At 37.4% G+C, this 72,089-nt stretch overlaps 2 protein-coding genes across 2 annotated transcripts; one reads left to right on the top strand and one right to left on the bottom strand.

Moving 5' to 3' along the window:
- Positions 1 to 12,521: 12,521 nt before the first annotated feature.
- Positions 12,522 to 13,379, top strand: LOC133876146 (uncharacterized). The gene has a single exon (XM_062314430.1). It carries the CDS (start codon positions 12,522 to 12,524, stop codon positions 13,377 to 13,379), a length of 858 nt encoding a protein of 285 aa, XP_062170414.1.
- A 5,556-nt stretch (positions 13,380 to 18,935) lies between these two features.
- On the bottom strand, positions 18,936 to 55,047 carry LOC133875202 (peptidyl-prolyl cis-trans isomerase CYP59-like). Its single transcript, XM_062313245.1, has 15 exons — positions 54,880 to 55,047; positions 54,523 to 54,672; positions 53,602 to 53,706; positions 53,239 to 53,356; positions 52,964 to 53,014; positions 42,380 to 42,471; positions 42,156 to 42,255; positions 41,485 to 41,607; positions 41,280 to 41,357; positions 41,068 to 41,114; positions 40,905 to 40,960; positions 39,207 to 39,247; positions 35,588 to 35,693; positions 19,816 to 19,951; positions 18,936 to 19,743 (listed from the first exon to the last, which is right to left on the bottom strand). Exons 2-15 carry the CDS (start codon positions 54,618 to 54,620, stop codon positions 19,059 to 19,061), a joined length of 1,836 nt encoding a protein of 611 aa, XP_062169229.1. The 5' UTR covers positions 54,621 to 54,672; positions 54,880 to 55,047; the 3' UTR covers positions 18,936 to 19,058.
- Positions 55,048 to 72,089: the final 17,042 nt, after the last annotated feature.

The following is a 72,089-nucleotide window of genomic DNA, read 5'->3' as shown; positions in this document are numbered from 1 at the left end:
GTTTCCATTCTACACTTTCCGGAGTGAGCTTTTCCACATTCGTTGTAGGGTGGTCCCTGATTTCCAACTGCTAGCGGAAGATTCCTTCCTACGAATGATTTGGAACCACTCCCTATGGTTGGTCTCTTAGCCGGATGTGACGTATGTTGCTTTGTTCGCCTCTCTAGATTGTAAGTTGCCGCTGACTCATGAATTCCTCTTTCAACGAGCGAGGCCACTTCTACTAATCTAGCGTAGTCCTTAACTTCATGACGCAAAACTCTTTCTTTGACATGAGGGTTAAGACTATTCTCGAAGTGTTTTGTCTTTGACTCTTCATCAGGAATTAAGTTGGCTGCGAACCTAGCCAATTCTATGGTCCTAGTAGAATACTGCTCCACAATTATGCTGCCCTGGACAGTGTTTTGAAATTCTATAGCACGCAACTGCCTCTAGGCTCTAGGGAAAAATCGTCTGTTGTATTCTACCTTGAATAACTCTCATGTAATTACTGTTTCTTTTCTGGGCTCCAATAGCAACACACTCCTTGAGGTCTACCATCTCCTAGCTTCCCCAGTTAGCTTCAGTCCAACATATCGGACCTTCTGTTCATCCTTGCAATTAAGAGTGTTATACAATATCTCTATATTCGTAAGCCAAACCTCTGCTGCATTTGGCCCTTCAATGCCTTGAAAAGAATGGAAGTGGTAGGTAGAGAAATCGCGAAGGGAACAGCTCATACGTTCGACTCATTCATCTGGTTGTGGAATTCGTAATAAGGCATCAACAAGGTGCCTCATCGTGTCGGCCATAAATTGCATTGGAGACGGGTGTACTCCATCATCGAATTGTGGAGGTGAAGGTGGAGGTGATAGTTCATTATTACCATTTTCATGGTGAGGTGCCTCTTGATTACTATTGTATAATGGACGGCGTTTAGACGACATAGTTCCATTTTCAAACAATTGTCATTCATATACATAATAGGATAGTCATTAACATATAAACAGAGATCACACTACCAGTAATCCTGTCACTTATATATATATATATATATATATATATATATATATATATATATATATATATATATATATATATATATATATATATATATTCCACTTATAGATGCAACTAAAGAATTTCACTTAAAGATCATACTCTTAAGGTTTCTCTATGAAGTTGCTTTAAACGATGAAAACAAATGCATATATATACTTTTATCAAAAACCTTTTTATTACCAGATTCTTTCATATCCATAGTTCTAACCACTTCAATATTATTGCAAATATCCAATACACATTATCAAATTGTTAGTTCGATATAAGATCATTCAACATGTATCCTTAACAATTTACTTTACATAATTAAATCACAACTGCAGCATACATTCAAACATTTTAAACTAATACCACATTCCTCATTTATGCATCATTTCATAAATAACATTAATACAATTTGAACATACTTGAAAATACACAACATTTCTAAAACAGGTATATTCAACATATGTTGGTTCGGATTTGTAAAAAGTTGTATGAGTTTGTAATTCTATAAAATACTTGAAGTAGTAATTTTCTCAGTGAGTAGAATACTCACTAAGTTTTTGCATAGAATTTGACATTTTATTTATTATCAACTACTATCTATAATTATAAAATCCGTCCCTTGAAAATCTATCGTAGCTGATGAAGTAAACATCAATTAATATGAAAACATTTAAAGCCTACTAAGCAATTGTGAATATATATAGAAGTTCTAATCTACCAGTTGGAAACTTCTACATATAGTCCAATTTACCATAATATTTTTAATTGGTAGCTCAGACATATGTGCATGCGATCACTCAATTACAGAATTCATGCCTACACATAAGTCTTAACCAAGAAAACAATGGCATTTCAAAAATATATAAAATATACTATGTAGTTGTGAACGTATATAGGCATTCCTATCTACCGCTTGGAATTGCATAGATACAAACCCATCTACAATATTACTTTGAAAATCGATGGCTTAGGCTTATGTATACACAATGACTCCTTTATGGATTCTCATATCCACACAGACCTTAGCTGGAAAACAGTAGCATTTTGCTTACTATATCAAGACACAAGCATATCCTTGCTTAGGTAATATCAGTATCTCGCACATCGATGCTCGAAAGCACATAAACATAGGTACTAATATTATTAAGCTTTGAGTAACACTGGTATCTAGTACAATGAAGCTCAATGTATTTTTTTTTTTATTATTATTATTTTTTTTATAAACATTAAATCATGACATTTAGTTTAGCTACATAAAAACATTTGCCTTTTCTGAAATAGATAGCACCTTGTCTACATATATTAAAACTAGTGCCAGCATTTTTAATTCTAAGCAATGTGAATATCTAAGTATTTCTAATCTTAATGTTTTTAAATAATGCCAATATATTTCTAACTTGCAAATTAGTGTATTACTATCCTGCAAATCAATGTGTTACCAACCTGCAAATTACATCAATACATTTTCTAACACAAATAATTTTAGATACGTATACTAACATAATTAGCAAAAGATATATACCCATAAGAATGCATTTATCAACATGATTAGCACAGAAAAGATACCATTGTTAGAATCACACAATTCCAACATAAAGGATCATATTTAAAAATCCTAACTATAGACAACAGTTGCTAATTTCATTAGCCATGTAATTTCACACAAAAGTTTTTATAAAAAGTTGTTTACTTTTCCTATAGCTCTTGTGTCATTCCTAGACTTCAAAGGTCAAACCTCAAGTTTTCAGTTTAGAAATCAAAGTAATTTACTCTAAAGATCAAACTGTAACTTACTAAGGTCAAACTTATGATACTAAAGGTTCACTGTAACTTACTCAAGTTACATTATGACACTAAGCTGCTTTAAACAGTCCTCAGAGCATAATGCTCTGATACCATACTATAACGACCCGCCTTTTACAAAAGACGTAAGTGAAAATTTCGAATTCCCATGTACCATTATGACATCAACACTGACGTCATCAGAGTATAAATTAGCAGCGGAATATAATTTTTCTTTTACAACTTAGGAATCATAACACATTGAACTAACTAAAATATTACTAGTCATTCATTCTGAGATCATTCAACTATACATTGAAACAAGTGTCACTGACGACACTAAAAACATACATGGAAAATCAATCAAATACAAGTATTCCCCTAAGTATACTATTTTCCAAAAGAATACAAACATTACAAGGAAATCATCAGTTACATTAATATCAGCTTTAACACTTCGATGCTAACATAATCCAATCCTTTAATTTAATAACCTTTTGTACTTGCATAATGGACTACCGCCCATATATAAATATATGGGTCAGTCTTCTGCTTTCAATAATATAATGAATATGCGCTTATTTATGAAATGCAACACAATGAATATATAACCTCAAGGTCACAAGTATATGCAATTTATGGCCTATGGTTGCAAGTCATAGTCATAGATTGAATATCAAATAACCCTAAAGCAGTAACATTACAGTTTTAATGCAATGTCTTAATTACAATCATCTTTCTTACACTCCACTCGTTCATGAATCCATAGGTCCCGCGTTAGCGAGTTCACCAGGGATTACCATCCCCTCACTTAACGTTTAGTTGTTTATTACTGGAAGCCAAAGGTCCCAGCGTTAGGTTATTTATTAGGTTCAACCGAGATCTGATGGTCCCACCATTAGCCTATAACCCCCTCTGCCTACCAGCTCGTTATTAAACAAGGAATATATTCCTTAAGATATTTTTACTTAACTCCAGTTAAATTCTATCTTAGTTAATATAATCAAAGTTAAAAGTTAAAATATCTAATTAATCCAGGGTTAAGTTTTATCTAGTTAGATTAACCTGGGTTAATCTAAAGATATTTATTCAAAACTTACTAATTACCTTTTTACCGCAGATATTTATCACCTCGAGTTTTTATCATTTTAATCTAACTCATTAGAATTATAATTTTAAGTCTGATTAGAGTCTAGTTCGTTTCATTGCAAATATTATTATTCCAATAATATTATATTACTGACAACATTATTATACTAAATAATATTTTGCCAATAAGAAATATTATATACTAATAATATTATTAATTAGCCCACTAAAATATTTAGTTTGTCTATTTAATAAATCATTAATATTATTAGAGTCCAATAATATTCTTAGCTGCTCGGTGTGAGTCATTGCATGAGTTATAGCATGCAATGATTAATCACACCTCCATCTAGGACAGGTGGCATAGAAATATGCATTTATTAAAATAATGTCGATCGAGCGACATAAAATGATTATCGATCGACAAGTCGATCGAGCGACAGATATTGTCGATCAAACGATTGATCGATCGATCGGTAGAAGTAGTCGATCGAGCGACTAAAAGCATGGATTGATCACCACGAGTCTTAAATTCTATTTAAGACATTATGTCTTAAAATCTAGGGTGTTACACGAATCTCCTCAGCATCAGCCAATTCTGTGACAATGACTTGGTGGTTCAATTCCCCAAAAAGGAATGCAATATCTTTGACAGCAGTGACAAGTGGCTAATGGGAGGAGAAATGACTGTTGACAACTACTATGGCCTCCCAGGCCTCACTTCAGAGCCTCAAATAATCTGCAACAAGGCAACCATTGGTGACAGTGAGTTATGGCATCAAAGGTTGGGACACTTAAACGTCACAAATATGCTCAAGATTGCCAGCAAAAAAATTGTCAAAGATCTACCCAAGATGGAGAAAACTGAGAAAGGAGTTTGTGGTCCATGCTAGCTAGGAAAGCAGACTCAAGCAGCTTATAAGAAAACTTCAGGTATTCTCACTTCCAGAAACTTAGAATTACTGCAGATGGATCTCATGGGTCCTATTAGAACTGCTAGTCTAGGTGAAAGAAAGTATATATTGGTGTTTGTGGATGACTATTCCCAGTTCACATGGGCTCTTCTTCTCCGGGAAAAGTCTGATGCTTTTGATGCAGCTCAACAATTATTCAAAAAAATTCAGATTGAGCAAAACTACCCCATCATGAGAATCCGCAATGATCATGGAAGAGAATTTGAGAATGCCAGATTTGAAGAATTTTGCCACTCACATGGCATTCAACAAGAGTTTTCATACCCCCATTACTCCTTAACAGAATGGGGTTGTAGAGCGGAAAAATAGGGTTATACAAGAGATGGCTCGAGTAATGATCCATTCAAAGAATCTAGCTCAACACTTTTGGGGAGAAGCTGTCAACACTGCTTACCACATCATCAATAGAGTTTACCTGCGGCCAGAAACCAACAAGACTCCTTATGAGATATGGCAAGGAAAGAAGCCCACAGTTAAGTACTTCTGGATCTTTGGAAGTAAGTGCTACATTCTTCGAGACAGAGAAAATCTAGAAAAATTTGATCCCAAAAGTGATGAAGAAATATTCTTGGGATACTCCACCAACAGTCATGCTTACAGGGTTTTCAACAAAAGAATAGAAACTGTGATGGAATCAATCAATATGGTAATTGATGACGAAGAAGTTGGGTCACCTAGCAAGGGGGAGAAAACCCAGTCCTTCCCGAAAGAGCTGTCTACTCCTTTAGCCGATATGGTCAAGCCATCTTCTTCAACCCAAGAAACATCTTTCATTCCTTTAGCAGCTGATACTCTACCAGATCTTCTTGTCATTCCTTCAGCAGCTGATTCTCTACCAGATCCTCCAGAAATTGTGACTTCTAGGAATACTACCAGTGCATCTGAAGATGAGGATGAATCCACTAATCCTCCTAAAAGGTCATGGGTCAAGCTTAATCATCCTTCCTGGTAGCTAATTGGGAATCTTGAAAAAGGACGTCGTTTGAGAAACAGAGTGATCTAGCCATCAAATGAAGTAGCCAATCAAGTCACATACAGCTGTTATCTTGCATATGTTGAACTAAAGAAGGTTGATGAAGCTCTACAATATAAGAACTGGATGTCTGCAATGAATAAGGAGTTGCATCAGTTTACCAGAAACGATGTATGGACTCTTGTTCCCAGACCTTCTGATCACAATATCATTGGCACCAAGTGGATCTTCAAGAACAAATCAGATAAGCATGGTATAGTAATCAAAAACAAGGCTCATCTCGTTGCTCTGGGGTATACTCAAATTGAAGGGATAGATTTTGATGAAACTTTTGCTCCAGTTGCTCGTTTAGAGTCCATCCGAATTCTGCTTTCCATTGCTTGTCATCTTGGATTCAAACTTTATTAGATGGATGTTAAAAGTGCCTTTCTAAATGGCATACTTCAGGAAGAGGTTTATGTAGAACAACCAAAAGGGTTTCAAGATCTTCATCATCCTCAACATGTCTATAACCTGAAGAAAGCACAGCACAGCCTCAAGCAAGCTCCCCGAGCATGATACGAGCTCTAACTACTTACCTTCTTGCTAAAAGGTTCACAAGAGGACAGGTTGATCAAACTCTATTCATCAGGAATCAAGGTAATCATAAGCTCATTGCTCAAATTTATGTAGATGATATCATATTTGGAGCAACTCTGGATTCCTAAGCTCATGATTTTTCTGAGGAGATAAAGCAAAAGTTTGAGATGAGCATGATTGTTGAGTTGACTTACTTTCTTGGGCTTCAAGTGAAGCAAACTGTTGAAGGGATCTTTATCTCTCAATCCAAGTATGCCAAAGATCTGGTCAAGCAGTTCGATCTAGATGGGAAAAGTCATGCTCGTACTCCCATAAGCACAAGTGTCAAGATCAATGCTGATCTTGCAGGCAAACAAGTCAATCCTACTCTCTACAGAAGTATGATCGGGAGTCTTCTCTACCTTACAGCCAACTGACCAGGTATTGCTTTCAATGTTGGAGTCTGTGCTCAATTTCAAGTAAATCCTAAGGAATCTCACCTCATTGCAGTCAAGCGTATCATCAGGTATGTTAATGATACTATTAACCATGGCATTTGGTATTCTAGAAAAACAAATCCTGTGCTTGTAGGTTACTCTGAGGCAGATTGGGCTGGCAATGAGGATGACAAAAAGAGTACTTATGGAGGATATTTTTAAGTAGGGACTAATCTTGTAGCCTGGATGAGAAGAAACAATCTTCTATTTCCCTCTCAACTGCTGAGGCCGAATACATTGCTGCTGGAAGCTGTTGCACTCAGTTGTTATGGATGAAGAAACTTCTTTGTGACTATGGTTTCACTCAGGGCACCATGGCCATCCACTATGACAACACAAGTGCCATCAATATTTCCAAGAATTCGGTTCAGCATTCTCGTACCAAGCACATAGACATCAGGCATCACTTCATTCATGATCTTGTAGAATCCCGGGTAGTATCTCATTCTTTTATACCCACTAACAACCAATTGGCTAACATTCTTACCAAACCTCTCGATGGAAGCAGGTTTAAGTCTCTTAGAAAAGCCATTGGTGTTTGTGACATGTCCTAGACATGTCTCTCTTCATGCTAGGATTAGACTTTAGTATGATTTGTTTTTGTAATAAAAATAAATAAAAAATTGGGGGGGGGAAGGTTGAAGGTTGTTATTTTTAAGTCTTTCATCTATCTCATGTATTTTAATTTGATATCTCAGTTCATTGTGCTTTGATAGAATATGATTATATATGCTTGAGATCCAAAGTCTAATATTTGCTAAGTTTTCATGTTCCATCCTAATGCTAGATAGTTGATTTTCTCATGCGATGAAAAATTGTGCACTATCCAAAGCTCCCCTAAGGTACATTTTTTTTAGTCTCTGATTTTTTGCTTCTGAAAATTCTGATGAGAGAGATTTTTTTTCGCTAAGGTGGTCAAATTGACCAACTCGCTAATTGAACCTAGAACCCATAAATTCTGGCATTCTAACACCAAGTGATAAAAAAGCATTTACCTTTCAGTAAATATGGATAATTGAAACAATCCACTGCTTATTGTGCTATAAATCTATTCTTAAACTTGTCCCTATAGAAACAGTTAGTGACCAAATCATTGCGAAAATAGACAGTCATTAAAGGACTAAGTAAACGAAAAGTAGTGCATCTTAGGGGGAGTGTATCAGATGAGGGTGGCTAGGCCCTAGTAAAATAAGGTTTGACTTTTGACTGATCTAACATTGATTTTCTCTCTTGTTTAGAAAATTCAGTTGCTTTAAATCATATCAGCAAACATCATACATTATTGAGAAAGCTTTCACACACACGCATTGCATGAGTTGAGTAAGCTATTTAAATTTTCTGTCTGCAGGGAAATTTATGCTCATTAAATACTTGTCTCTTAAACATATGTTTGCATATTTTTGACTTGCTATCTGATTGATTTATCAGGTTTAGATACATGCGTGTGCTGTTTTTCTTGTGAAATGACTAACCTTATTGTCTTCCTCTCCCTTTCCAGCAAGATGTTCTTTTTAGCTTTTTACAGTTTTTTTTTTCCTTTGTTTGGACTTTGGAACTGTATTTATGTGGTTTTTCTATACTTTGTTTACCATTTGTCATTTTGAGACAAAAATGGGGAGTATTTTTATTTTTGGACCGGGATTGTATTTTTAAACCGGTCAAGTGATTTTTGTCCCAGAATTGCCAAATGGAGAGTTTGTTAGTTTTATTAGCTTCATTCTGTTGACAAAATCACTATCATATAATGATGTTATCTTAACAGGGATACCGTATTATTTCAGAAGTCTTCAGAATACTCAGAGTTTATTTTTCTAATATGGAAAGGGCCTTATTATGACAAGTTTCAATATCACAAGCTTCAAGAATGCAATTTCAGAGTTCCAGGAAGATTTTACAAAGTTTCCAACTCAGCAAAAGTCGGATCCCTTTTTCCCGTCCAGACGCCTTCCTATGTCTCGAAGATTCTATCAGCTCAATGTGCATCTGTTCAGACGTCAGGGCAACATGTCCGGATGCTCTTAAGTGTTCGAAAAGAATCCAGATTTCCTTTGCAGACACGGATCGGTAAAGACAGCTTGCAACCATCCGGACGCTAGGGCAACACCGTCCGGACGCGGCCTTAATATGGAAACGCGTAAAGCGCGTTATGGAAAGGTGGTTGCACAGTTCACCGTCCGGATACTCTTTGCCTCTGTTCGGACGTCGCCTAGAGAAATCTGAATCAGTGGCGACTTAGGTCTTCTAAGCCTATAAATAGAGGCCTCTAGGCATATATTAGTTACAGAATTCAGTATTGAATTATCCAGAGCTTAGAGAAGGTGTGTAGGTAGAAATTGTGAAGATTTGTTAGCTCTCTAAGTGCTGCCCAGTGTGTGGTTCTTGTTCGTGTAAAGTCTAACTTAAGAATGAGCCCTAAGCTAAATGAATCCATCGAAGACCCCTTCAGGTTGGAGACCTGGTTGGGAAGTGTTCACGTTGGGTTACGTGTCAGAGTGCAAGGTACGATTGCTACATCGGGGTATGTGAGTGTTACTGCTTTATTACTAGCTTTGTCTTCGGAATAGTAAAATTCCTGGGTTTGACTACCCCAGAGTGGTTTTTCTCTTAATTAAGTTTGCACTTCGTTAACTGATAAGCGTCGAATGTTGCACATTCAACACCCTTAACTTGCATATGTTAATTCCTTAACATTGTTATCTATATGATTTTGTGTTGTTATATTGTTTTTAGGTTTTAAATAAATATGTAATTTAATTCTATTGATTTTGGACTTAAAACACACTTTAAGAAGACCTAGAAGACATGTTTAAGCTTAACCAATCATAATAATAGAAGATCTAAATGATATGGTTAAGTTTAATCAAATCAAGGGAATGATTAAATCGGAATTTCTCCAATAAGAGTCAAAATCGGATTGGATTTAAATTTGGATTTTGTACATGTCTCAGTGTTTTAATCATAACTTTATTCTCAAGTCTTGGATTGCAATGAAACTTATGGCGTTTGAAAGCTAATAAAAAATGAAACCAATATTTTTGAAATAGCTTTTCCTTAATTCGGACATTTACTATGCCAAAATCGCCCATCAATAAAAGATAGCAAATTTGGAGGAATTTGGAATCCTTTTCCTATTTGGATTGAATTTTCAATCTCCTACTTGGACTAAGAGACTATTTTTTGATTTTTCTTGGATTCCTAGGGCTTTTAGGCCTCTTCTAGTCTCTATAAATAGACCTCCTAAGCTGCAAGAGAATGTGTTCTTAGCGTTAGACAGAAAACTCTTCTTGGAGGCTTGACAAGTTGAAGAGGAGAAGAACATGACAGGAGGCCATCTCAGCACCACGATGAGCGGCTAAATTCGTACTAGGGTGTTGATGTAACCCTTTCCAAGTAACAATGGTTTAATTGTATTTTAATTTGAGATTTTCTATATGCATGATGGTCGTATCACTGTGAGAATTGATCTTAATGTTTATATTCAATCATTATGAATTTCTTATCTTGTCTTAGAAAGTCTTTTATATTGATTGAACTCAATCCTTCATATTTTCTGTGATTATGTGAATGATTGCTATACAACGATTTTAATTGATATATGATCAAGAGAGTTGGATAGGTCATGAATAGGGAGGACGGATTGTAACAACCGAAGATGGGTTATACTTTTCCATTGATTGTGCGTATCCTATTAAAAACATAGCTAATCTATACCTAGGGAAGACAGATCGTACTGCATCTTAGTGGTTAGGTGGACAATCCGTGCCAACCGAAGATGGATTATACTTATTCTTTAGAGGTAATTTCTTGACTACTCGAGTGAGACGAGCCCTATATCATACATAGTATGAATTTTCCTTGTTAATTTATGATTGACCATTGTTATGCAGTGAGTCGTGAAATCAATCCCCTATTCTTTCTCTCATCACTACAATCTTTATTTTTATGTCTTTAGTTTGATGCATTTAACTTAGCTATAAACAAAATCAAATCAAACATCTTTTAAATTAAGTTATATTTAATCTCGAAAAGCTTGATAACAACACCTACGCAGTCCTTGAGGTTCGACACCCTCAATATAGCCCTATCCTATAAGGATTCGTACTATTGCAAATGGTAATTTTATTATTGATATTTTTGTACACAAAACGACCACATCAGTGACATTCTGACCTCATAGTATGGAAAGGTTTAAATTCCAAGGGTCTAGAGAACGATCTACTACGCTTCTTCTTTCTACCGTTCAAGCAAGCAAGAAAGTCAGAGAGGGTGCTCAAGCTTATTTGGCTTATGTTCAAGCCAAGCTTGAAGTCTGAACGAAGTTGGAAAACATTCTGGTTGTATGCAACTATCCGGATGTTTTCTCTGAAGTCACAGAATTGCCTCCGGATCGGGAGGTTGAGTTCCCCATTGACTTGATGCCGGGAATTCAGCCTATTCACAGGCACCCTACCGTATGGCTGCGACAGAGTTTCTGCGCGTTGTGCTCATTTACGGTCCAAGCTACAGGTGATTCCCATCTCTCTTATCTTGCGGGGGGATGTTAAACCATCCTCTACAACCCTCTGTCCAGCTCATACAGCTACTGCTCATTCATATTACGATACTCCAGCTGACACGGATTCAGAGTTTCCTTATATGGCAGTTACCAACGCAGATCAATTGTACAGCAGTAGAGGAGAATCATAAAGATCATCAATATACTTGCACAATGACAGTGCCTCTCATTGTGTAACTGACTAATGACATAATGTGTGTAACTGACCAATACCACAATTTGTGTAATTGCCTTGTAAAGCCAACACACATCCCTGTATCTAAACTCATGTACAGCATCATTTTATGATCATCGAATAACAATCTTTCTTGTGCTATTTCTCTCTATTATTCTTCAACTTTGCATCTTCAATTTGTGGCAGAAGCTTCTACAACATCCTAGCTTCAATTCGTGGCAACATAAGTTAACTACTTGCAACTGCTAATGAAAAACAAAAACGTTCGTCTTCGTATGGCCCAACACTGATTCTTTCTCTCTGATTTTATATAGCTTTATCATGGATTCATGTTTCTCATTTCACCCAAATCAGCCACATCCACTGCCAAGAATCACAAATCAATTGAAACCCCACAACACTCCTGTCGTTGGCAACCACAACATCGGCTTTAATGTTCTCGAAAGTTGCTGGCAGGAGCCTGCGCTTCTTTAAGAGGATGATGTGAACTCATCCTCTTGAAGAAGCCTTTGGTTGAGGCCGAAAATTTGAAGCTCAGACAAGCACTTTGAGATTTCAGACACCAGGCCACCATGGTAAGGCCATTCTTTGTGAGTTCCTATTAGAGATAAATAGTTTTTCTTTGTATATAATTAGACGGTTACTCTGTTATATTAGTTCTTTTTCTGTTGTATTAACTCGACTTTAGTTAGCTTTAATTAACTGCAGTTATCAGTTAATATATATGTAATCTTTCCTTTTTTTGTAATTAACTTTACTTCTCATAATAGAATCATCTTCTTCATTCGTGCTCTCTCTTCCTCTCTGAACTCTGAGTTTGACATGGTATCAGAGCATACAACAATGGCGCATGATGATTCTTTACAATACTTGGAGCCACTCTATGATAATGGCTCTTACGGCCAAGAAAAAATTGGCTTTTGTTGATGGAAGTCTTCCTCAACCTTCGATCGATGCTGGTGTCAAACATCACGCTTGGGTGCGCTGCAACAATATGATTCTGTCTTGGATCCTCAATTCAGTCTCGAAGGAAATTGCGGCCAGTATCATCGATATCGACTCTTGTTACGGTATGTGGCTTGATCTCAAGGAACATTTTTCTCAGAAAAATGGTCCTAGGGTTTTTCAATTACAGAAATCAATTTCTGTTCTTTTGCAAGGAAACTCTTCTGTGAGTTTTTACTTCACATTGCTTAAGTCTCTGTGGGATGAGCTTAGCAATTATAGGCCTATTCCTCCCTATTCTTGTGGTGGAATGCAAGTGGTCGCTGCTCACTATCATCAGGAATATGTTTATCAATTCCTGATAGGGCTCAACGAATCCTTTGCTGCCATCCGTGGTCAGATTTTACTTTTGGAGCCTTTACCATCAGTTAACAAAGTCTTCTCTTTAGTTATTCAAGAAGAGAAACAACAAGAGATTTCGGTCAAGTCTCACATCCTCAATCAGGAGTCCACTGCTCTTATGACGAAATCTACTGGACCACCAGCTCGTTTCACCAAACAGCCTTATCGCAAGGATAAGCCCATTTGTGCTCATTGTGGCGTGCCAGGTCACATTGCCGACAAATGTTATCACCTACACAGGTTTCCACTGGGGTTCAAGTTCACGAAGAATCTTCGGAATTCTGCTCCTATTCATTCTGCAAATCATGTGCAAGAGGTTGATTTGAATTCTGTTCCTCAGCAGAATCCACCTCAACAAGCTGTACCTCAGCTCACCATCACGCCTGATCAGTGCCAATAGCTTCTGTCCCTTCTTCAATAGCAGAATTTTACTCATCAGGCATTTGCAAACATGGCAGGTAGTTTGCATGCCTCTTCCTCTGCTCCAACTTCCACTTCTTCTAAAGTGTCAAGTTGTGTTTCTTCTCTTACTACTCTTAATCCTCAGTATTCAATTTTTTCCTCTGCTTTCTTAACAAAATCTCCATCTTTTCATTCCAAATCCACTCCCTGGATTATTGACACAGGGGCAACTGATCACATGATCAATTGCCCTTCATTGTTTACCACAATTACCGCAGTTGTATCTTCTTTTGTCAAATTACCAAATGGATATGTCATCCCTGTTACACACAATAGGACAGTGTTTATTTCATACAATCTTATATTGACTGAAGTTCTTTGTGTACCTTCCTTTTCGTTTAATCTCATTTCAGCAAGTAAAATCATTTAGTTCTTGAAAGCTTGTCTCATCTTTCTTGCTGGATTTTGTTTCATACAGAATTTGTGTCCTTGGAGGACGATTGGAGTGGGTAAGGAAGAAGGTGGTCTATTCTATCTTATGTAGCAACCGAAGGTTTCATCTCCTTCAGCTCTTTCAATTTCTAGTTGGAATAGCACAATAAAGACCCCTTCTCATGATGGTTGGCATTATAGATTAGGTCACCCTTCTGCATCACGAATGCAGTCTTTACATCATAATTTTCCTGAAATTTCCTGTATTAATAAAGACATTTGTTCTGTTTGCCCTTTGGCTAAACAACATAGAATTCCTTTTCCTGTACACACTACTCATACTTGTATGCCTTTTGAAATTGTCCATTGTGACATTTGGGGGCCAATGGCTACTCCATCAATAAATGGCTCAGTTTTCTTTCTCTCAATTGTGGATGATTATACCCGGTTTACTTGGGTGCATCTCATGAAAAGCAAGTCTCAAACTCGTTCTCTTATTAAATCTTTTTTTAACCTTGTACAAACACAATTCAATCTCAAAATTAAGTGTTTGCGTTCTGATAATGGTTCTGAATTCAAGATGCATGATTTTTTTTTTTCTAATGGAACCATTCACCAATTGTCTTGTGTTGAAACTCCACAGCAAAATGCTGTTGTGGAGAGAAAACACCAACATTTACTTAATGTTGCTAGAGCATTAAAGTTTCAATCTCAGGTTCCTATTTCTTTTTGGGGAGAATGCATTTTGTCCGCTGCATATCTTATAAACCGTATACCTACCCCCTTCTATCAAATAAGTCACCTCATGAATTACTTTTTTCCACTTCTCCATCTTATTCCCATCTCAGAATATTTGGTTGCCTTGCTTATATTTCTACTTTGTCTCGCAATAGAACTAAGTTTGATTCTCGAGCCATTCCCTGTGTATTCATTGGTTACCCATTTGGCATCAAAGGTTACAAATTTTTCAATTTACATACAAAATCCATTGTCGTTTCTCGGGATGCTGTTTTTCATGAACACCTTTTTCCCTTTGCTTTAAATCTCATACATTCTTCATCTGATGGTTGTTTTACCACTCAGCCTTCACAGCATTCCACAATTTCTTTGCCTATACCTATACTTGACTTTCCGGTTTCTTTACCTATTTCTACCACACATTCGGTTCCTTCCTCACTTACACCTTCCACATCTCATCCTTCTACACCACAACACTCTACTATACAACATTCTACACCACAACATTCTACTATACAACATTCTGCACCACAACATTCTGATATACAACATTCTACATCTCCTGTTTCTTCTTCATCACCTATTATGCCTTCATCTCCTCTTCGTCGATCTACTCGAATTAAGACTCAACCTAGGTATCTGCAGCAATATCATTGTCAACTGGCTTCTTCTTTCCCATCTCTACCTTCCTCCACAGCATCAAATTCAGGTATTCCTTACTCCTTATCTAGTTATCTTTCTTATGATAAACTTTCTCCTGCTTATAAACACTTTTGTTTTTCTATTTCTGCTCAATCTGAACCTACATTTTATCATGAGGCTGTTAAGTTTAGTCACTGGCGTGATGCTATGTCTGCTGAGATTTCAGCTTTAGAGGCAAATCATACATGGGTTGTTTGTGATCTTCCACCTAATAAACACCCAATCGGTTGCAAGTGGGTTTACAAGATAAAACATAAGGCAGATGGTAGCATAGAGAAGTATAAAGTTCGGTTAGTAGCCAAAGGATATACCCAGTGTGAGGGTTTAGATTACCATGATACCTTTTCTCCAGTAGCTAAAATGACCACTGTTAGGTGTCTTTTAGCTCTTGCTGCTGCCAAGAACTGGGTTATTCATCAATTGGATGTTAATAATGCATTTCTACATGGAGATTTGCATGAAGAAGTTTATATGAAGATGCCTCCGGGTTTTGGCATTAAGGGGGAGTCCAAATTGTGTCGGCTCACTAAGTCTCTATATGGCTTGAAGCAAGCCTCGAGACAATGGTTCTCCAAGTTCTCATCCACCCTTATTGATCTTGGATTTGTACAGTCCAAAGCTGATTATTCTCTTTTCACTAGACTTCAAGGTTCTTCATTTCTTGCTTTACTTGTTTATGTTGATGATGTTGCCATAGCAAGTAATGACTCTCATGCTATTAGTTCTTTTATTTCACTGCTGAATGAGCGTTTTAAGCTCAAAGACTTGGGTCCCTTGAGGTTTTTTCTTGGCTTGGAGCTTGCTAGATCATCTTGTGGAATTTCTGTATGTCAACGAAAGTATGCTTTGGAGATTTTGGCAGATTCCGGTTTGTTAGCTTCAAAACCTGTTCAGTTTCCCATGGAGCAAAACTTAAAATTGGCTAGGGATGTTGGTGATTTACTCTCGGATCCTACATCTTACCGAAGACTAGTTGGTCGTTTACTTTATTTGACAATCACTCGACCCGACCTTGCATATTCTGTGCAAACTCTCAGTCAGCTTATGGATAAACCACGCCAACCTCATCTTGATGCTAGGGTTCTGAGATACATCAAATTTGCTCCTGCTGAAGGTCTTTTCTTCCCTGCCAAATCAGAATTACACCTCAAAGCCTTTTGTGATTCTGATTGGGCCGGTTGTGTGGATACAAGGAGATCGATCACTGGTTATTGTGTGTTCATTGGTGATTCACTTATTTCTTGGAAATCCAAGAAACAACAGACTGTATCCAGATCTTCTGCAGAGGCTGAGTATAGGTCCATGGCCTCAGTTTGCTGTGAAATTTTATGGCTTTTCTCTTTACTTCAGGATTTTCTTATTCCCCATCCACAAGCAGTTTCTTTGTACTGTGATAGTCAAGCAGCCATTCACATAGCCGAGAATCCGGTCTATCATGAGCGAACTAAACACATAGAAATTGACTGCCATCTCATTCGGGAAAAGATACAACTCAGCCTCATCAAACCTTTTCATGTGTCTTCTCAACACCAGCTTGCTGACCTTCTAACTAAACCCCTTGGTTGTAATGTTTTTACTACTTTGTTGTCCAAGATGTCTGTTCGTGATCTTTGCCATCCATCTTGAGGGGGAGTATTAGAGATAAAAAGAATAGTTTTTCTTTGTATATAGTTAGCGGTTACTCTGTTATATTAGTTCTTTTTCTGTTGTATTAACTCGACTTTAGTTAGCTTTAATTAACTGCAGTTATCAGTTAATATATATGTAATCTTTCATTTCTTTGTAATTAACTTTACTTCTCATAATAGAATCATCTTCTTCATTCGTGCTCTCTCTTCCTCTCTGAACTCTGAGTTTGACAGTTCCTGCGAAATATTCAAAATAGCCTTCATCCCCTCCCCAGAATCACCAGCCGTGTTCTCGAACCCGTCCAAGCAAGTCTACTTGTAGGTGATTACACAGCTAAGCCGCCATTTTTTTTAAAAAAAAAAAATTCTTAATAATATTAATATGTTGTTGGGAATAATCCCAGTTACATCGGTCCATTGTTACAAGTATGGACCTTTGGGTCAATACTGGCCCGAAAATGAGAGACAGCAGAACTCCCGGAAAAGTCTCATCCCGGGAGGCAGGTATTAAGTAGCTAAGAGGTATAATACCAAGAGGTAGATACCGAGCAGATATTCCCGAGAATACAAGGCATGAGGTATAATCATATTGGATCCCGGGAATACAGATATCCCGAGACTGAGACTTAGCCAGCAAAGGCTCGAGACAAGCATGTCCTGAGAACTCAGGTATCAACCGCATTCCAAGAAATTCGGATGAGAAGCCATGATCTAAGGTAGATGTTATGGCTCAGAGATCATGCCCAGCCCCTGAAAATCGGAGAATGAAGAGAAGTCCCGGATCTTTAGGAAAACCTCGCTTAGAGGATAAGAATGAGAGAATCCCGAGAGATATTCGGGGAGGAGATCTTGGATCCCGAGAGATCTGGGATCCTCGGCACTCTCTAACCGCATCAGAAAGCCAATAAATAAGCCCAGGCTCCAGATATGAAAAATGACTGAATTTTGACAATTAGGCAAACTCTTTTGAGCAAAAGCTAACTTAAGCATTGGAGAGGACACCCGGAAGGGTCCCTTAGGTTTTCTCGTTTTGCAAAATTCTTAGAGAAAGCTCGAGAAATCTAGAAGAAAGAGCTGTGTTCACACCATACCGAAAACTGTATTAACATAAGCCATAGACATGTGTCATGTTCTAAAGGGCATTAACATACACTTCCGTTAATTTTATGGACGAAAGATAGACCATTTCCGTTTTTAGCTTTAAGCGAGGTAACATCTACAATACAAATTGAAACCGAGGTTATCTTTTTTGTAAAGTTGTTAAATCACTTGTACTAAAAAAAAGATAGAGCGAACTAGTCTAATAAAGTGACAGGTGTCCCTTAAGTTATGAAAAACACATTTTTTTAATAGCATGTGATTCCCACATTTTTGTTTTTAATAGCATTAATGAGAAAGCATGTGTTTTTACACATGTTTTAGGAGCACATGTCACTTTATTAAATTGGTTTGTAACTAATTTTTTTCCACTAAAAAGTCTTTAACCCTTATTTTTAGTTTCTTTCTAAGAACTGTAGGATTATGTGTAATTTCCTTGGGGATTTTAGTGGAAGAGGGTTTTCTTTCCTGGAACTCCGGCTCTGAAGCTCCATGGCTATGGAATCCCAGCTCTTGGTGCCGTGGCGAATCACGGCGCACGCTAGCAGGAGCTCCTCTAACGTGCCCCAGGGTTGCGCGCTCGCTCCGTGTTCCCTATCCATGGTCCTCTCATTTCATCATACCATTTAGGGTTTTTGCATCTCGATATGGGTTTCGTTCGGTGCCTCTCTTTTATGTCCTGTTAGTTTTATTATGTGTTTATGATTATATATGCGAATATGCAAAATGAAGCACCAGAATTGAAAAAGACAAGATATATATATATCAATTATCAATGATAGTAGGTCCTTGTATAAAATCAATTATAGTTTGGCAGTTAAATAAAATAATTTTTTTTCTGAATTTGTAGTGGTACTACTTTCCAATGATACTGTCGTTGGATCCTAACTTAGATAATTCGTGTTTGCGTATTTCATTGACACTCTAAGAATTTAGATTTAAAAACGAATAAAACATAAATTCCAAAATAAGCCAAGTTTCATTACGTTACTTACGTACGAGACAAGACAATAAAACAAACCAAAGTTCCACGCAATCTCCTCCGCTCGCAACCATACATGATATGATACAAGCCCTCATCATCTCCTTCTCTCACCTAACGTGTTTCGCCTTCCATCTTCTCGCTCTTCCCTCCGGCCTTTATAATAGCTATCGCCATTTGCATTTCTTTTTCTCTCACTTGACTCATCCATCGTTTCTCGCCTGTCACTCTCTGCATTTCTCTTCCTATAATCTCTGTCATCCCTCCATTCCCTGTGGCTAGTATTGCTCCTTCCTCTACTGCTATTATTTTCTTCGCCTCTCTTTCTATATTCTCTGTCATCCCCACTTTCCACATGACTAGAACTATCTTTATTTCTCTTCCTATAATCTCCATCATCCCTCCTTTCTGCATGGCTATCATAATCTAGAGTTCTCTTTCTGCAAACCAGCTCATCTCTGCCGATATCATCTACATCTCTACGTTTATACTTTTCTCTATCCCTTTTCTCTTCAAAATAATCCCCATCTCTTTTACTTCCACCCGATGACCTTGATTTACTATCACGGCTCATTTCATCCCCTATGTATCCTCCTCGACCTCTGTCACTGTGCCTGTGCCTATCAGTCCACTCTTTAGTTTCTTGATCTCTATGCCTTGGGTCTTCGGAAATTCTCCTTAACATCTTCTGCTTCTCACCTCGGTCATCTGGATCATGGCCTGGATGACTCTCTTCTAGTCTTGGACTTTCTTGAGTTTCTCCATCAAATACCATTTCATACCTACAAAAATTACCAGTATGAGAGAGAGAGAGAGAGAGAGAGAGAACCACAATCAAACGCAAGATTACAAACCTAGAATTGTTATCTCCACCTCGCTGTATGTTATCATCCTTTAAAATATACTTTTGAGTGTGCTGTTTGATGGCTGGGCCCCCAGTGCAATCCTTGGCAATGTGATCAAGAGCACCACATTTAAAGCAACCTCTTTCTAGAACCAAGATAAGCCACATGGATAAATTAATTTCAGAGGATTTTAGAAACTACGGAGATTTCAAATGAATATCAAACTCAGGATACAATTCTGCGGTGAGAATTTAATTACATGTGAAAAGGGATGATAAAGAAATTGACTCGGCTTTCTGTTGCCTTCCAACTACTGTCACATTAATGACCTTATAGTAATTGCTTTAATTGAACTTCATATCAAGGTATGTGACAATTGACAAATAATTTATTTTAAGTTTTTGGAGAAACCACACTTACCCTCTAAATCTATCACCCAATTTGCAATGCTCCCCTCAATCTTTCAATTTATATTTCATGTACCCTACCAATCTACTATTGGGGTTGCAATACCCCCTTTCCACCCCCGAAATGACAAAAATACTGCACATAAAAAATCAAAAAAAATGGGATAAAAAAAGGACAAAAAATTCAGAAAATTATTATTATTATTATTATTATTTTTTATCTTATGCAAAGTATTTTTGCCATTTTTGAGTAGCGAAAGGGAGACATTTCAACCCTAATGGAAGATTAGTAGGGTGCATTAAACAAATTGAAAGATTGATCAGGGACATTGCAAATTGAGTGGTAGATTTTTTGATTAGTAAATTGGGTGGTAGATTGAAAAAGATAAATGTAGTTTTCCCTAAGTTTTTTAAATGAACAATCCAGATGAAGATAAGTGACACCAAGACTAGTATCTTGTCATACCACAGTGTGTTTCATACGATTGAAATACTATGTTAGGTGTTTCCTTTTGTATATTTCTAATGTACTTAGGGGCACCTTTCGCTTTCAATAAGACTAAATTTATTTATAAAAAATAAAAATAAATAAAAAAATGCCATGGTATTTAGAAGTAGATTTGCGCTAAGCTTTAATATTTCACATGTTTTGTGAGAGTTTTTTAGATGTGTATAGCTAAGAGTGAGTGGGTGGGTCTATTGGAGCTAGAAATATTTTTTTCTTTATATCCCTCTTCAAGCTGATGTAATTTGACCAATGTGACAAGTTTTCTTTCATTTGTTTGGGTTACGTTTTAGTTTAATCTGTGAGATAATGGTATGGGCTGGTGTGAGACATGATGCAAGTAACATGTTAAGCTCTTATTCTTTTATTTAGCATGTAAAGTGTAGTGGGTAGTAATGTGTTCAGTGAATTGGTGGTTATTCTTAGTGTTAGTGGGTTAATAGGCAGCAGTTATTTGAATCCTTTGTATTTAAATTCAGCATTATCAAAAGAATAGGTATAAAAGTGTTTTACATCAAATAGGTGTGAGCTAGAGGAGGAGGGATTGACCCCTTGAAGTGCTAAATTGTTATTTTTATTTACAAATTGAAAAAACTACACATAACCCCCTCAAACTACTACCACATTGTCAATGTCCCCCCAAACTACAAATTGTATCAATGTCCCCTCCCTAAACTACTAAAAAATGTCAATGTTTTCCTAATGACAAAAATATCATTCATAAAACTATTAAAATAAAATAAAAACTAAAAAAATTATTAAAAAAAAAAATAACAAAAATTTATACAAAATAATAATAATAATAATAATAAAATTAAAAATTGGTTTTTTTTTTTAAAAAAAAATTGATAGTATAATTTTCAGTTACTTTTTCTTTTTTCTTTTTTTTTTTAAAAAAAATGTTTTTATAATTTTCAGTTATTTTTTCATTTGTTTTTTTTTTAAAAAAAAAAATGCTTTTTTTTCGTTTTTTTTTTTAATTTTTTAATTTTGTTTTTTTAAAAAACAATTTTTTTTTTAGTTTTTATTATTATTATTTTTTAGTTTTAGTTTTATTTTTCAAATTTATAAGGACATTTTTGTCTTATTCAAAAAAATTTATGGTCATTTTTATCTTTTTATTGGTCTTACGAAGGACATTAACATTTTTTAGTAGTTTGAGGAAGGACATTGACACAATTGGTAGTTTTGGAGGTACATTTTTTTTTTTATATAAGTAAGAGAAATTTTATTAAAAGCGCAAGAAGCGATCAAGTACACAGGTAGTATATAAGAACAGCAACTAAGAAGAAGAAAACATTACAAGAAAATCATTAAAACTAATCACTAAATGGGCAAGGAACGCAGCCGTCCAAGAGTTAGTTTGGGGAGCACATTGACAATTGAGTGGTAGTTTGAAAAAAATGTGTACTTTTCTCTTACAAATTTCATTCTCAAATATCTAGGCTCATAAAAAGTGGTATAAGACCCAGGTTCCAGAGACATGGGGCTACAAATGAAAGAAATACAAGAAATTGTGAAGATTCTTGCAAGTAGTGTTGCAGAATTGAAAAAGAACATAAGCCATATCACATGGAAGAGGGAGTGTGGGTTGGATAACACATTCTTGAGCTTATGGAGATTGCAAGCAAAGAAGATGCGAAGGAGCTTGAAGACCAAGAAGAACAGGTGCAACCACAAAAGGAAGAAGTTCAAGAGTAGAGCCAATTTCAAAACAGATGGGCCTTTAGAGGTCCATAGCAAAGAGCTTGTTGAAGTGTCCGGAGAAAAAGTCCAAAATATTCATGAGATGGAGGAATACAACGATGCAGATACACAATTAATTCTCCCTATCAACAATTTCTTTGTTGGATTCCATCATTATCAAGAGGCGGATTACGTGAAGAATTTTCAAGACAATGATGAACCTTTTCGTGATGCAGAGAAGTTGTTTGATGAAATGCCGAAACGGAAACTAGCATCAAAGAAGCATAAGAGGTCAAGGAAGCATGGGAAAAGGAAAGAAGATTTAGATCCGGGTATCATGTTAACTGTACAACACCATGGAGGAACTCTCTGGGCTATCAAGAAGTTTTTTGAACCTTGTGGACAAGGTTCTTTGAAGGAGGAGAGTCTGTTATGGGCCTAATAATAGCTATCGTTTTTAATATAAGTAGATTTGTGCTAGGCTTTCATGTTTCACATGTGATGTGATAGTTTTTCAGATGTGTATAGCTGAGAGTGAGTGGGTGGTTAACTTGTTAAGCTCTTATTCTTTCTTTTAGCATGTAACGTGTGGTGGGTAGTATGTGTTTAGTGGGTTAGTGGTTATTCTTGGTATTAGTGGGTAAGTAGGCAGCAGTTATTTGAATCCTTTGTATTAATTCAGCTTTATCAAAAGAATGGGTATAAAAGTGTTTTACATCAAATAGCCATGAGCTAGGGGAGGGATTGGTCCCTTGAAGTGCCAAATTGTTATTTTTATTTACAAATTTCATTCTCAAATATCTAGGCTCATACCATACTGATTAAAATTCAAGCAAGATAGTCAATATAGGTTTTCTCATTTGAATGAAGTGGGTATCATCAAACATCCTGTCGTAATAACCATTCGTAATTGCATTAGGAATCCTATTTAAAATAGGAGTCCAAGTCTGGTAGAAATCCTAGTCAAACTAGGTTTTCTAGTCCCAGTAAGAACCCTAATTAAACTAGGAAACCTAATCATGTCTAAGTCTTACTCTAATGAGGGGTAGCGCGTGAGTTTAGTGGCGGCACATGAGGAACGTTGCGGAGGACTAGTACCAGAATTCTGTTCATTAAGTAGTGTGTATTCACGGGCAGCATCTCGGTGGAGGAATGGGTTACCTAGGTTACTACTATCTGGATTTGAAGTCCTTTGAATTCAAGTCTGAGGTTAGCGGTAGGGGTGTACAAACAGAGCAGTTATAATCGCTTTAAAACTGCTAACTGCATAACCGCTTTTAAAAGCGGTTATAGGGTTTGGGAAAAGCGGTTAATAACCGCTTATATATATATAATTAAAAAATTAAAAACCTAGGATGCTGGGAGCCTGGGAGAGGGAATGCCCAAAACGATGCCGTTTTTGACAATATATATATATGCATCTTAAATGTCTTAGGTTTAGTGTTTCAAACTTTCAATTTCATTTACTAGCCCACTCGCCCAGCCTCTGCCGTCAATGCCTCTCAAGTCTCGTCTCCTCTCCGGACCTCTCCGCCCATCTCGTCTCCTCCGCCGCTCGTCTCCGCCGCTACTACACTGTAAGCTTCTCCACCAATTCTAAGTTTGTCTCGTTTTCTCTCGCTTTTTTAGGTAGCTCCCCCTTGCCTAATCTTCTTTTTTTTTTTGCTTTCCCCCCTTCCTTTTCCTTTGATTTTTGAGCAGTGTCCTTTACTCAAAAGAAGTTTCTGCCCACATACAGAGGAAGATATTCCAGAAGGAAAGAGTTTGGTAATCTACTAATCTTTTATATCTTTCTTAATTTCTACCCATTTTGCTTTTGCTCCACATATTTTCGTAGATCTGTTTGGATTGAATTGTTATGATTGTACTGGAAGTAGAAGTAATTTTCGAGAGTTTTTTGCCTTATGTTTCTCTGTTTCACTATGTCTTTCACTACTTCACTTGTTGGTACCATTTTAACTGCTCTTCCATTGGTAGATAATCTTGAGGATGATTCAGACTGTCGCATGTCCAGAATAAAAATATTATTCTGGTAATAGCTATTGATAATTGGTGCAGCTTTTTTGGCATTAGTTTGTGTGGTTGATTGATAAAGATTTGCTTTAAAGGTCTCTCTTCTTTTTTACTATTTGTGTGGTTGTGAGTCTTGTGACTTTGCAAGTTTACTATATAATTTATCGTTTTTTCTTATCATATAATTTATCGTTTATTTAATAACAGATGGAGGACGCTAATAGTGGTACAATTGGTACTACTTCGACTCCCGTGGGTAGCCCTGCCCTTGTTCTTATGGATGAGGATAGTCCCAGAACACCTTTCTCCATAAATACTCAAAAACCCACACAATCCAAAAAACCACATGTTAATCAGTCTATTGTATGGGACCACTTTAAAAAGGTGGAACAATTGATAAGGAGAACCCTAAAACTAGTTGCAATAGATTGATAAGGTGTCACCATCAAAGACAAGGCACTTCACCCATGATGACCCACCTTACCTCTAACTGTGCAAACTCCCCACTCAAAAAACCAAAAATCAAACTTTGTCGCAGATATCATTTAAGAAGGCGATAGAAGGCACTAGTAGCCCCTAACTAGGATATGTGAAGTTTGATCCGGACCATGTAAAGCGTTTACTTGTTCAGTATCTCATCTTATGTGAGTTGCCTTTTAGTCATGTACAGAGTGAGGGGTTTACATTATTTGTTAATGGATTGGAACCTAGGTTCAATATGCCTAGTCGTGTTACTATACAAAGAGATTGTTTGAAATTATATGAGGAAGAGAAGCTTCATTTGAAGGCTTGATGAGCGGTCAAAGGATTTGCCTCACTACTGATACATGGACATCCATACAAAATTTGAATTACATGTGTGTTACCGCTCATTTTATAGATTGTGATTGGGTATTGCATAAGAAAATCATGAAGTTTTGCCTAGTTCCCAAAAACATAAGGGTGAGACCATTGAAAAAGTGTTGGATAGTACAATGCAAGAATGGACATTTGATAATGCCTCGTCAAATGATGTAGGTATTGATTATGTGAGAAGGAGGATAAAGGAAAAGAATTCAACTGTTTTGGGGGGTAAGTTTCTTCACATGTGGTGTGTTGCTCATATTTTGAATCTTGTAGTAAATGATGGTTTGAAAGAGTTAGAGGACTCTATTTGTAATGTTAGAAATCCAATGAGATTTGTAAGGGCTTCACCGGCGAGGATGACAAGGTTTAAGAGATGTATAGAACAACTAGATATTCCAAGAAAGAAAGTGGTGTGTCTAGATGTTCCTACTAGATGGAATTCAACATACTTAATGTTGAGCATTGCTGAAAAGTACCAAAGAGCATTTGAAGTATTGGGGGAGAAGGATAGTTAGTTAGTTGTTCCTGGATATCTTGATTGGAAAAATGGTAGGGCATTTGTGAAGTATTTGAAAACTTTTTATGATGCCACATTGATAATTTCTGGTTCAAATTATGTCACTGCCAGTTTATTTTTCATGCAGATTTGTATTATTCAAGATGCCTTGAATGATGGGTGTCTCAGTTCTAATCACATCATGAGTGCCATGGCTATCAGTATGAGAAGTACTATGGGAGTATGGATAAGATGAACTTGATGTTATATATTGCATTTGTTGTTGACCCGTGCTACAAGATGAAGATTTTGGTGTGGTGGTTGAAAAGGTGCAATGGGCCACTATGGGCGGATAAAATAGAGAAAAGGGTAAGAGAGCTTTTGGATCGTTTGATTGAGCAATATAGTAAGTTTCAGGGGATTGCGGTGTCTCAATTTAATGCGACTTCAAGAAGTGCAGATAATACTAACTTGAATGTTGTTGATGATGACACAGAAAGTGCAGTGGATAAAATTCATAATCTCATCTCCCAACACCTTGAGGAAGAGAATGATTTGGTATGTAAGTCAGGGGTGGATAGGTATTTGTTGGATGGGTGTAAAGCAGCAACAAAGGACTTTGATGTTTTAGGTTGGTGGAAGATTAATGCACCTAAATATCCTATCATTGCAGTAATAGCCCGTGATGTATTGGCTATGCCAATTTCCCCTGTTGCCTCTGAGTCCGCCTTTAGCACTGGGGGACGTATATTGGATCCCTTTAGGAGTACAATGTCTCCACTTACCGTTGAGGCGTTGGTTGGCACACAAAATTGGATAAGGAATACTCCAATTGACATTCGGGAGTTTGAGGAATTTGTGGAAAGCTTTGATGAAGAAGGTAAATGTTTGTAAATTAGTTGTAACTTTTCATTTGCGCTCAATCAAGGACCGAAGCATCCTTGGACTTTATCTAGAAGGATGTTAGTATCGAAGGGTTATTGATTAATTTGATTGTAATGTTTTGGTTTTGGTTATTTGGAATTTTGGATGTAGGTTTGTATTGACCTCTAGAGCTATTTTTGTTTGTAACTTTGTATATCTTTGATTGCAGAGAGTTCACCCTTGTGATAGGAGGAATATACTGTGGACGTAGGTGACCATCAGTAACTATCAGTGAATATCTCTGACCATCAGTGACACTCAATTTTCTTTGCAGATAGAAATTGATGAGGATATATCTGGATTTGTAATTTTTAGATTTTGGATTTGGTTATTTGGATTTGTAATGTCTTGGAGTATTTGGTTATTTGGATTTGTTTGGTTTTGGAATTTGGAGTATGTGCCTATGTGGTTATTTGGATTTGTAATTTTTTGGTTTTGAATTTGGTTATCTAGATTTGTAAAATCAGATTTGGATTTGGTTATATGGTTATTTGTTTGTGCCTTTGTGTTTTGGATTTGTAATTTTGTATTTATATTTGTTAATTTTGTACCAAAGTGTAAAAGATCCAAAAAGTATTAATAAAAAAAAAATTAAAATCTGCACAAAAACCGGCCCAAAACCGGTGCAAACCCAGTCCAAAACCGGAATTCAAAAGCAGTTATTAAGGCAATAACCGCTAATTGGCAGTTATAAAAATAACCGCCTCTACCTAAGCGGTTGCGGTTGGTAAAAATGATATAACCGCTAGGCGAATAGCGGTTTTAGCCAATAACCACCGGTTATAACCGTTTGTACACCCTTAGTTAGCGGTGGAGAGACTTTCTAAGGGAGAAGAAGACAGCGAGAATTGGAGAACCTTTTGGCATGGAAGCACAGCATACGTGGTGATGCGACATAGGAACAATCATGGATGATTCATTGAGCTGTCAAAGTGTGGTGGAGGAGGAAGACACAGTTATGTGGTTATTCCAGAAGAGAGCAACAGGAAGGGTTGGTTGGATTGCTAGGTGCAGTTGCAAAGGTTGAGCGCCTATCATGAAAAGCAACAGGCAGGAAGGAATGCTGCTGGGAGGAAACCTGCTGTCGCACCAATAGCAATTGGTCTCCGTCGAGATGGGCAGTCATATGTGGCGGTGCAAGAAGGAAAGTCGACCGGCACAAGTGCTCCAATTGAGTGCAGGGGTAGTCGGGCATTTGTTCGGAGCCAAAGAAGGAAATCCCACAAATCACGGCCGGTGATCACGTTGTAGGAGCGGGCGTTTCTAGTTTCAAAAAGTCAGACGTTTTCCATATAGGAAACGTAATGAAGAAGAATCTGGATGAGGCGCAGAATATGGAAGACTTGAAGAATTTCCTAAGACACTCTAAGACAAAAGCCGAATGATGGTTGGGCCTTTTGGAGTTGGGATGTGAACACAGAGAAGAAACTGAGTTAAGTGGGCTGCATGATGGGGTGGAGGGTAGCAAGGCCCAATGTGAGAATCGTTTGAAACTTAAAGCCCCAATGTTCACTGACACACATGTAAGAGAGCCCACATATGTCTACACTTGGCAATCTCCTCGCAAGGTGACGACACATTGGAAGGAAGTGCCACGGCAGTATTCGGCTCCAAACCGTCAGCTGGGTATGGTGGCGATGCAGTCAAAGATGGTCGTCCTATCCTCTGGCAGTAAGACCGAAGTGCTTGCCGGTGGGTTGCTGTTGGCAGGTTTAACTTCCACTGGGTCTCCGGCAAAAATCACTGAAAAGGGGACAAAGGTTGCCGATGAGCTGTCTGAGGGAGATTTACTGACGGAGGAGTTCGAACTTGATCTGTCAATAATTGATGGGGATACGATGGTGGGGATGGAGATCGGAGGTTGTGGGTCGGGACTACAGAGTATAGATACAGAAGCGGGACAGTATGGAATTCTCTCAGAACTTGCCATAGGGGAGATGGGGAATGTTGGAGGAGATACAGACAAAGCTGATGGTGAGGTTGGAGGAGTTCCCACACTGGTGCCAGAACCTGTGGGCTTGCTAGACGTAATTCAGAGTGAACACTATCGGGTTGAAGGGAGGAAGAGAGATGGCTGTCTTGGGGGCAATGTTGCAGACCAACAGCTGTTGGGCCAGAGGGACGAATTATTTTCTGAGGGCCATCCTAGAGAGATTGAGGGGTCTAAGTCTTTGTCTACTTATGTTGTCGAAAATGACTCCCTTTCACAAGCTGTGGGTGGTGGAGAAAGGAGCAAAATTGGAGGACTTTGGCCCGTTATCTCTTGTGCCTTTGGCAGTGAAGGTGGGCAAGGAGTCAAGTTCAAGTGTGTCTCATAAATGGGTGGTGGAGCGGGTGAAGGGTTACTACAAATTAGTAGGTTTGTCATGTGATCAATATGAGGATAGTTGGCACTGTTTGAAGAAATTGAAGCTACGCGGGATCAAAAAATAGCTGAAACTATGGCTATGGCTACCGCAATATCAGGGGTGAAAGGCCAACGGGAGATAAAGCTGTTGGATTGTTCCATCGACTATGATAAGGGGGATCAATCAAATAGAAGGAGAGGAAAGGGTAGGGGCTTTTCTTGTCTTAATGAAGCCTAAAATAGTAACTTGGAGTGTAAGAGGGCTCAATGAGCTGAATAAAATATTACATATTAAAGGGCTCATTAGAGAATGGAAGGTAGATTTGTGTACCTGCTGGAGACAAAAATGGAAGTCATTACTAGAGCAATGGTTCGAAATTTATGAGGATGTCAACATGTGGATTGGTGTTATATGGGGGCACGTGGGGCCTCAGGTGGGATTTTGATTATGTGGGATAGGAGGGTCGTGGAGAAGATGGATGAGTGTGTGGGTAGATATACTATAGCTATTTTCTTGCGTAACAACGATGACAATTTTATGTGGGTGTTTAGAGGGGGTGTATGGGCCTAATGACGATGGGGAGAGGAGTATTTTGTGGGATGAGATGGCTGGGTTGATGAGCTGGTGGGATATGCCGTAGTATTTTGGGGGAGATTTCAATGTGGTGCGATTGGATTCTCAGCAGCTATGGAGGAATTTTTGAAGTTCATCTTTGTGCAAAGATTGGTGGATATTCCTCTTCAAAGAGGTCAGTTCACTTGGTCCAATAATCAGGTATGGTTTAAGATTGATAGATTTCTTTTATCTCCGGAGTGGGAAGAACATTACCCTGAGGTGGCACAACGAAGATTGCCTAGAATTTTATCGGATCATTTTCCATTGCTGTTGGATTGTGGGACGCAAAGAGAAGGGAGCAAGTACTTTAAATTTGAAAATATGTGGCTCAAATCTGATGGTTTTGTGGAACAAGTACAACGTTGGTGGGAGACATGAGTTTCATGGCCTGCCGAGTTATGCGTTGGCAAACAAGTTGAAAGCTTTAAAGGTGAATTTGAAGAAATGGAATGCGAAGGTGTTCGGTGATGTGGGGGAGGAGGAGGAATTATTGGAAGGTATTCGAGAATTGGAGTGTATTTAGGGATGTAAATAAACCAGTTCGTTCGACAGCCCGCTCGATACCCGCTCGGTTTAACCCGATCCGAACTCAAGCTCGATACTGTAGAAACTCGATCGTTACTGTAGAAACCCGCTCAATTAGCAAGTGATATATACCCGACTCGCTCGACAAAACTCAATAGGGGCTCGCGAGCTCAGCTCATTTAAAGCTCAACCGGATCGCTCGCCCGGCTCATTAGTTCGACTCGTTAGCTCGTTCATATCTTACATATATATTAGTAAATAGTAAATATAATATAATATATATATAGTATTACATATTAATTATAGTACTTTGATAACAATATTTAGTATGTTAAATTAACATATTAAGTTATTAATAGTTAATATATAACAATATAAAAATATTAAATAGCTAGCATATATATATATATATATATCACATCACACATGATTAACAATAGTTATATATTATACTTATATTATAGTTACTTAGTTATATAGAATATATTAGACTTACTATTTGTTCACATTATATATATACCATAGTTTATACTCTCTAGTTATATATAATAACATATTGTTAATTTGTTACTTATAAACTATAGTTATGTATTATATTTTATAATATGCCTTATATAGTTACATATTATATATTTATGTTATTAATAAATGTATAGAGGTTGTTTATAAACTTGAGCTTGAATCCTGCTTTGATCACTCATTGAAAAATTTAATAGTCTAAATCGAGCTCTAGTTGAGCCGACCTTGTCCAGTAACCCGGCTCGGCTCGAATGTCATTTTCAACGAACTCGAACTTGAGCTCGAGCTCGCCCGAGTTTTAAATGAGCCGAGCTTGAACATGCAATTTATAGCTCGGCTCGAATTCGAGCTCGACTATTTAGGCTCGACTCATAAACGAGCCAGTCTTGAAATCTTCAAACCCAGCTCGGCTCGGCTCGGCTCGATTACATCCCTAAGTGTATTGATGAAGATCAGGGGTTAGTAGAGGAGGAGCGGATGTGGAAGACAGACATGATTAGGGAGTTGGAAAAAACACTCCTTTTTTAGGAGGTAAATTGGAAATAGAAATCTCGAGCTTTGTGGTTGAAGGAAGGGGACAATAACGCTAAATTTTTCCATAGGGTGGCCAACTCGCATTGCAGATACAATCATGTGGGAGCATTGAGGATAAATGGGGTTATGTCTAGTGATCCGATGGAAATCAAGGAACATATTGTAAGATACTATGACAAATTGTACACCGAGCAGAGTACGTGGCGGCCTAGGGTGGATGGGCTCTCTTTCTCTTCCATTGATGCAGAGGAACGTCTCTGGTTAGAACGTGATTTTGAGCAAGAGGTGTGGGAGGTGGTGTGGGTTCTGAATGGTGATAAGGCACCGGGTCCAGAGGGGTTCACTATGGCATTTTTTTTAAAAGTGTTGGGGGGTTTTGAAAAAAGACATTATGGTTGTGTTTTCATAATTCCATAATAGTCGCCAATTTGAGAAGAGTTTTAATGCAACATTTGTTTTCCTAATTCCTAAGAAGCCAGACGCTGTATATGTAAAGGATTTTAGGCCTATTAGCTTGGTGGGAGGGGTCTATAAACTCATTTCTAAGGTCCTTGCTAACAGGTTCAAATCAGTGTTGGGAAAAATTATTTCTAGCTCTCAGAATGCTTTCATTGGTGAACGACAAATATTGGATTCAGTTCTCATAGCTAATGAATGCCTAGATAGCCGGATGCGGTCTGGGGAGACTGGGTTATTATGTAAACTAGATTTGGAGAAAGCGTATGATCATGTTAATTAGGATTTTTTGCTCTACATGCTTCAGAGGTGTGAGTTTGGGGAGAGGTGGAGGGATTGGATAAAATTTTGCATTTCTACGGTAAAATTTTCGATCTTGGTGAATGGCACCCCGTCTGGCTTCTTTCAGAGTTCTCGGGGGATTAGGCAAGGTGATCCGCTTTCTCCTTTGTTGTTTGTAGTGGTTATGGAATCGCTAAGACGATGCTGAATGCGTCTATGCTCCAAGGTTTGTTGACAGGCTTTTTTGTGGGAAAGAGATAATGAAGAATTAGTGGTGAATCATTTGCTGTGCGCATGATACTTAAATTTTTTGTGGTACACAGGCAGAACATGTTCGCAATTTGAGGTGTACTTTTCTTATGTTTTGAGGCCACATCAGGGTTGAGGATCAATTTAGGTAAATCTGAAATTGTTCCCATAGGCAAGGTGGAAGATGCTGATTTTTTGGCACATATTCTAGGGTGTAGACTTGGGTAATTGCCGATGACTTATTTGGGTTTGCCGTTAGGAGCTTCTTTTAAATCTATTTCTATTTGGAACGGAGTTCTTGAGAAAGTGGAACGAAGGTTGGCTAGTTGACAGAAACTTTATTTATCCAAAGGTGGTAGGGTGACGTTGATTCATAGTATTCTTTCTAGCATTCTCACTTATTATTTATCTTTGCTCCCCATTCCTGTGAGTGTAGCTAAGAGACTGGAGAGACTTCAACAGGAGTTTTTGTGGAGTGGCATGGGGGATGAGGCTAAATTTCACTTAGTAAATTGGCATAGAGTTTGTACTCCAATTAAGGCAGGTGGCTTGGGAATTCGAAATGTTATTAAATTTAATCAAGCTTTATTGCTGAAGTGGATGTGGAGGTTTGTTCAAGGGCGCGAGACTTTGTGGAAATCGGTGATTGATGTGAAGTATGGGAGTGTGAGGGGAGGATGGTGTTCTTTACCGACGGCGGGGTCTTATGGTGTAAGTGTATGGAATTATATTCGAAGGGGGTGGGATACCTTTGCTAAGTATGTGCAATTGGAGGTGGGAGATGGGTATCATGTTCGTTTTTGGCATGATCTGTGGTGTGGAGGTAGGCCTCTCAAGCTATGTTATCCATTTCTGTACACGCGTGTTGGCTCAACTTTCAAAGCAGCTAAGGTTACATGATACCCTGATCTCCTATTTATGTTGGGCGTCGTAAAATATTACTGATTATTGTTAAAGAAAACCAAAAGCAAGGAAAAAGAGTGCTATAGGTAATTAACAGCAAGTACCTCAAGGACTTTCTCCTAATTAGTCTTATGGGGAGCATTTTACAAAATTATTGTTAAGATTCTAGCAAACAAGCTTAAGATGGTGTTGGAGAAGATCATCTCTAAGTAGCAGAATGCATTCATAAGAGGTAAGCAAATTCTAGATCTTGTTTTTATTGCTAATGAATGCCTTGATAGTAGATTAAGATCTGGTGAACCGGGTGTTATTTGCAAAATGGATATAAAAAAAGCTTATGGTCATGTTAATTGGCACTTTTTGTTGTATATGCTGAGGAGATGTGGCTCTGGGTGGAAATTGTGCTCTTGGATAGCTCCTATTTCTTCGGTACATTTCTCGGTTTTAGTGAACAACACTGCAAGTCTTTTTAAGTAGTTTCCGTGACTTGAGACAAGGGTACCCTCTGACCCTTTTGCTGTTTGTCCTTGTGATGGAGGTGTTGGGTAGAATGATTTTTTCTACTGTGAGTGGGGGTGCTATTGTCTGGTTTCTCTGTGTTTCCGTGGGAAATGTTGATCATGTGGAAGGGTTGGTTGGTATTCTAGGTTGTGGGGTCTTCTCTTTGCTAGTGAAGTATGTCTACCTACTGTTGGGGGCCTGTTATGAAAAATGATGTACTTGTCCAAGGGTGCTAGGATTACCCTTATTAAGAGCACACTTTCCAATTTGCCTACATATTTCATGTCCCTCTTTCCTCTCCTTGCGAGTGTTGCAAACCGTATTGAGAAACTCCAACATGATTTCTAATAGGGTGGGTTAGGCAAAGAGTTCAAATATCACATGATTAGCTAGTCCAAGGTTTGTTCGCCGCTCTCTCGAGGAAGGTTTAGGAATTCAGAACTTCCAAGTGTTCAATCATGCTCTCTTAGGTAAATGGCTTTGGCACTGTGTGCATGAGAGAGACGCCTGATGAAGAATGGCTCCAATTTGCCCAAGTATTTCATGTCCTTTCCTCTCCCTGCGAGTGTTGCAAATCGTATTGAGAAGTTCCAACATGATTTCTTATGGGGAAGGCTAGGCAAAGAGTTCAACTATCACCTAGTTAGCTGGTCCAAGGTTTTTTCGCTGCTTTCTGAGGTAGGTTTGAGAATTCAGAACTTGTCGGGCGTTCAATCGTGCTCTCTTAGATAAATGGCTTTGACGCTATATGCATGAGAGAGAGGCTTGGTGGAAAGTGGCGGTGGTCTCTAAATTTGTCAGTTCGTAGGGGTGGATGGTGTTCTATTGAGCCTTTTGGAGTGTTTGAGGTAGAGTTATGGAAGAATATTAGGAAGGGATGGGGGGAATTTTCATATCATACAAAATTTGAGGTAGGAGATGGCTCCAAAATTAGATTATACCATGATCAATGGTGTGGGGATGTGGCCCTTAAAGAAGCCTTTCCATATTTATTTGGTATTGCTTGTACAAAGGATGCCTCTGTTGCGGGTCACTTGGAGTTTTATGGTGGCTCCAATCAGTGGAAAGTAAGCTTTGCTGGAGCGGGTCATGATTAGGGGGTGGATGTCTTTGCCTCATTCTTCAGGATGATGTATTAAGCTAGAGTGAGACAAAAAAATGAAGATAAGATGTAGTGGGTCCCCTCCAAAAGAGAGTTGTTTAAGGTTAGATCCTTCTGTTATTCCTTGGTATGTAGTGAAGGTTGCCGCTTCCCTTGAAAGAGTGTTTGGCAGACTAAGGCTCCCTTGAGAGTGGCTTTTTTTTCTTGGTCGGCGGTTGTAGGTAAGATCCTTACCATGGATAACCAACCTCAGGAAGCAGTACGTCATTATGGTGGACAGATGCTGCATGTGTAAGAGGAAGAGAGAATCCATGAACCATCTTCTTCTTTTTCATCATGACATGGCTTATGCCATTTGGATTGCCCTTTTTCAGTCGTTTTGGATTGTCTTGGATTATGCCTAAACGTATAGTCGACATGTATGCTTGTTGGTGGATTACCAGCAGTACGCAGAGTGGTGTTGTGTGACAAATGGTGCCTACGTGCCTTTTTGGTGTTTATGGAAGGAAATAAATAACAGAAGTTTTAAGAACCGTAAGTAGACTTTAGAGGAGATGAAGTCCTTCAAGACTATGTATCATAGGACAGTTGCTTTTATTTCTCCTTTGACAATAAATTATAGTGATTTCCTTATTCTTTTTGTTCTTTCTAGCTAGGTGCTTCCTCTCGTATACTTCATATGTACTTAAGGGGCACCTTTACCCTTTTAATGATATTTGTAAATTACTTATAAAAAAAAAAATAGAAAGTACATGTATGGAAAAAATAAGTTCAAAATTAGTGCAGTCAAATCATGAGCCACATGGATACAGACAAAAATGAACCAGAAAAAATAAGAAACAAAAATCCTAAAACCATTACAATCTTTACCTTTACCCATTTTGTGATCTTTGCGTCTGTACTGGGACCACAGTTTTGCAACACTTTGACTAAAATCCACATGTATCCTTCGATCATCAATCAGAGCATTATCCATCTGACATCAAGATTAGATAAACCAAGTTTTAAAAAAATGAATAAATATATAAGAGTTTTGCAGCTAAAAAAAAGGTAATTGGATTCTTCAGAATCTTTTATTTTTATTTACCAATTCATTTAGCTTCCCATAGTTGTTAGACCAAGTTATACTTTAGGTCCCTGACTTATAACAACTTACACTGAAACACTTATAGCTTGGATCAAATTGATATATTTTGGTGAACCAATCAAGTAATGCCATATAATAATCTATTTGACACCTTGAATACATGCTAACTTTTTCCTGTTTCTATTTTCTTAAACACTTGGTCCAAAATTTATTAATTTAATCTACTCCACAAGGACAACATGGTGATTGGGAGAAAGAAAAAAGAAATGGTGTATAGGATGTTAATTAGATGATTATGTGCCATTACTTGATTGGTTCACAAAAATATATCAATTTAATTCAAATTATAAGGAAGTTTAGTGTGATTTTCTAAAAGTTGAAAGGTAAAGCATAATTAGGCCAAATGACAGTAAAGTACATTAAAATCTACCTATTTATTTATTTTCATAGAGTAGTTGGATTCTTCAGTGTCTTTTACAAGTTTATTATTTCGATTTAACACCTGGTTTTCTGATAACCATTAGGTTAAAAGCACTAACTCAATATTTTTCATGCCTTTCAAAATGCATGCTGCCAAAGCACATGCATCACAAATAAATTATCTATACATACATCAGAAGACAATGTCAAGGGTATAAATGAAAAAACACAAGTTTCTCTTTCTATCCTCTAAAACTCTAAAATCTTTTCAAAGATAACACTCCAGTAAATACTTGGATGATGACAGAAGTAGAAGTGAAGTCAGGCACGGGGGAAGGAGGGGGGGAGGAACCCATGTACACAGAAAATATACGAAAAAAAAATGCATCCAACAAAGAGAACAGAAAAAGTGAATTAAAGCTCAAATCCTAAAATTAAGGACATCAATTAAATCAAACAACCAGCCAGAGGCTCCAAAAGAGGGATGAAACCCATTTCGTGTGTAGACACAACTTCTTCTGAGCTTGACAGAAAACAACACTTGGGCGCTGAAAGGTCTCCATTTGAAGTTCTCTAAGCATGAGTAAAAGTAATGTATGAAAACAGTTCAGGGCTCTTTTCCACCAACTTTGGGGGAATGGCAGGTTAAAATAAATGCCTCCTTCCTAAAAGAGATGGAGCAGAAAGTCTACAGGACTGTTGCCACAAAAGACTTGAGGATTATCTATAAACAGTGACCAAATGTTAATGTGATTGTGAAAAGTGCTTGTAGCTAGCAGCTTTATGGATTCTGGAAGTATAGGGAAAATCCACAGAATACTCACGAAAGGGACACAAAAAGGGTGTTATTCAATGTCAACAGGAGTTCATTGAACTCTGTTCTTCTTAGCAGGGATTTTCAGCAATGTGGCAAGATCAAATGCATGATAGATATCTTAGAGCACTAGCAACAGCTTCCCTAAATCCCATTCACTTCTTACATGTAGGGGAAACACTTAAGAAACCACTTGAGCTTAAGAAAAGTGGAATAGAGCCTCTTAAGCTTTCTTTTCTTTTCTTTTTGATAAGTAATAAACTGGTCTTATTAAAAGTGTAAGGCACTCCTAAGCACACCAAACGTACACAAGAGAAAGCACCTAACTAGAAAGCGAATAATGAAACAACCCACAAAAAAAAAAAAAACCCAACAAACCCTCAACAACCAAAAGCCCTCAAACCCGAACCCTCAACTCGACACCCACTAAGAGCTCTCAAAGCTACAAGAACGAAACCCAAACAAACCCACAACAACCAAAGCCCTTAAACTCAAAACCCACAAGGAACACTCGACGCTCCAGCACCTGAGCCTTTCCTTTCCTTCGCCTAGAGGACATGCTTGCATCGCCGTAGTCAATGAAGCTTTCCAGATTCAGCACCTCTCTCTTCCCTTTGATCTTAAGATGCGCACCCTTTTTAAACCAAAGGACCTCCTCTTCAACGGCATCTCCAACCCCATCCAACACCCAATCCAAGGACATGTCGGGATGACAGACACCCAAGGGGTAAAAAACAATCTCCCCAGACGGCCAAAACTTCTTAAGCTTTCTTTTCTCAAACTCTATTCCATTGCTCAAAACAAGGAGGCCTCTTTGTCTAATTATTTGGACCTATCCAGTTCCTTTATCCATTGGAATCCTAGTTTCATTAGGACTGCGCATGATTGGGAACTGGAATATGCCTAGCAACATCCAAGAGCTTCTTCATTGCTGGATAGTACAAGGGAGGGGACATTCCAAAGAGGCAATCTGGAAAGTTATTTCTGCCCTCTTAATGTGAAGCATTTGGAGAGAAATGAATCGTTGTATTTTTGAGGATTGTGAAACAAACGTGCTCTTTCAAAAATCCTTTTTTTTAGATCTCTCTAGGATTGGGTTCTTATTAATATTCCTAATCAGAAGTGGGCGAGTCTTCCGGGGCAGCTTTTGTTGATGATTCTTCGCGGGGAGGTGGTCTTGATAAGCTTGGTGGTTCTCCCGGGACAGCTATTGATCTTAGCCTCTGTTTTCAAACTTTGGGGGTTTCTCACGAGGGGAATGAGAAGGCTTTTTAGACTTCATGGCTTTAATTGATGCGGAGCATCGTCTAGAGGCTCTAGTCCTCACTCCTAAGTTTAAAGGGTGTTGTGAAGTGAAGAACCTAGAGTGCACTATTAATTATGATGCTAGGGGTTTTGATTCTAGCCGAGGCAAGGCAAGAGGGCCTCTGATGTAATGTTTTAGTCTCTGGGTTTTGTGAGCTTGTTTTGTAGGGGTCTTTGGGTTTCCTTATGTTTTTGGGTTTTTCGGGTGTTTTTCTTCTCTCCTCTTGCTCTCCTGTTTTGGTTTCCTCTTTGTATACTTCATGTATGCTTAGGGGCGCCTTTTACGCTTTTTATAAAATTCTCTACTTATCAAAAAAATATATTCCTAACTTTATCTCTACAAATATGGTTGATTTGATTTGTTTTTTACATTGTAGCAGCTTATAGGGTTAAGTCTCTTTTGTATACTTTTCGTGTACAAGGGTTTAACCTTTTTCTCTATAAAAAAATAATAATAATAAAAAAAAAAAATGTATATATGTGCGTCTGTATGCATGTAAGTACATATAAAGAGAAAGAAAGGAAGGGAAAAAAAAATTACGAATTGTCAGCTGTATCAACATTCTCTACATCAAAACAAGAAGGGAAGAGAGGGAGGGGGAAGAACAATAATCCTCTGCTGAAGGGCAGAAAAGTAGAGTCCTATATTTCACATGAAGTAGTCAAAATAAAATCATAGAAATTAAAAACCTTAAAATTCTCTCCAACACAACAATATTCTCCAGAGAAGTTAAAATGTGCTTACCAAACCATCGCAAGAACTAGATGCATGTAGCTAGTACATCAGGGTCATTAGATATGCAGGCAGATACAGAAATAAGCAATTTGAGTAAAGGACAGATAATTTCAGCACTTCAACATACCTTAAAATATGCTTGTTCACAAGCCTCATTTGTCTCAAACTCTGGCTTGGGAAAAGAAAATCGATAAAAATCAGATTATATATCAGAAACTTGATAGTATATTTGAAAGTAGGAATACACTATTATCTAAGGAAACGAAGGTATGGACATCACTTAGCCACACACAAAAGAACCACAAAAACAGTACTATAAAGAGAGAAAAATGTTGATATCCATTGATAAGTTATGCATCCATTATTTAGTGGAAAACCTTTTTGAGATTTGTAAGATGAGCAATCGTGAATGTTGGCTGTTGTCATCTTTCTTTTCCCACTTTGTTCATTTTGTAGTTGGTTGGAAGTGGAAATAGGGGTTCATCACAGAGGTTATAAATGTGAAACTGAAAACTTAAGGATAGCTGTCAACGTAAAAAGGTAAAAAAAATTCTTCAATTTGGAAAGTCATAACAATGACAATGATAATGTTAAATCATAACTTATCTTAAAAGGTTAAACTAATAGGAAATGACGAATTTAATTATTTAATTAATATTATAATACTTTCACTCACGCGTGGACTCAAACTCCTCTTCAATAAGTAGAGCTCAACACATGGAATATTTACTTTAAATAGGAAGTGATTATGGAGACAATTCGAACTCAAGACCACTACTCTGATAACATGCTAAATCAACACTTATGCTGATAGAAAATGATGAATTTAATCATTTAACTAATAATCTAACATATAATAATAACAATAATATAACAAAATAAGAGGAAAATGCATATTAAAGAGTGATTACAATAGTCTATTCAACTTGCATACGGAATTCAATGAAAATGTTTAGAGGGAACACCAGAGGGAAACCAGGAGGGGAAGAAAAAGGTGCTGAAAACTTATTTTTAAACAAAACAAAAAAAAACAAAAAATACACTTTTCAATCAACAAAACACAAAATACTTTTCAAAAAATAAAACATAAAACACATTTTAGAAAACTTTCCTAGAAATATTTTGAGAAAGCACAACCCCAAGAGGCAGCTAAATCAGTTAGGAACATGTCTCGTAAAGCGGAGATCACAAGTTCGAATCTCTCATTTATTCCCCCCTTGCGACCAATTACTTATCAAAAAAATATTTTGAGAAAGAACGTGCTTATTTTTTCATGTGAGGAGGTTGATTGTATTTATAAAAATAAATAAATAAAAATTTAAAAAAATAGAAGGATGGTTGCATGGTCACCCCAAACAGGACAAACGGGGTGGTCATGCGAGGCCACACCTAGTGGCAAAGAGGGGTGGGCACACGATAGAGGGGGTGGTCGCTAGGCCACCACTGATTTTTTTTAATTATTTTAAATAAATAATAATAATAATAATAATTAAAAAAAAAAAAAAAAAAAACCACCCATGATTTTTTGCCTTTGGTTTTGGAAACATTTCTCATATTCTTTTGCTTTTCAGAAACACTAAAACACACTTTTAAAAAAATTGTGGTCAATTTTTTTGTGAACCCCACATACCACTTTTCAAATGAGGACCCTACTGAAAACACTTCTCAACTTTCTATCACATCAAAAACTCTGTTCAAATCAAAACACAGAAAAACCCTTTACAAAACGCTTACCAAACATATACTAACTTTTTCATGTGCTGTAAATAAGAGATTAAACATATCCTAGCAGAAAATGGGCAAAAAAAAAAAAAAATCCACTCACCTATGAAAGCATAGCATAAACTATCTCCAGTCTTATAGTCACGAATTATTTCAGCCCTGTCACCAGCATTTGTTTATAATGAGAAATGCATCTGAAAACCCCCAAATCCACCCATCCCCAAAAGCACTAACTAATACCAAAAACAAGTTCCATCATCACTTACGATGATACAGTTCCAAAACGTGAAAAGATGGTATGCAAGTCCTCATCCTGCAGTAAAAACAAGTAACTATTATATATGACCTTAAATGACAAATTCATTAACAAAGAACTCAATAAGAGTGTCATTTCATTAGTGGATTCTAGAGTAGTAGCATCTTCATAATCAAAGGAATGGTAGAGATTCCCCATCACAATGAGAGATCAAGCACTCACTTCAGTAACCGGATTCAGTTTACAAACAAATAGCACATTATCAGGAGGCTTCATCTCAGCATCAGGAATATCTCCAATCTGTATGCACATAATGCAAATAAAAGAAAAACATATAAACAAATAAACAGAAACAAGGACTTATTTAATCAAATTGAAAATTTTTGTTACCAAATACTTGCGATTAATATATGTATCAAATGCTTACACTCTCAAGTACAACTGCACTTGAATGTGCTTCTTTTGAGCGGAGAACCTCCTCAAGTTCTGCAGGACCTAGTTGCTCATCCATAGGCTCCCAATCATCTTCGAGCCGCACATCATCATCAACCTAGTTACAACACAGACATATGAGTCATGACTTTAAAGAAAAGATGCTTCCCAGGTAACCACCATATGCTCAAACACCGAACAAAAGATTGAATGAACCAAGTTGACCCAGTTTTCTCTTCTATTCACCTTATATAATGCATAGCACCAAGTAATAGAGATACATTTTACATTATTTTGGAAATTTTAAAACTAACAACCAAATATCTAGAATACTCAGAATCCGAGTATGAATTCCTAGGTAAGGAACATGCCATCAAAATGCAAGAAATCCAACTTGGTTTTCAAAGCGCTTGATATGATGCAATTAAGTTCCTCCCAAATATTAAGATGAGTAAGCTTTCCTTGACATTATTAGAAGGGATTTTGATAGACAGGGAAAGCAATGATTTTGATAAGTCTGATATCTTTATTATCTATAGATATCAATAACCATCTGACCTAAGGAACTTATGTCTCTAAGTTCCATGTAAATTACTTATCGCTCATTTTAATTTGGCTTTGTGCCTCCTCAAATATGAATAATTAATATCTGCAGACTGTCATTACCTCATCCTTTGGTTTTCCTTCTGGGGAAGCCTCAGGAATCAACTCAGCTAGCAGGGGAGGATCATCAAAAGGATCATCCAGAATGTATGTGTGTTTGATTCTGTTCAATAAATGAAAATGCAATAAATTATGGTATCACGAGAGAGGTAAGAAAATTTAACTTCAGAACCGTAATGCATTGTCAAAATTATCAAAATAATATAAGGGGTGGAAAAAGAATCAACCGGATATTCTTATATGGCCTGCCCTTCTCATCCACATAAGCTTCATTTATCCTAGTCAATGTATCAAGCCCTTCAGCTACCTCCCCAAAAACCTGCAATGATGAACACTTTTTTGAGTAGATGGTATTTTGATCCAACAACACTATTCAGGTAGATACTACATCATAAACTCTTCTCAGCTATAGATGTAGAAAACTTTTATCTAGAATGAAGCGGAGGTCACTAGTTTGAATCTCTCATTCCCCTCCCTCCCTTTGGGGTCAAAAAACCTATAATAAAAAAACTCTTATCTAGAATGAAAATGTACTCTCTGCACCCTCACACTGTGGCTTACTCTGTATTTCTTAGAAAAGTTTTGCTCCCCACTCCCAAGTAACCAAATCTTTATTCTTCAAAGGTCCTTGTCAAATTCACAAAGGAACATAAAAAGTAAAGTGGAAGGAAAAAAAAAGCAAATGCAGTTATCACACCCAAATTTTTCCTATCATCAATTGTCACCTCAAATTTGCAACACTGGCATAGTATATACAAGAACCTCCCTTCAGTCTTTCCATACAAAAAGCCTTTAGGAAGGTCAAGCATCCCAAACATGTTAAAGCAAGAACCTAATATTCGTGCTGGACAACTGCCAAGGAAATCTGATGCATGACAAGCCTAAATTAATCTTCATCACCCAATTTAAAACTGCAACTTAGAACCACAAAGAGCACCCAAACTCCACTTATAATACACATTTCAAGATTCTAACAACTTTACCACAGGAAGGATCAGATATATAGAAAGGTTTTTGTCTCCAAATGCTGGTACAAAATGACAATCATAACCAAAAAAGGTTTGCCAAATCAAAGCTGAAAAGAGTCTTACATGTTGGACTCTTAAGTTCAAAAGCTCTTCAAAAGGTATTTATTAGGTGCAACAGACACTGCACTACAATGATCAGGCTATATCACTATGAAATTAATTTTGGGTAACAAATCTTTCATATAAAATGAGAGCACCCTTAAATTCTGATCAAAGACCAGTTAATCAATAAGATATATAATGCCTAAAATATATTACACATCCCATCAGCGAATAGACTTCCATAGAGAATAAAAATATATCTTGCACTGTTCTACACCATAGAACTTTACAAGCATTAATGTCCAAGATTTGCATTGACATTTTTTAATTGTTTAATAAAAAATTAAGTAGAAATATTGGCCTAAGAAAAGCCTATATAGTACTAATGCTACTAGCCTTTTAGGCTGCCTCACTTACAATTTTTTTTTTATAAGTAATTTAATCACATTGAAAAAGAGCAAAGGGCACAACCTTAATCCACATGAAGTATATAAGAAAATCCCCATTCCGTAGAAAAAGAAGAACAACGATTCAAAATGTTAGAAACACCAAGAAAAGAAAAAACTATTGAGTTGTTATCCAGGTGTAAAGGGAGTTGAATATAATTTTTTTCAGATCCAACATCAAAGTCTCTCTATCTTCAAAGCCTCGTGCATTCTGCTCTCTATAGATGCACCACATTAAACATTTTTGATAAATTAAAGGATTTCATTAAAAACCAATATGGGTACCCAAGCACACAGGAAGTATACAAGAGAAACACCTAAGCAAAAAAAGAAAAGAGATAAAAGAAGTCCTGAAACTAGAAATGTGAAAGACAATCATAAGAAACTATCCATTGAAACATGGCAAGGAAAAATAAGGCATTTCTTTCCCTCCAAATGCACCTCATCAAACAGAGTGGGATCATCTTCCACAAAGCTTCACTTTGAGGATTACCGATCTTTCTTCTCCAACAAACTAATAGATCTCTCACCCGAGGAGGCATGACCCACACTAAGCCACATAACCCAAAAATAGAGTACCATAAAGCACTAGTAATTTCACAATGGAATAAAAGATGGTCAACAGTTCCCCCCCACCCCCAACACACTTCTTACACATGCAACACCAATCAACTACAACGATTCTCCGCTTTCTTAAGTTGTCTACTGTAAGGATTTTACCTAAAGTGGCTGACCAAGCAAAGAAATCAACTCCCAAAGGAACCTTGTTTCGCCAAATACACCTCCAAGGGAAGGGATTATTGTCATAGGGGATTTAAGACATTATAGAACGATTTTACATCAAACAACCCTTTCTTGGAGGGGTTCCAATAAAGCTTGTCAACACCATCCTGTTCTAGTTTAATGGAATATGGCTGATCGAAAAACGAGGAGAAGAATTCAAACTCCCAATCATGTGTCATTCTAATAAAATTCTTGTTCCACTAAAGAGAGCCATTAGAGGACTTAAGATGAACTGCCACAGAAGCATCCCTAAGGCCAACAATGCTATACAACTCTGGAAATGCTGCCTTAAGGAGCCGCTCCCCACACCACACGTCATGCCAAAAACTAATCTTGGAGCCATCACCCACCTTGAATCTAGAAAATCTAGAGAACTCTCATCCTCTCCTAGTGAACTTCTAGAGACCCATCCCACAAGAGTCAAGACCCAAAGACCTCATTAGAGCACCACTCACCCCACTAACTGCCATCTTTAACGAGCACTACCCTTCTCCAGATAACCTCCTCTCTCTCATAGGCGTAACACTATAACCACTTCTCTTGAAGGGCTCAATTAAATATGTGCAAATTTCGAACCCCCAAACCCCTCTCTATGATCGGAGAACATACCTTGGGCCATCTCATCAAGTGGATTTTGACCTCTTCACCCATACCTCCCCACAAGAAATCTTGCTGCAGCTTTTCAATTCGATTGGCAATGCTAGCCGAGGTGGGAAACAATAACAAAAAGTAGGTAAGCAAATTAGACAAAGTGCTCTTGAGTAAGGTAATCCTACCCCATTTAGACAAGTACAGATGCTTCCAACCGGCCAAACAACACTCCACCTTCTCAATAATGCCATTCCAAATATGTTTGGCTTTAAAGAAGCACCCAAAGGAAGACCAAGGTACTTCAAAGGCAAAGACGAAACCTTGGACCTTCTATGCTATTGATCAAACCTACAGAAACCAATTCTGACTTAGCCAAATTGATCTTCAAGCCCGAGGCAACACCACATTAAACATAAGGGAGCCAACCTCTAAACTTCCAAAATGTCACGACAAATTCCTTATGATGCTTCAATCCACACAACAAGATACAAACATTTGTCTGGCTAACCCAACTTTAAGGGGAAAATATACTTAAGCCCCCTGAACTACCACCCGTTTTTGAGTTGGTTCCTATGAACTGCCAAGTGTGACATTTGAGTACACCAAATTACTTTTTTGTGTTAAAAACACCACTCTATCAGCGTTTTCATTAGAATGGATGGAATAGTGGTCACGTGACCACTTTTGCCAAAATCTTCCCAACATACCCCCACTTTTAACCCGTGAAATACCAAAATTACCCATCAATTCGTCACATGAGCCTAGGAGTTGTTTAATAGACTAAAAAGACAAAATCACCCTTAACAACGCAATTAACGGACGCAAATGCCCATTAACTATTTGTTGCAATTACTAATTTAGCCTGTAAAGATGAAGCATTAAAGCAAATCATTAAAATATTTTACCTAAGTCAAAATCTCCCTCCCTTATCTTAAGAACACCTTCAAAGGTTCTTTTGGAAAGATTGACCTAAGTCAAAATATCCCAAGTCTGAAGATGTTCAAAAGGCCCTTAAGAATGTAATTAATTTGTGTGTCCCATGTGGTCAATGTTACTATCCTTTGTCTGCTTTGAACTTTGTTGTGCACCGATGCTAATCCTTTGTCCTTAGCTTTGTCTTAACGATTTGTGTGTCCCATGTGCTCAATGTTCGTAGAAACACTGGTACCCATTCAAAAAGTGGTTGTCAACACTGATGAGTTGGTTGCTGACACTACTTTTTGCGTTTGAAGTGGACCTAAGTCAAACAAAAATTTATGTAACACCGCCTTACTTTTTTGTTTTGATGTTGCTGTCTTAATGTGGTCCCCTAGGGATGTGTCATTGTTAATTTATGATGGTGAAATAAGATATGCCAGTGTTAAATCCTTTGCATTTTAATATTGTTTTCATAAGATATGTCAATGTTAATGTGTTCCCCTGCGATATTGTTTACGGCTCAGTGTTAAATACTTTGCATTAGAATTATGGTTCTGTTTGGAATAAGATATTATTATTTGCATTTACATCCATATGCCTCCCATATTTGCAACTCACCCAACCCACAGCAATTCCCTAAAAAAGCATAAAACCCCTAAAAGTATGTCTCTCATAACTAAAGTGCAGCTTATACATATTATCGGATGCTACATTAGCATTAAGTAGATTTATATAATAAATAAAAATAAAGTGACAAATATTGATGTGACAAAAATTTAATAATTTTTTTTTTTTTTTTTTTTTTTTTTTTAAGGATGGCTGGAAGGCAACTTGTCTTTGTGGTGCATTATTGGGATAAGTTGAATAGGGGTTTTACGTGCACTTATGTTGAGGGTGAATTTGATGTGTATACACATGATCCGGACTTATTGTCCTTTTTTGAGATTGAACTGATCATAAAAAAATATGGATACAAGTCAAAGGACCTCATATATTACTTAGTGCCTAGTAGTAATTTCATCTGACCACAATGTCTCGGAAATGGTTGATATCCATAAAGGGACACCAATTATTGAGTTGTACCTTGTCTCATTTGATGAGTCTAAAAATATTGAAGTGAATGACTATAATAATGATGATGTTGAGGATGATGGTGTGCATGGGAGGATTGAGAGAGATGATCCATATTGGGATGAGGTGTATGAACTTTATTAATGAAATGACATTACTTATCAAAACAAGCTCCATTAAATGACTCACATCCTCAGAAGCTTCTGTCTGAAGCGATGCTTTGGTTTTGATTTTCAGCAAGAATCGATCCAAACGAAACCCTTTGCGTTTGAGGCCAGAACCGGACCCAACAAATCGGCCCAAAACATTCCCAAGAACCCGACCCATAGCCAAGTTGAAGTTGAGGAGCATCCTGGTCCACATATGCAAATTCGAATTCAAACGAGCTGGACCTCGTGTAGAGTAAACAGCATGCATCATCTTCTTACCCAGCGGACGACGATGTAAACCTTTGTCCAGCGGATCAAACGAAGAGCTCTCTGGCGCAGAACATACTGGAAGCGTGGCCTTCTCCATCGACCCATGCAGTTGCTCCTCCAGGTCAAAGCAATTCACCGCCAACCTCCCGTCTTCGACCACCCTACACTTTGATTCCGGAAATAGGTCCAACCCACGTAGTTCTTCATCCGGACCCCACAACCCAGCATGCTTGCCGTGAGAGACAACTTCCCCCCACACCACTGCCGCATACGATGGAGAAGACCCGCCCAACCGACTGGAAAAGACACCCCTTATCTGAGTCCCCTTCGATGAAGACGCCTCAGAGCCCATCGTCCGATCCTTATGACCGAGGAAAGTGATCATCATCCACAGTTCCCCCGCAACCCGAGCCCAGCCCCAACCTTCACGGCCTTCAGGGAGCCAAATAGCCCCTTTTCGACCACCCTTAATGAAGACTTCCACCTCTAGGTAGCGGCCGAACTTGTTCTCACCCCCTCAAACCATCAATACTCTCACATCCTCCCGAAAGTACTTGACGAAGTCCTTCGCTGAAACTTTCAAAGCCTCCTCGGTAGTAGCCAACAACCAAGTTGAACCTTGAAGACCCAAAAAAATGAACCCGCATAACCCCTTTCTCCTCTCCTCCATGCGCAGCTCCGGCACTTCAACTTTCGCTGAAAAGGAAAAACGTTTGGCTTCCACAGAGAAGCACTGCTCCATCTAATGCAAATTTGAAGAGCTAGAAGAGGAGACACCTTGGAACCATACCCACGAAACGAACTCTCGGTACCGCCAACCAAAACCCAGCACCAAGCGAGCTCGGAGAAGAACAAACAAAGACAACCCGACTGACTCACCCAGAAGAAACGAACCAAAAAAAACCTCTAGTGGGACGCGCCTTCATGCAACACCGCTAGCAGGGGAAGGAAGGAGCAAGCGTATGTATTGAGACTCCCCACTCAGTAAAAACTTCTTTGTGTAGAGACTCGCCACCTCAAAACTAATCATAGACAATGTAAATAAGAGAAAAAGCTCCATTAATTACGGCGATGTGTGGATCCCCAGACCCGGGCATCGTCTCTGGCGATGGGTTCTTGTGATCAGGCGGCCCTTTCGGCAAAAATGGCATCAAAGATAAGGATACAATGAAGAGTATAAGGATCGTTACCCCCCTTTGCTATGCTCTTCCCCCTCAGTGGGATATTGCCAAGCTCCTATTGTGCCCCGTGCAATCAAGACTTTATCTCCTAACTCTGAACTCATAACTCCTTGCTTTCAAACAAGGAGCTCAATGTGTTTTATTTCCTCATATGTTGTTTGCTTTCACAGAATAGCTAACAAACTATGTTTTTTTCTTGGGCTTTGTTAGTCTCAAGGTACTACTTACACAATAAGATTGTATGGACCTCCACAGTCACAACAATCACAGCCTAACGCTGCCAATGCTAGTGTGAGTAGTCCTATACCTACTTCTTCTTCTTTTTCCCTGTTTGTCCATTTAAGAATGGTATCATAAAGATCCAACTAAATATGAGTTGTTGTTTGTCTTCCCAGTTACAAGTGGCTTCTCAATCATAAGTAGTTGCTGCAGAAAAAATTGCAAATCCAAGAAAAGGGAAATTGAAGGCCACTACCAAGGGTGCAACAAATAGCACAATAGGGTCATCAAGAAGAACTGACATACAGTTTTTTTTTTTTTGTGTGTGTAAATGTTGGACAAATATGGTCATGAAGTTAAGAATGTAATCGTTTCGGTACTGTCATACAATTTTTTGTTGTTGGTACTGTCATATGATGGTTATGAAGTTAGGAATTGTAATCATTTTGGTACTGTCATACTGTTTTTTGAACTTTGGCAAGTGTCAATTTGTTGTGAATTTTAGGAAGTGTAATTTGATGGAATTTGTTTACAAAATGGAAATTGTTGTCTACATACTTTACTGTATATGACATTGATAATTGAATGGGAATTTATCAAGGTCGTGAGTGAAAATTTATTGTATAATTGAATGACAGTGGTCCAAATGACCTTGATTAATAATTGAGTGTCTTCCATATTCACCATATACATCACATTACATCAATGATACTACAACAAAAGGACAAACTATCACAACATTACAAAAGGAAGTTGCATAATGACAGTACAAGAAAAGTTCCAAACAAAATGACATTACAAAATTGGCCCATATTACACCATTTACTGACTTCACATACACCTTCATGGCAACATCATCCTACCAACAGTGTCATAACCTATCCCTCTTAGACTGCCACCACACATCAGCAAGAACAGAACACTTAAAATCAAACAAGAAGCAAATGCCATCCGAAAGTTGTATTCAAGGGCATGACATTTACTCTTTTCGAAATTTAAATGCATGCGATACTTAGCCAATTCCATGTCCATTGTGTTCTTGTACTTGGCAATTTCTGCATCAAAATATGACTCATGGTGCCTAGTTTCTGCATCGAGTGCCTCTTCCTTATCTCTCAACCTCTGCATCACCCTTCTACCATGCTCACGCATGGCCAAGTCAACCCAATCAAAAAAATTTACATGCACCATTATGTTGCAAATTAAGGAGAAGGGGTTACCAATTTTGGTAAAGTAATACAAAACATGCAGAAATTTGGTGAATTTTGACACAATTAAGAAAATTCCCAAAATCCCTAATTCCTAATTCCCAAATTTTGCAAAATCCCTAATTCTAAATTTCCAAATTTCTCGAAATCGCAAAATCCCTAATTCTAAAATTTCCAAATTCTCGAAATCCCTAATCCCAAATAATTCCTAATTCTCAAATTTCGCAAAATCCCTAATTTCAAAATTCCCAAAATTTGTAAAATCCCTAATTTTGACACAGCAATTAATCTTTACTTACCTTGTAGTTAACACAACCAAGAAATCTTCTACCATAATTGTTTCTAGTCCATGTGGTTCTCATTTGTGCTTCTAGGGCACAATGGCAAATATTTTTTTTTGGCCGACGTGGCTCTGCTTGCAGGAGAAGTCAAACTCGCTGCACTTCCACCGACATTGTCTTCTTTTCCTCCAACCACCATTGTATGCTTCGTCATCCATGCTACTTGAAAACTTTGACATTGTAGAAACTCGAAGAGGAAAACATTGAAGCTTCTTGTTGACCAAGTATGTAGGAACTTATCGAAGAGGGAAGAGAGTAGGGATTTAATGTGTAATAAAACTGTTCATGTGGATTTTTTTTAAACACTAAATATATCCGGTTAAAAATGGGGGTATGTTGGGAAGATTTTTTGGTCTTCCATTCATTCTAACATAGGACGCTGATGGAGTGGCCTTTTTTACACAAAATGGTAATTTGTTGCATCCAAATGTCATACTTGGCAATTCATGAGACCAACTCAAAAACGGGAGGTAGTTCAAGGGGCATAAGTATATTTCCAACAATTTTAAATTTCAAATTGCAATACCTTACCTAACAATCTTAGAACCCACCAACTTCATTTCAAAATCCAAACTACTTGTAACCTAGCATAATACATAGGTGGTACTTGTACTATGGGAAAAGACGGAAATGGTACCTCCGTCCATTTTTCCGTCCAAAACTAACGGATTTCCACGTCAGTGACACGTGGCACCATTAAAATTGTGACACGTGGCTGCCATTTTTTTTTTATTATAAGGCTTTTTTTTAAAAAAAAAAAAAAAAAAAAAATGTAGGGGTGGCCGAGCCACCCCCATTGTCTGGGGGTGGTTCGGCCACCCCCAATGGCCAAAACATTTTTTTTTCACTTTGACCCTTGGGGGTGGCCGAACCTCCCCCTAATGGCGATGGGGGTGGCTGAGCCACTCCCTTGGCCAAAATGGGGGTGGCCGGCCACCCCCAAGTGGCCCAACATTTTTTTTTAAAAAAATAATATATATATATATATATATATATATATATATATATATATATATATATATATATATATAGCTGTCACATGTCGCTGACGTGGAAATTTATTAGTTTTGGACGGAAAAATAGACGGAAGTACCATCTCCGTCTTTCCCATAGCACAGGTACCACCTATGAAAAAAAAGGAAAACTGAGGGAGCAAAAAATAAAAGTTTTAAACCACAGGAGGCAAAAAGGTATTTAACCACATTACATGTTATCCAAATGCTCAAAAAAGCCATACTAACTAGAAAGAAGCATCTAATGTACAACAATGTACTCCAAATTAACTAAACGAGAAGGCATCTTATAAAATCACCATCTCCTTCAATCCTCGAAATATGACATCTCTCTCTTTTTTCTTTTGCTAAAACTTGCCTCTTAAGAGCATTTTCCTTTTGGGAAAAATAGAAGCTACTACCTGGAATTTTGCTTGATTTTCAATCATCCCCCTTGGTTTCTAATTTTTTAAATAAAAAAACCTTTGCACTTCAGTTATTTTTCAATCAGAAACTTTTTTTCTTTTTATTCAATCTCATTAAAAGGCGCAATCCTAGTACATAGTAAGTATACAAGGGAAACCCTAAACCAGGAAAAAATATGAACAAAAGTTCAAAAAATCTGCATGACAAAATATTATGTGAATGGCTGAGTTTAGCCTTGAGTTCTGTCTATTATAAAGACTTTACATGAATGCTATACATGGAAAAAATAAAGTCCCGCATGATTCTAGCCCTCTACGTACAAACCATAATCGGTCAAATATATATACGCCAACTATACAAAATAAGAGATGGAGAAATAAGGAAAGAATAAGGAAAGAAATAATGAACAATTATGGACAGCTGTGCTGTCCATTGACACTGCAAAGCTAGAAAAAAGCAAGCTATGATGTGCTAATAACCAAGTATATAAAGTGTTGAACATAATCCTTCACAGCTCTATCACCGAAGTCTCTACATCTTCAAAGTTCCGAGCATTCCACTCTTTCCAAAGGCACCACATTAACATAACGAAGCCAACCTCCATGCTTCCACAATATTGCCACACCATACCTAACCTACCCAACTCACCAACAAATCTCTCACCCTTCTAGGTATAACCCAATAAACACCAAACAGATTAAGGATATAGCTCATAAATCTCTAGCCTTCACAATGAATCAAAAGATGATCAATGGACTCCCCACTCTTCTTACACATGCAACACCACTCCACCACCGCAACATTCCTCGTTCTCAAATTATCTAGTGTCAATATTTTCCCTAAAGCCGCGAACCAAACAAAAAACGCCAACCTCCAAGGAACCATGTGAAAGCACGTGAAATCTCAATTATACCCCTCAATGATTATGCCAAAAAAGAAAGAAGGAACAATTCCTCCAATGGTTTTTCTCAGCATAACTGTGTCCACATCTTCAATTGAACCAATGGGATTGAACAGGCACACAATATGACGAAAGTAGATGACTATCCAAAGAAATAATCATAAAAGTAAACATTCCTTTATTCTTTTCAGAAAGCAGCAATTATTGCTGAGGGAAATGGTAAAATGGGATTGGTAGAGACTCACAGTGTGCTTCCCATCTAGATAGTCCAGATCATCGCGCAATGTGAAATAGAACTGACAAAAAAATAAAAGCAATCATGAGCACATCAATCATGAGCACATTCCTTTTTGCGTTTTTTATGATATTACTCTTACTTATCAAACAAAAAAAAAAAAAAATAGTAAAGTCTAATTCTACACAAGCTGCAGAGATCACCCTAAATGCTTCCTCATCGTCGTGAAGATATATACTGGAAAAGAATGATCAATACTGTTTAGCAAATAAAACATTCCCATACCTGAGAAGCGTTAAGATTTTCTCCGGCACTGGCCATGGCAACAGTGCCCGTCTTAGAATGCTTTAAGTCAAGATGAATCTCATCACTGAAAAAGCGAGCTTGATCACCATATAGAAATCTGAAAGGAGAATTAGTGAGGAACAAGTAAGTTCAGTTATGTAGGAACTAAAGTTTACTTATCATCGAAGATACCAAGAAATAGACTATAGTGACTGACAACCCAAGTTGTCTCACAATAAAGCACAGTCACATGAAATTACAAGCAAACAGCCATCAGCATAGAGAATTTCTGGAACACTTTAGGTATATAGCATGGGAAACTGTTATAGACATCACTTCTAGACTTAAGAGAGATGTTCATACTTGTAGATTGAATCGCCACCTGACCCTGTTCCAGTCGGGTCACCTGTCTGTGCTGTAAAATCCTTCTGAACTGCGTGAAATAGGCACCCATTATAGTATTTGGTCCTGCAAAACGAGGGAAACAAATATGACACTAAATAAAAATTACAAAATCGTATACCTGAAGCGCATAAAAAACGTTCATCCTGCTCAGAAAATAAATTTCATATAGCCACAGTTTCTTAGATAGAAAAAAGAATATTCATCAAAATACTTACGGAAGCTCAAATTAATGATATAAAAGCTACAACACTAGTCAAAACGAACAAAGTCCAAGAGAGTAAGCAATCCATGGAGAAAGAATTATTCTTAAAAATCTGCAAGCACCGAGCCTATTAGCCACGCGCCAGCTAAAAAGATACTAATGAGCACTTGTACTTTTTTTAGTAAAAAAAAAAGTAATTTTTTCCCCAAAGGGAAGGGGGAGGGGTGATTCTAATTAATGTCATCCGCTTCACGGGCATAGTCCTGAGCCATCGAGCTACCCTTGGGTCAAGACTTACTAATTCCAACAAGTACCTGTCCCACAAAATCTGAGAGAACAAGCAAGATAGAGTATGTAACAAATACCTGAAACACGTAGCACCATTAGCCTTAAAAGCAATGGCACCATCGACAATAGAACCGTGTTCTTGTACTCCTATAACCCACTAAACATAGGTTGTCAAACTCAAAATATATATATATATATATATATATATTCAAGAAAGACCTTTCACTCTTAAAACCCATTAAGTCAATGGCGCAACACAAAGGGACTCGAGCAAGGATAGTCATAGCTCATCAGAAAATAGCTGTTTGGTTACTGGGAAAGTGTCAGGAAAACAGACTTTTCCTTCCACAGTAACTAAACGGAGATTAGGGGAAGGATAAATAGCTCACTTGCAAAGCTTCAAGAAGTTCTTGGAGGTCAAGGGGCACTTGTCAGTGTGCAAATCCACCACAATGTCCCCTAAGCTCGTCGCGATCAGCACCGACATCCTCTATGCTACAACACTCTCAGCTAGCTATAAATCGCTGCGATTTGCTTTGCTGCCGAAAAACATTCTAAGAATCAGAAAAATAAAAGCAACCTCAAAAAAACTAGAACTCCAAGATTGCCTGACCAGCGCAACATGCTAATGAGCCAATCACACAACTCCAACCACAACCTATGCTTAGTCTTCCCCTTTGCAAAGACTCGAATTAACCATAAATTCAATGAAATCCTCGACATGCGTAGGGTCGTATTTTAAGTACCTGCGATAAACCCTAAGCGAGGTCTCGATTGGCACACCCTTCTGGCTCACGAACACGAGGTAGGGTTCACAAATCCCATGGTGCTGAGCCACTTGGAGCGAGCAGAGGCCTTGGTCCAAGGTGCGCCGGGTTCGGGTGAGGAGCTTCAGATTCGTTTAGATTTGAATTTTTTAAGGTCGTTTCTTCCTATAGATAGTGTAGGAGCAAAGTAGATTTCCAAACTTTTTTTTTTTTTTTTTTTAACAAAATTACTTTTTTTTTCATATAAAAAAAATTTCACAATAGATTCCCTTTCACAATAAATTCCCTTACATTTCTTTATATCAATTAAATATTATTTTTTTATTCTTATTTTATTCTTTTTCTCTCTTTCTTATATCAATTAAATATACTTCTTTATATTAAAATAATATATAGGGAATGAATAGTAAACATGTATACATAGGAAATTACTATTCATTCTCAACTCCCTCATCTAATATAGGGCACCTGCTGTGAGAGGTTTTTTGACGTTTTTCATGAATTTTTTTCTTAAATATAGGAAAATGAATCAATATAGGGTAACTGTTGCTAGTGCTCTAACAGCATCATCACCATTCTTCCTTAAAACCTTTTTTTTTAATGGTAAATATATAATAAATCCCTAAGTCGACGCGCGATTTGAAAATGGTCTCTCACTTTTTAATTTTAAACATTTACTCCTTAAGTTTTTCATGTTTTTAAATTAAGTCTTTCCGTCCATTTTCCATCCAATTTTGTTGATTCCATTTGGCTTAGTCACCGTTTGGCCACGTCAACATCAACAACTAAGCCTAAAAACGACGTATTTCAATACTTTCTTATTTTTTTAATAATTTTATTTTTAAAAAAATATTATTAAATTATTATTAAAAATTTTTTTTAAAAAAAAAAAAAAAGGAACTAGCCATTTTATAGCCATCGTTTCCTCAATCACAGAAATCGGAAACGTTGGTTTAACTCAAGAAATCTAAGAACTCTCATAAACAAGAATGACTATTTTTCATGAATCAATATAGATTGAAAAGCAATAACAAAACTGTTTTGCAATCATAAAGGCAAGGGTTTTGCAATCTCAAGACCATGCAATCATCATACATATCAAGAAAAACCTAAAAGCATCAAGAACAAACCATGGTTTTTGGAAAAGAATTTATCAAAACCCTAAGAACGTATTTAGCTATGCATAATTCAAACTAATCTAAGCATGTAATATAAGAAAAACAATAAAGAAACAAGCTAGAAATGAATTAAAAACACTAGATTAAAAGTATAAAATTTGAATTAACAAAAAGAAATGAAAAGGAAAGACAAAACTTAAGCTAGAAATGGAAAGACAATAAGAAAAACTAAAGAAAAGCATTATAGAGACTAGGTTACGCTCTCTAGAATTTTTGGATTCCAGAGTTGTCTCAAAAAGAAAAGGAAACAAACACTAGAAATAAGAAAAGATTGCTAAAAATAAATTAGAAAAAAAATTGCATCAAATTAAATCAAAGCTTTATTGAAAAAAAGGAATTAAAATGACTTACAAAATTAAAATAAACTACTCTAAGCTCTCTGAAAAATGTAAATGAAAATGTTGCATCAAAAGATTGCAACTAAAAAATAAAAGAACATTAATTATAAAAACTCTCTCTCTCTCTCTCTCTCTGCTCTTCTCTATTTATAGAGAATTTGATGTATCAAAATCTCTCAAACAATTGAAGAGCGTCAATATCTCATTTCAATCGCACAGCTTGATTTTGAATTTTGAATCGCAAAAAGATTGGGTTGATATCTGCAGCTTTATCCGTAAGATTTGAAATCGCTCGATCGACCCTCAAAGTCGCTCGATCGAATGTCGCTCGATTGATTTTATTGTTGCCCTGTGTCGCTCGATCGCATGTCACATGATCAATTTTTCTTCGACTGATGAATTTCAATCGATCGATTATAAAGTCGATCGATTTGCCTTGGTCGATTTTTCAATTGGCAAGAGCAAACTTAAACTCTGGAAATAATAGAAATCATCATTGATATATTTTCAGGTCTAAGTCATATGTTTTGAATTAGTTTTCAATTAAGACCTGAAAATATGACAAAATACAAAAGTACAACAAAACGTTATATTTATAACACAAACTAGGTATAACATATGTGAATTAAGGAGTCTTGAATAGAATATTTCAAGACTTATCAAATATGATATGTTGATTGTGAATGGATTGTGAAATGAAATGATTGAGTTGTGAAATTGATATAAGGCTTGTGGAGTGAAAATGAGATAGTGAATGAGCATGAATGTGAAATGTGAGAATAATAAAATCATGAAATGTTGATTGAGAAATAGTTATGAAATGCTAATTGAGATATAGTTATGAAATATTGATTCGAGATATGGTTTAATGAGTTTTGATGCCTACTGCGGTAGGGATATAAGCTATGCAAAATGTGTGAGAAAATGACATGTTGAACTGTTTATGTTTTATGAGGAAAGCATATGTTAAAGGCACGATCATGAAAGTAATTGCATAGTAATTGGGCATAAAGCATGAGACATGAGAAATGTGTTGAAGACCTTTGAGCCAGAGTTCCCATTGGCAAAAGTGTTGTAAAAGGCCCTTGGGCTGGAGTTCCCATTAGCCAAAATGTTGTAAAAGACCCTTGGGCCGGTGTTCCTATTGTCAAATGTGTTGAAGACCCTTGGACCGGAGTTCCTATAATGTCCAATATATTGTTTAATGTTTAAAGTATAAAAATTAAGAGATTTAGTGGCCAAGATTAATTGGATGACTAGAAAACCAAGAAGACACTTGGAAAACACTTAGAAAATCCAAGAAATGGAGTTTCTAGGTGGGCGTCCGGACGCTCACTTGACCGTCCGGGCAGCCTTGGCAAAAAGTCCACGTGTGCAGTGCTGCTCGAAAGCTTCTGCGAACACCACAATTCAAGAGGACCTATACGCAACCCTGTTTGGCCATCCGAGCCAACACCTACGATTTTTAGTGTGCGCGTCCGGACGCTCACTTAACCCATCCGGACGGCACCTAAGATAAATGCGAGAATGAGTCTTTCTGGACTCATTTCCGCCGGATCTCTTCCCCTTTACACAATTTTCTCTAATGTTTTCATAGAAAAACCTTAGATCTACAAAGGTCCAAGCTTTGAACTTCAAATCTAACCCCAGAAACGTGATCTACGAAACCTGATCTACGTTTCTACCGATTGGTTTGAGGTAATTTCGTAAACTTTTATCTTTTGAAATTTTGGGCTAAATCTTGTGATGTTAGAGTTTAATCTTTGATATTCTTTAGTATTTGTGTGTTTTGGAGCTTCCAAAATATTCTCCAAGCTTTGGGTAGCATTTGGGTGAGTTTCCCAAAACCCTAGATTATGGATATTTAGTTTAAATAGTATTTTATGAGTTTAACCCTAAGATTTTCTTATGGGTTAATATTATTATGATTATGTTATTGTTCTATATTAATGGGTTAGGGTTTATTGTGATTAGGTTAGCAAAATAATTTGTGGGTTAGTGTTTATTGTTTATGGGTAGTTGATTGGAAACCCTAGAAAATTCTATAGGTTTTCCATGGGTTAGCTCTTGGGTAATTTAAAAGCTAAGTGTTGGTTTAATATTAAAAAAATGATAAGTGTTGTGCAATGTGTTATTTACAGTGGCGCATTGCAATGCACTATTTAGGAAACCTAGTTGAGCTTAATATCCGCACAGTCAATGTGAGTATTCTACTCACTGAGAAATGTTTTATACTTTAAGTATTTTATAAAAATGCAAATACTGTGTTGTTTTATACCGAATCGACTATATGTTAAATCTGAGAACCCTAAGACTCAACCCTAGAAGTCTAGAAATAACACGAGCTATAGGAAATATAAATCACATTTCTAATGCTTTGTGTAGATTTTACTAGATTGTATAGTATTGTTTGATGAGTGTTTATTTATGTTTCCATCCTTTGATAAATCTATTTCAGTCTTCCACTAAGCCACATTCGAGGATGATTGAGGTAAACAATATCTTGACTTATATTTATCGCTTAGTGAGAACCTTTATGAATGATATGATTTACGTTTTCGAAGTCCCAGGAATTAAAGACAATTTCTTACTTGAGGAATATGAATGGATAGATCCAGATTAATGTCAACGGAATTTCTAAATGGAAATTCCGACCCCTAAGGAACTAAGGACGTATTTTTAATCGAAACATTAGACTTTGAATAAGATTCTTCCCTAGGATTGGGATGTGGAATTTCAATAACATAAGATGGAATTTCAATAATAGAAGATAATATGAAATTCCAGTATATTACTTGAGGTATTTGAAAATGTAATGATCTGATCAGGTACTGTTAATACGGACGATCAAAGTAGACAAAGGTCTAAGATAGGAGCAGACCTTTATATTGAAGTAGATAAATGGAAATGGAAATGATGTGAATGGTATCAGAGTCATTGCTCAGCCTGAGATGGGGGGAGCGTGCACAAGCCTGGGAGGGTCGCCCGCGGGCACTTACTGGGACGCCAAGAATGGGGTGATCCCATGAGGTTTTCAAGCGGGAATACTGGATCCCAAAAGGGAGTGATTGTGACGTCCCACATTGCCTGGGAATGGGGATGTGCTTATATGTATAAACACATCCTTCTTGAAACAACGTGTTTTAAAGCCGTGATGGCTATGAACCTATCAAAACTCCGCAGTTAAGCGTGCTTCTGCAAGAGTAGTAACGGGATGGGCGACCTCCTGGGAAGTCTGATTCAGGGGAGCCAAAAGCGAACAATATTGTGTTAGTGGGGTGGGTCGTTACATTAAAAATATATGTTTTGGATGATTTGAGTAGTTTCGAATATGTTGAAATTATGCTAATGATATTATTGCAAATTGAAATGTGCGTGAAGTGTGATTTGAACTGTGATTTAAATGTTTGACTGCCTGCTGCAGTTGGGATTTGAATTTATATATTTGATGCCTGTTGTAGTTGGAAATTTAAGTTATGCAAATTGCTTGAGAAAATGACATGTTGAACTGTTTATTGTTTTATGAAGAAAGCATGTGTTAAAGGCATAGTTCTTGAAAAGCAAATAAATAGTGTCTGAGTATTAAGCATGATCATGAAATCTAAAGGTATATTGAATTGAGCATAAAGCATAAGCATGGATGTGAGATAATTGCATAAGACATAATAAGAATCGAGGCAAGCCTCCAACATTATACAAACGGACAAGTCCATGAGGGCAAGCCCTCGATGCTGTTAAGAGAATCTTAATGACATTGTGAGAACAAGTCCTCGGGAGGAGTGAGTTGCAAACTCTCACTACCTCGGGGCAAGCCCCATAGTAGGGCTGACAATTTTTGACACGACCCGCGAACCCAACACGAACCCGACACGAAGTTAAATGGTTAGGGTTAAGCTTAAAAGGGTTTGGGTCATAAAAGGGTTGACCCGTTTAATAAAAGGGTCGTTCCAGGGTCAACCTGATTGACCCGTGGGTCGACCCATATACTTAAACATTTTTTTTCAACATTAAAAATTTAATTTAAACAATCATATTACCTCTTTCTTTCTCTCACTGTTTAAAGAGTAAAGACTAAACTAAAAAAAAAAAATCTCACAAAAAACAAAATTAGCCTTTTTTCTTTTATTGAGTTAGAACTTGAACAAAAAAGGCAAAGACTAAAAAAAATTAGCGGAGTTTTTTTTTTATTTCAAGTTTTCGAACTTAGAAGTTGAACCAAAACAAGTAAATAATAAAACAACTCAATATTTTATATTTCAACTGTGAAATAATATGATTATTCAAACAATATGATTTTTTTTTTTAGTTTAAATTTGTGTTTTTATTTTTATTTTTATAGATTTTATTAATAAACGGGTCAAACGGGTCGGGTCGTGTCAACTCGTTATTTAGCAGGGTCGTGTTAGGGTTTAAGAATTTGACCCTTTTATCTAAATGGGTCGTGTCAAGGTTGACCCTTAACGTGTTCGCGGGTCAAACGGGTCGTGTCAACCCGTTTTGACAGCCCTACCTCATAGTGTTGAATAAGTGTACACGAAAGGATATCCTTGAAGCCGTCAGGACAAGTCCAGAGTGAAATAAAGTACAAACATGAGCATGCATAGCATTGTTTTTATGAGTGTGATGTTTTCATTATATGATATGTAGTAGTTTTATGCTAGACGTATTAGTATACATATGAGTTTTAATGGACAAGAACATATGCATATTACTATCGACTGGTTGCATGATTTAAAAGTATTGAGCTTTGACGTACATGGATGTTTACATTGCTCAGATATGGAAAATGTTAATATCTTTGTATAGATAGGCAAACTGTCATTTGTTCATTAGCAGAGACGTGCTTGTATCTTAGCATGCATGATTGAACTGTTGTATCAAAGGCACTAAGCTTCAATGTACTTAGATAAGGCATTAACCACTTCTTAGTAATGCTAAGGTTTTGTATAGTTAAGCAAAATGCCATTGTTTTATTGTTTTAAAGAGCATTGAGCTTCAACGTACTTAGATACTTGTGTTGCCTAAGCCCGGGGATACTTGTGCCTTTGTATAGATATGCCTTCGAGCATCAATGTATCGAGATACCAGCATTGCCTAAGCAGGGGAATACTTGTATCTTTGTATAGTAGGCAAGATGCCATTTTTTTCTTGCTTAAGGCCTATGGGAATACTTGTATCTCTGTATGTGTGAATCCGTAATGGAGTAACCGTGTGCCACCGATCATAAAAGTATTATTATAAATGGGTCAACACGTAGAAGCTTCCAAGGTGGGATTTCTGGAACTTCTATATATCTACACAGCTGCCTAGTATGCTTTAATGTTTTCTTAAAGGTCGGGGTTTACTGTATTAGCTACATGTGTTTTTAAAAGGATAAATGTTATAAAAATGGGTAGCTGTTATTGTAAACGTAAGACAAAGTAAAAGTTGATTCTTTGTGCAGATGTGGTTAACCCATCAACCGTGCAGACATTGATGCTTTGGCTGCAGGTTTCGCGGATGTAGATGATGACCCGTATGCTTAGTGTGGGATGCTATGATTGGAGCACTTCAGGACAGTCATATGTCACGAACTCGAGGGTAGTCCGCATTTTTGGTAGTCTTTTGTATATGGCTCATGTTCTATGTGACACTTGTATTTTAGAGAGCCATCCTTTTGTTATGTAATTAAAGTATTATTTTTTAAAGCCTTAAACAGATAGACACATGATGACTCTTTTGTGTAAACAACAGGTTTTATTATAGATATGCTTTTCTGCTGAGATTATGATTGTATCATTATGTTGTCCGCTGTTAGATATAACTCTGATAATCGGGTACATGTTATGAGGCATGTGCCATATGTTGGTTGTATAACGCCCTACCTTTTACAAAAAGGCGTAAGTGAAAATTTCAAATTTCCACGTGACATTACGACATCATCAGAGTTAAGATTTGGCAGCAGAATATAAATATATCCAACAAACTTGGAATTACATAACACATCATAGCTTCTAACTGAAATACCTCGTAATGGATTAAAGAGTGTAATTAAATAATTACACAGATAATAGTACTTGTGCCACATACAACACAGATAATCTACAACTAACATATTTCTAGTACCATTATTACAAACCAATAAATATTGTTTTTGAATATTAACATAAAGAACCATAACATAGTAGTTCACAAAAAGGGAGGCAATCTAGCCTCAAAAACCGTCATCAGGATCCACCTAAGAGTCTAGTTAATCCTGATGCTCCTCCTTCTTATACTTGTATTAATAAATAATACAGAGAGAAACAATAATACAAAAATACGTAAGTGAGTCCACTATATCCAATAATAAGATGAATGCTGATTTATTTAATAAATGCAACATAATGCAAATATAGCCTTATAATCACATATATACGCAATATATGAACCATGGTAGATAATCATAGTCATAGATTGAATATAAACATAACCATAAAGCAATAATATGACAGTTTTAAGTGCAGAGTTTTATGTATTTTCCTTTTTCCACTCCTCTGTTGGCTTAGGCATGATTAGTGTCTTATTTGAAGCTTGGGCTTTCTCACATTTAACTCTTAATTATATTGTTTGGGAGCTTAGGCTCCTGAAAACCTAAGTTTCCCTGGTGACCTAGGTACACTAGTTTTTGTATTTATTATTTTCTTTTCAGGTACTTCCTCATTCACCGAGAACCTAGGAACTCTAGTAAAGCCTCATGTACCTACTATTGATCTAGATCTCCAGCTTGTTATTAAACAGATTATTAAAATAATAAAATATGCAAAGTCACATGCACAAACAAGTAAGTAAAGCAGTAGACACAATATTATAGGAAAAATCCACCAGCATCACCCTCAGTAAGTATAGAGATACTTACAGTTTACGCTTCAAAGATTATCCAAAGAAACTGCATAATTATATCCATGCATTAATACACTAACAAATAAAACTAAGTAAATTTACCTACTCTTTATCTTTATTAAGAGATCATTTTTTATTACATCAGTTACACCTAAAATATAATAATTATATAAATATAATCTCATTGTTATATTTTGTACTAACTGATAACATAACCCTTTTATTTAATAAAAATGGATGGCAGAACGGTATAAAATATTGATATTCTTTTTATCGCTTTTAATCTCTAAATAATATAATGTCGTTTGGACATTATAATCGACATATAAAATGGATTAATTATAATGCCACATATTTCATGAGGGCATTATAATAGCATTTATCAAAATACCCATTATTAATAAAAATTGCCCTTTTCACTTTTAAATCATATTAGCATAATATTTCTTTTTAGACATAACAAAAATAATCATAATTTTATCCTTTTATAAAATTGGGCAGAATAACGGCATTAATATATTGAATGCATAAAAATACTTAAAAGTATTTGGGCAACGTAACGGTGCTTTTGTGAAATAGTGACTTTTAATTCGGACATTATAACAGCGTATTATATTTTAGTCATTCCACTTCGAAAATCTTGTTTAAAAACCAACATTAAAACGTTAGATAAAAATTCATAAAATCAACAATACCTTTAAAAACTAATATCCATTTCTTTCTTTTCTTTTTCTTTTCTTCCCCTTTTTCTTTCTTCCTCTTTTTCTCCTTCTTTTATCTTTCTTTCCTTCTTCACTTCTATCTACTGCAGGTACCCCATGAAAAAGAAAGAGATGGAGAATGAGAGAAAGAGAGCTCGGGAGAAAGAGAGACTTACCCACGGGAGATAGAGAGCTTTAGATTTCTTCTTCCTTTGCTGCTGGACCCATAATATATATATATATATATATATATATATATATATATATATATATATATATATATATATATATATATATATAGAGAGAGAGAGAGAGAGAGAGAGAGAGAGAGAGAGTGAGAAATTGAGAGAGATTGGGAGAGAAATTGAGAGAGAGACGTTGTCCGATTGAAGAGAGGGGTGGGTTCCTTATATAGTGAAATGGACGGCCCAGATCACTCTAAAATGATCGTATCCAACGGCTAGGACGAAGATTCGGGTAGATTTGGTATTAAAATCGAATCTCAGGTGATTCAGTGCATGAATATGTTTTCTGCAGAAAGTCGATCGATTTACTTGAATAGTGTGTTGATCGATTTATTTTTTTACACTATAAAATAATTGATCAATCTATTATACTTAGCCAAATTTTCACCTGTTTCTGCACCTATATAACTAAATCGCTCAATCGATTATTTAATCGATAGATCAATTTCGGCTTTTAATAAGGGTTCGATTCCTTAATCACACGATCGATTTTAAGACGTTAAACAATCGCTCGATCAATTCTATAATTGATCGATTGAATTAGACTTGGTCTAATTTCTAATCCATTTTAACTCCTATACACTTACACATATATTTCTAATAAATATTTAATCTCTTAAATATTTATACATATCTTGAGGAATATTTATTCCACAAATATTCATATGTATGTTATTCCTATTATTAGGCCTTAAATCATATTTTAAAATATTTTACTTAATATCTTAAAATACGGAGTATTACATCCCTCCTCCCTCAACGGAATTTCGTCCTCGAAATTCATAAACCTTATATCGCACAAAGTTTATAATAAGGGATGATTTTAGATTACTAAATCCTAAGTCCATTATTCACAAATTCACTTATCCTCATATAATATTATGATCTATTTCTTGTTAAATCATAGGTACTACCACCTTTAAACAGGTATACCATTGAGATTTTCATACTTAACCTAACATCGCTATGCCTCAACTTGCTCATTATTCATAATTGGTGGCTTATCCTTGACATATTATCGATCCGATCTGATAACTCCATTATTTTATCCAAGGTCAACTAGCAATTAACTCTTTTCTAACACTTGAACCTAATTCAAACAGCATTCTTTACCACTCAATTTTATTGAAAGCCCTTATTTAAACTCTCTATTTTATTTTAAGTATCATTTGTATTAAATTCTATGTCTTACAAATAAAGCAAGTTCAAACTTCTAGCTTTTAAGTTAATTCTTGTGTTAAAAATCGTGTTTTAAAAGCATTCTAGTTTATAGCCCTTAAACTGTATTAAGTAATCATATTTAACATAACTGCTTGTTTTAAGATTGTTCTTCAATTCATGATTTATTAAAATAGGACATCTTAAGGTTTATCATTTTATTATTTTAACTCGTACCTATGGGTCAAAACCCTAGAAGAAGCATCTCTCGTCGTTTGAGTAGTTATCTCGGTTGACAGTGGTCTCATTTGGGGTAGGTGCGGCGTCCATGGAGCTTCTGGTCCCTATTCTATTGGTTGATCACGTTCTTCAAGATTCATGCCCCCTTCGATGCGTCTTAGGAATACGTTGTCAGCCTACTCATTATAGCGTCACCACAAGAATGGCCACGCATACGTTTTAACCTAAAGGTTTGTACTCAAATCAAACATCTAAAACACAGGAATGTGTTGCACTCAAATCTATTGAGACACATGCAACACTTCCGAACAAGGAATAGGTGATTGTCTAAGTGGCATAGCTTGTCTACACAAAACTATGCAATGTAAAAATGGAAATTGACTTCTAATTATAAAGCAAGTGTGTGTGTGCACAATGTGTTAACAAAATAATGCGGAAAATAAATAACACAAGAATTTTTGTTAACAAAGTGGAAAACTCAATATGAGAAAAATCACTCTGGGGCAGCTAAACCCAGGATATCTACTATTCATAAGACAAGACTAGATACAAAGTAGTAACACTCACATATCCCTGATGCAGTGGTCGTACCTTGCTCTCTAACGTGTAACCCAACATGAACGCCTCCCAACCAGGTCTCCTACCTGAAGGGGTCTTTAATGGAATCCTTTACCTTAGGGCCAACCCCCAAGATAGACTTCAGTTTAAGCGCAACAACATCACACAGCAACAGCTTCAGAGAGATCAACTCAGCTGAATAACCTCACAAAATAACTCTCTAAGCACTAGTGGAATTCAATACCGAATTCTTGCTGTTCTCAAGCCTAGGGGCCTCTATTTATAGGTTGACAGTTCAATTGAGCGTCTGGCTTGATAAAACTGGGCATCGTCTGGACGGTGGTCATAGGCCGTCCAGACAGACAACTGTGCGACCGAAATTTCAAAAATTTTCGCTGAAGATCTTTCCTGTTTGAGAGCCGCGTCCGGACGGTGAGGCACTGTCGTCCGGACGGTCGCACGTCCGCTGCAAGTAATTTCCATATAGAGGCTTCGTGCGTCCGGACCAGGAGGATGGGCGTCCGGTCGGTCGATCTGATGCACGCAATTTCCATATCTGATGCTCGCGCGTCCGGACCATGATGACTAGCGTCCGGACGGGAATCCACGTCGTCCGGACGGTTGCAGCAATCTTCCCATATCTGTGTTTCGAAAGAAATCCTGAAGCTTGATCGAACACTGAGGGTCGTCCGGACGTGCTGCTGAAACGTCTGGACGGATGCAAGTTGTAGCAGTTCGAAGCTTCTCGACACAGAGGAAGGTTCGGATGGGAATCCATGTCGTCCAGACGGATGATGTTTTAGTATGATGTGCGTTCGGACGGTATGTCACATTGTCCGAATGGCTGATACATTGGACAGCTGGGCATCCGGACGGGATGACACGTCGTCCAGAAGGCTGGCAGGGAATCGAAATTTCTGACTTGCAAATTGTGCAGAATCTTATGGAGACACTTTTGAATAGCGGAATCCCTGATAAAAAACATCTTTACAAAGAAGTGATTTTGTCCAACAGAATGTGGCCAATTACAAACTAACAAACTCCCCCTTTGGCCATTCTGGGACAAAAATCACTTGACCGGTTAAAAATACAATCCCGGTTGAAAAATAAAAATTATTCCCTATTTTTGTCACAAAGGGACAAAAGGTAAAACAGAGTAATAAAAAAATGCCCACAACAAAATTTACTCCCCCTAACGGTCTCAGAAGGACCAGGGTAAACAAAGTAAAAAGAAAGTCCAAAAGTTTAACAAAAGTAGCAAAATATAACACAAATGTCTCAAAAGAAAATAAGACAACTACAACAAAAAAACTCAAGGATCCTCGGCCATCGGCGCATCGTCCTCGTCATCATTACTGGACGGGTGGTGGAACTTGAGACACTTCCGGAGGTCCAGTTGGTTTTGCTCTACCCGGAGGTTGATGGAGTGAACCTCCTACTGCGTGGTAGAGATGGACTGTTGCATAGATGACATAAACAACTGCATGGAACTCATGCCCCCCTGGATAGCTGCCAGAGCCTCCATAATTTGAGAATAGCTGACATCCGGCTGTGGTGGCAGTGCAGTCTGGGAAGAGGAAGCCACACTTGGTATGCCTAGAGGAATAGGAGGAGGTGGGGGCACATCGTCATCAGGATCATCTCTCCACAGCTGAGCATTTGACTTCATCAGTGTCTGCTTGCTAAGTGGATCCTGGATCTTCATCTTTGGTTCGCCAGCAATACTTATGCCTGACTGTAAAATAATCTGAGTGAGCAGGCAGCCGAATGGAAGACCGACATTTCCCTCTTCATGGGCCTCTAGAATAATGCCCAAAATATGCTTGCACAAGCAGAAAGGCAAGCGAAGACTGATAGCATAAACAAACTAAGCCCTCTTCAATATCAGGTCATTGCGCCTGACAACAAGCCAAAGGTTGTGTTGAACAATCTTGGCGAGCATGCGGTGAGGGGTAGATAAGGCACCGATCCGGATGGTGGTGGCGCGCTCCTCTCCTTGTGGAATGGCATGGAAAAATTCTCTCAGATCATCTAGAGAGGGAGGGATTACCACCTCATTGTAAGGGCTTGCAGAAATTTGGAGAACAGGAACTCCAATGAACTGACTGATGATATGGGGATCAACAGTGATAGTATGCTCTCCAACAGTAGACTGGAGCACCAACTCGCGATCATCATCCTGAACCACTTCGAGGTTGGCATAGAATAGACGGACCAGCCTAGTGTAGACAACACAGGCACAGGTGTGCAGATATCCCCAATGATAGGTCTGGATAGTGTCAAGAATACTATCCAGAGGAGCCACCATAAGATCAGAACAGACCACATTCTGGTCGGTAAGACTGGGCGGTCCATAATTTTGGCTCTGAGAGCTGCCCTATCTCCCTCTGTCCTCTGGTGAACTCTGCGCTGTGGATTGCTTCCTGACATGGTTCTGCAAAAGAATTCAACAAGATTTGCCAAAAATAATAATTCAAAAAAAATAATCTTGTTAGTGTACATAGAAAATCTGGCATTATGATAGCAGTAAAAGGATTTTTCAAAAAATAACAATCCAAAATAATAGCAAACAAGCATTGGAAAAACTCAACAACATTCCCTAATTTATCAAAATCTAACAGTTTTTAAAAAAAACTGAAAAGACTAAGGCTAGAAGAATACCTGGAATGAGGGAGTAATGCATAAAAAGACAAGAAAGGGCGAGATAATGCCAAAAACTTGCGAGAAATCACTCACAAGAAGCCAAAAGAGAGATTTTTGGTGGGGCAGGGTGAAAATACGGCAGCTAGGGGCTTTTATAGAGCCTGTGGGGTCCCCTTCCGGACGGTTCATTACTCTCGTCTGGCCGTCTGAGCTCCGAGCGTTCGGACGTACAGGAGTACCGTCCGGCCGTCTGATCTACACCTGTCCGGACGCAAAGAGAGGCCGTCCGGACGCTCCACACTGAAAATGCAGAAAACTGAGGAGAATTTGCATAAATTAATTTTCCTAAGTTGCAGAACACACATGTATAATCAACTGATAACACAATCAAATAGCATCTCAAAACTAAGCAAAGATATAAGAGAGAGTTCAGATTTCAATTAGCACAAAGATTTTCCCATAGACAAAAAAAATAAATAAATTAAATAGGCAACTCTACTCATGCAATGTGTGTGTGTGTGAAGACTTTTTCCAGAAGGTATGACTATCATTGATATGACAAAGAGCAACCAGATTTTCTAAAACAAGAGAGATAATCAGTGAAAGATTAGTCAAAAGTCAAACCTTATAAATTACTAGGGTCTAGCCACTCTCATCTGATACACTCCCCCTAAGATGCAGCATCCAATTGTTTTACTTGTACCATGAAGGACAAGGTAAATATTTTACTTGCACCATGAAGGGCAAGGCAAGTTAGCACTTAAGCAGAAAATATGCATATATAATACAGAAATCATGATGGTAATTGCTTGATTCTTTTGATGCTGCAACCTAGAGAGAATGCCAGAATTTTTAGGTTCTAGTTTCAACTAGCATTTGGCCAATTTGGCCATCTTATCAGAAACCTCTTCTCTTGTTCAGAATTTCTAGAAACAAAAAGTCAGAGAAGGAAAGATGTACCTTTAGGGGAGTCTTGGATAGTGTACATTTTCATCGCATGAGAAAAGAAGCTATCCAACTATTGCATATACAGGAAAATCACTTGGCAGATAAAGTCATAAACTCTCAATCATATCTAATTAAAGTAGATTAATGCATGATGAATTGAGATATCAGGTGAAAACACATGCAATATCTAATGTGCCAAGAAAAAGAAAAATTTCCAGCAAATTCTCCCCAATTTTTTTTTTTTTTTTTTTTTTTTTTAAAATGCAATATGGAAATAACATCATATGCAAGGCAAGATCAAACCTGTGTAAGCTCGATGATGCCAATACAGAAAAATAGTCGCTCGACTTGCTTTTTCTGTCTTCCCCAACAAGTACCTGCAATGCTCTCTCAAGAGAATAGGGGGCAAAACAAAACTGGTTCCTAGATTGCATAGAATATAACAAGTAAATATCAAGCAATCAAACCTGATGCCTTAGAATTAGGAACCAAATCCTAGGCATAAACACCTTCTCCTACTAGGTGCGTCCATTCCCCCTCATGGGGTTATTCTTCTTCTTGACCCAAGCTTGCCTTCCAGTGAGTGATTGCTGGCAGGACTTCATCTGTTGACCCACCCACTCCATCATGCTCTGTATCCAAATAGGTGGCTCACTGTGGTATTGATCATCTTCCACCTTCTGCGACCTTTTCAAGTGCTTGGATTTGATCTTGGATTTGCCATTGTCATTGGCAAGTACAAATCGATGCTGAGGTCCCTGATGCTGAGATGCCTGGTGCCAAGGTACATGAGACCAAGTAACTTGATATTGAGGAGCTTGATGCCTTGGTGCTTGTCTCCATGGAGCTTGGTAGGGTGCCTGATACCATAGAGTCTGATGCTAGGTCAGCGGTCTAATGCCATGGTTAGCTGGTCTGGGCACTTCTTTCTTGGCCTTCGCTTTTTGTGCTTTAAGGAGGGAGCACTGGGGTCGGACATGCCCACTCAGACTGCAGTGGTGGCATATAAGAGATCTTCTGATGGAATGAGGCTTCTGAGTGCCTGGAACATCATCATCAATCTTGTCCTTCCCTTTATCTTCAGTAATGGGGGGAGGCTCTGGGACTGCAGGTTTGACAAATACAGTCTTGGAAGTAGAGGGAGTGTTAGTGGGAGGAGATACATACCCGAGACCAGTCTCGTCGGTTGGGCTCTTCTGAATAGACAACATGCGAGTCAGCTTTTCATCAGTGACTCTTTCTAATTGGAGCTGTGCCTCTAGTAGCTTTTCCTTGAGCTCTTGAATTCTGAGCTGCAATGAACTCTTCTCAGTCTGCAAACTGTTAAGATCATTAAGGTGCTGCTTACGTCCTTCCCTCAGCTTTTCGTACTCTACATAGAGTTTTGTATGCCTCCTTGAGTTCATCCCCAATATCACTATGCTCAGAGTAATAAGAGTCCTCTTCTTTAACAAGTGGAGCCATAAAGGCTAGAAATTTTTCAGACTTTGGTGCTTCTTCTTCTGACTCATCACTGAGAGTCACATTGTAAGCCTTTCCCTTGCCCTTCTTGAGGTTCCCGCAATCAGCCCGTATGTGCCCAAATCCTGAGCATTCAAAACATCTTGGACCTCTGGGATCCTTCTTTTCTTCTTCCTCAGGTTCAGGTTTTTTGGGAGCTTTCTTCATCTTTTTAGAAAACTTCTTCTTGATCGATCATCTCTCATTAATCTTCTAAAATTTTTGGTCAGCATAGCCACCGCTTTTTCTTCCTCAGAGTCATCTCCAGATGAGGCTTCTACCCTTTTCTTGGAAGCCTTCAGGGCAATGGTCTTCAGCTTCTTGACCGGGGGCAAGGATAGCTCTTAAGTTTGAATAGATCCCACCAACTTTTCAATCATCATTTCTTCAAGATCTTTGCTCTCTTCAATAGTAGTCACCTTGATCCTGAAACGCTCAGACAAAGATCTTAGAATCTTTCGGATGAGTTTTACATCTAAGACAGGCTTCCCAAGACTCACCATGGAATTTTTCAGGTCACTCATCTTGGAGTAAAACTCTCCAAATGTCTCTTCTTCCAACATCTTAATTTCTTCAAATCTAGAAATCAACATTTGAAGTTTGGCAGATTCGCAGATTTTGCCACGCTTCTTGAGCAGATTCACAGTTTGAAATTTTTGCAAATTCAGATAGTGAACGTGCTTGACATAGAGCATGGAGGGCTTTATCATTTGAAAGTCGTGCGTTCTTCTGAAGGACTAGTTTGAGTGGTGTATCCGCTGGTTTAGTCTAACCAGTTTCAACAATACTCCAATAGTCAATAGATTTTAAAAAGAACCA

The sequence above is a fragment of the Alnus glutinosa genome, chromosome 8 (assembly GCF_958979055.1).
Source record: "Alnus glutinosa chromosome 8, dhAlnGlut1.1, whole genome shotgun sequence".
NCBI classification, from domain to species: domain Eukaryota; kingdom Viridiplantae; phylum Streptophyta; class Magnoliopsida; order Fagales; family Betulaceae; genus Alnus; species Alnus glutinosa.
The sequence above is the reverse complement of the archived record's forward strand: the minus strand, read 5'-3'. Positions and strand labels throughout refer to the sequence as shown.

What these genes read in the sequence shown, in the direction of transcription:
- LOC133876146 (XM_062314430.1), top strand. Translation starts at nt 12,522, where the DNA reads ATGGCTCTTACGGCCAAGAAAAAATTGGCTTTTGTTGATGGAAGTCTT.
- LOC133875202 (XM_062313245.1), bottom strand. Translation starts at nt 54,620, where the DNA reads ATGTCGGTGCTGATCGCGACGAGCTTAGGGGACATTGTGGTGGATTTG. An exon ending in AAAATCTTAACGCTTCTCAG is followed by an intron (nt 53,015 to 53,238) that starts GTATGGGAATGT and finishes TTTTTTTGTCAG; the next exon opens with TTCTATTTCACATTGCGCGA. An exon ending in AGATCACAAAATGGGTAAAG is followed by an intron (nt 19,952 to 35,587) that starts GTAAAGATTGTA and finishes TCTTGGTTCTAG; the next exon opens with AAAGAGGTTGCTTTAAATGT.